This window comes from Vicugna pacos, chromosome 32 (assembly GCF_048564905.1).
Source record: "Vicugna pacos chromosome 32, VicPac4, whole genome shotgun sequence".
Taxonomy (NCBI): Eukaryota; Metazoa; Chordata; class Mammalia; order Artiodactyla; family Camelidae; genus Vicugna; species Vicugna pacos.
In genome coordinates this window covers 5,604,203-5,673,628 of record NC_133018.1, presented here as the reverse complement: position 1 = coordinate 5,673,628, position 69,426 = coordinate 5,604,203, and the positions used below count along the sequence as shown (strand labels likewise).

The 69,426-nt window shown below is 55.1% G+C and overlaps 2 protein-coding genes across 5 annotated transcripts; both read right to left on the bottom strand.

Annotated features, from left to right (window-relative positions):
- Positions 1-38,203: 38,203 nt before the first annotated feature.
- On the bottom strand, positions 38,204-46,832 carry LIF (LIF interleukin 6 family cytokine). Of its 4 annotated transcripts, none has more exons than XR_012066158.1 (4): positions 43,713-44,148; positions 42,366-42,544; positions 40,528-41,725; positions 38,204-39,144 (listed from the first exon to the last, which is right to left on the bottom strand). XR_012066158.1 is itself a non-coding variant. In XM_031692597.2 (4 exons), the coding sequence occupies exons 2-4, from the start codon at positions 44,230-44,232 to the stop codon at positions 41,315-41,317; spliced, it is 609 nt and encodes a 202-aa protein (XP_031548457.1). In that variant the 5' UTR covers positions 44,233-44,334; positions 46,609-46,832; the 3' UTR covers positions 38,204-41,314. The 4 variants fall into 4 exon arrangements, 2 of the variants coding, with proteins under 2 accessions (XP_031548457.1, XP_072808986.1); XM_031692597.2 differs by lacking the exon at positions 43,713-44,148 and adding exons at positions 44,214-44,334; positions 46,609-46,832 and having other exon boundaries at positions 38,204-41,725; XR_012066159.1 differs by lacking the exon at positions 38,204-39,144 and having other exon boundaries at positions 40,585-40,611; positions 40,823-41,725.
- A 12,172-nt stretch (positions 46,833-59,004) lies between these two features.
- Positions 59,005-62,946, bottom strand: OSM (oncostatin M). The gene is made up of 3 exons (XM_006213515.4): positions 62,867-62,946; positions 61,156-61,289; positions 59,005-60,554 (listed from the first exon to the last, which is right to left on the bottom strand). Exons 1-3 carry the CDS (start codon positions 62,898-62,900, stop codon positions 60,012-60,014), a joined length of 711 nt encoding a protein of 236 aa, XP_006213577.2. The 5' UTR covers positions 62,901-62,946; the 3' UTR covers positions 59,005-60,011.
- Positions 62,947-69,426: the final 6,480 nt, after the last annotated feature.

Here is a 69,426-nt window from a genome sequence, read left to right as displayed (position 1 = left end):
CATACTCCACTGACTGTTCAATTCCCCAGTTGTTAAAATACAAAGTTCATACATTTTAAATAAAACATTAAAAAAAAAACAGAATCAATCAACAATGAACAAAATATGGTATATACATGCAATGGAATGTTATTCTGCTTTGAGAAGGAAGGAAATTTTGACACCTGCTACAATATAGATGAAACTGGAGGACATTATGCTCAGTGAAATAAGCCAGTCACAGAAGCATATATACTGTCTTCGTCCATGTATACGAGGTGCTTGGAGTAGTCAAAATCATAGAGACGCAAAGCACATGGTGGTTATCAGGGCCCTGAGGAGAGAGGAATGGGAGTCACTGTTCAGTGGGTACAAAATTTCATCGGAGATGAAAAAGTTCTGAAGCTGGATGGTGGTGATGGCTGCACAACAAGGTGAATGTACTTGTTGCCACTGAATTGTATACTTAAAAATGGTCAAAATTGTAAAATTTTATGTTATGTATATTTTACACCAATAAAAAAAGGAATCAATTTTTTTCTCTGCCCTTCAAGCAGATTTCATTTACCATTTTGTGGATGGGAAGACATATTTACAAATCAGCTGGACTCTGGACGTGGTCTCTGGACGTTAAGGTCACCAGACCGCTTTAACCTTGTGCCTTCAGCCAGCCCGGGAATGGTTTGTTCTCTCTTGCAGCCATTCCTGGGATGCCGCTTTCTGATGCCGCAGGGAAGTTCTGCATCAGCACCTGCTCAGACCTCAGCCTAACACCTGCTGAAGTGGTGACAGAGGCTCTTGGGTTATGGAGGCTCACCCCCCAGGGAAGGAAGAACAGGAGGAAACAAGGGAGGGAAACGGGGAGGCTGGAAAGAAGCTTCAGACACGGCGAAAGTGGCCCTGAGCTCACCCAAGGTGAAAGCCAGGGAAAGTGTTAAGATGGAAAACGTTAGTGTGGGCCTTTCGGGAGAACAGCTGTAGCACCGCTGTCTTCTAGAAATGCCGATGGAGGTCATGAGGTCCCGAGTGGATGTAACTGGAAAATTGGCTTCTTCTTGATCTCGGATCGTCCAATCACAGAGAAGTTACAAGAAAAGGCAAAGCCAAAAATCCACGTCATTAAGTCCTTAGTGATAACTGGGGACCCAAATTCCATTCTTTGTCGGGGAGAAGAAAAGGAGGCATGACTCGCCCTGAGCAAGAAAGGAGAGCAAGGAAGGAGCGAAGAAGAAACCAGGGGAGGTCAGGGTTCGCTTCCAGGCTGACACTGGGATGAGTGTTGCCTCCCTGCCTGAGTGCCTGTGGTGGCCGTAAGTTCACCACGTCAGGCAATTTTCCAAACATTTGGGGAAGTTACTCATGAAGAAGCAGCCACCTCCAGACAGCTCGTTGGGAAATGTGGGGAGTCAGTGCCTGGGTGGTTTTCATATTAATTCAAGATTTATTAAGGCTCAGAAAGCAAGCAGCAGAGAGGGATTTTATAATGAGAGTCATCAGCATTTCTAGAGAAACGAAAGTTTCTCTCTGGTCTGAAGGAGGTGACAGGCGCTGGGGCTGGGGGAAGGGGGCTTTTGTGAATGGGGTGACAGATTCATTCCCTTCTGGGTCCCCTCCCCTCCAGGGTACAAGGTTTTCAATTGCAATTGGACTCGATGATCTAACAGAGCTAACTTTCTCCTCTCAGAGATTTGGAGGCTGCTCGGGGGAGGTTAAACACAGGTGGATTTCACTTTACAGCACGGACTTTTCTTTCCAAAGTCACATGGAAATTAAATTGTTTTAAATCTACCAAGGTAGTTAAAGAAACCCTACTTGAACTCTTTCATAAATCTCTCTTTGTGAAAAGTGAATAAACACTTCCGAAAATATTTCGCATGCCACTCTGAATTTTGATTTGTCTCCTTTGCCACTGAAACATTCAGGAAGTTGTAAATGCTATGGTTTAATTATGTCACTACCCATCCTGATGTCTCAGAACGTTATATCAAACGGATTGGTTTCCCGTAGTCAATAATCCAGTAATTCTACAGCTTCCTTGGGACTTTATCATATACTTTACCAAATTTTTATTTTATTAAAAATAAATATTTCCAAACACTCTGGAAGAGCACACCACTTGGCCCTGGAACACAGCTTCAGCTGAAGTTCTAATGCAGGGCTAGTCTGTGGGCATAAATGGATGCTGGTTTTCAGAAGGGTTTTGTGCAAGGCACATCATGAGGGGAAGGCTGCCCTGAGGAGGGATGGGGTGTACGAATCCCACAAGGACCAAGAGCATAGAGAGGTCTGGAATGGTGAGGGACAGTGCCATTGGCGGTGGGGGGAGTGGGGTGGGGCGGGCGGGCAGCGGGAAGGGGACTATGGGGCTAGATCTGGAGGAGACATCAGGGTTTAGACAAAGTCAAGCAAGAAAAGCGTTTCCTACAGAGGTGTGAAGACAGAGGTACATCTGGGGACAGAAAATGGACCGATGTGGCAGGGTTTCCAAGAAAGGTTAGATCCTGGAACCGGTTCAGAAGAAATTAAGAATTAAAGTTTTGTAAACACTTAGCAGAGAACAGTAATTGTTAGGAGTCGCTAAGCATGGATTCACTAAGAACGAGTCATTTCCTGTTTTTTATAAGTTTACTGGACTGGTAAACTAGAGGGTGTTGTCAAGGGGATTCTTGCTATTGGCTGGAAGCCTCTATGGTCCTGTCTGTGCAGGAGCAGAACAGGAGGCCTGAGTTCCGGTGAGGGCCTCCTTTCAGCAGGGCACCTGATCAGCTGGGCTCAGTGAGATTCCGGTCACGAGCGTGGTTTGTGTGCGTGAACATTCATCCGCATGGGCAGCTGGTGATGGAGGACCGGCTCCCGTACTGGGAGGGGCTCCAGCTTTGGCCCTTTTTTACCATCTGCATCACTAAGGAAACACATGGGATGTATCTATCAGAGTTTCAGATAATATGAAATGAAGGGAAAATGCATGTATTATTTGATATATCAGAAAAATGGTCTTTGGGGTTTAGAATGATGTCAAAACCAAGCAGCGAAAATGCAATAGGTATTAAGTGTAAAATGCTGTGTCTAAGGTCAAAAAATCAACTTCTGAGACAGAGAAATATGTCTCAGCAACAGCTGATGTGAAAAGAGACACAGGGCTTTTAGTTTACCACAAATGACCTCACAGTGCAACGTGCTTGGCAGGAAAGACTGAATTTAGGAAGCATATAGTGTCTACATATTCTCTGATTCAACAAATTCTTATTGAGCCCCCAATACGTGTCAGGCGCTAGGCTGGGCTGGGCAGCGAATTCCCTGCTCTTGTGCAGGCTGGAGTTTACTAAGGGAAAGAAACACGAAAAAATTCACCAAGAGTTAGGATAGGGGCCTGGAGGGACACAAATGAAGGTCAGAAAGAGAGTGGCGAGGGACGGGAGCTTGGTGTGTTCCCGGCACTGAAAGTCCAACGAGGCTTGTCCATGTTCATGGCCGCCAGCCTCCATCCTCCGGTTCCCTCATGGTGATGCGTGCCGAGACGCTGTACCACATTTCCCAGCCTCCTTTGCAGCAGAGCCAGGCCATGGAACCAAGTTCTCACCAGTGGGATCTAACAAGCGGTCTGTGTCGGGACCTGGGGCCCTTAAGAGGTGGGCAAAGCACCTCCTCACTCTCTGTTCCTTTCTTCATGGTTGCATCCGGAACTTGGCAGCAATCCAGCTTGGACCAGAACACCACATGCAACAGCAGGGCCCCAGCTGGAAGGGGCCTGGGTCTCTGAATGACTGCAGAGAGCAGGGGCACTTGCTAACCTGGATCACTCACCTCAGGCAGTAACTTGAGAGAGGGAAAAAAGACATTCTATATTCTCTAAGTCACTGAATTACTGTCACATCTCTTACCCAACGTGACTGTTCCAGAAACAAAGGAGATACTAGCTCCACCAACTGGTGCACGTTTAAAAAATTGCATTCAGTTCAAAGGTCACCTATTCTTAAGAGACACTGACCATTTGAAGCATGTCCAGGTGACGGTCAGGACGACGACACTTAGGAATCCCAAAAACACGTCAATGAAAATCTGTTAAAGATACTTCAGTTGTTTAGTCTGGGAAAGCGACTCAGAGGTCAGGAGTGGCATCACGGCCACCATCAGTGAGGAGGGGGATGAAGCTGAATTGGAGGGGCTCCTACAAGTGGCTGTGATTCATAATGAGGCAGATTCTGATTCAACATAGGGGGGAAGTTTCCAATGATCAGGGATGATTTGGAAAAGGCCAGGTTGCATTCAGGGTCAGCGGCTTCTCCCCAGCACTGTGTCCCAGCAGAGACTGGCCACCCACTTGTAAGGAGACATTTACCCGGGGTGATTCTGGCATCACCCCTAGAGATCCTAGTGAATTCTAGGATTTTAGGTAGGAGATGTGGCAGACAATGCAAGTTGAAGCCAGGTCACAATGGGAACTGAATACCAGTTTGGATTGAATCCTGGAGACAAGGGGGAATCTTGACAGCTTCTGAGCAGAGAAGCAACACGATAAAAGCAGGGAACATGCTCTGGCCCACAGAGGAGGAGGAAATCTGTACGTTCACAGCCCACGTTGGTCATTCAAATGCTTGCCTCTCCTGAACCAGTAGCCATTTAAGGAAAGCCAAGAGTAAAGAATATAAATTTTCATTACTTTATTCTTGAGATAATCCAAAAAATATTTGGGGACTAGGGTTTTTTTTTTTTTTTAACTTATCTTCCAAGATGAATGATCTATTTAGTCCAAGGAACTCAAAGTTCTTTACACCCTGGTCTCATTCACTTGTCACATATCTGAACTACTATGTCAGGGCAAGACCATCAAACCTCCTCTCTCAGATAAGGAGAAGGACTCCCTCAGAAGAGGGCCAGTGAGTTGTTCAAGGTCATGGTGAGTCATGGGCACGGTGCGGGGCAGACTCCTTGACTGAGGTCTCCCACGCTGCCCTGAGCCCACGTGAAGGGTGCCTTCCACAAGGAACGTCTCTCATGTCCAGAAAAACCAACCGAAACCAACAGTCTTTCCAGAGTTGGAAATTACCCGAGGCGTTTCGAGTTGAACCAATTTCACGCTGCAGTTGAGGAAACTGAGGCTCAGTGAGGTCACACGGGCAAAGGCGTAGCTATCCATGACTTGAACCCAGTTCCCGGGATTACCTGTCCTAAATCTTACCATCCTACCTGCCCGTAAAATGGTCGGCCCGGAAACACACCTCCTCCCCCTCCCGGCCCCAATTACCTGGAATCAACTGGGTCAAGTCCATTAGCTTCACTGTCTGGAAACATCTAGGCTCATATTGGCTTTGGCCACCAAAGAGAGGAAACATTCTGCAATGCTTGAACACTCACAGCTGAGGGGGGTGGGGAGTATTGTTTGAGCCTTGTACTACAAAGTCAAAAGGGAAAACATGTGTTTCACATTTGTCTTGGGATGGGAAAGAAAAACTTTTCCTTTCACTTAATCTCAGTTTAAACAAACAGAGAGACTGCCCTTTTTGTAAACTCACCCAACGTCAAATATTGTTCACCAGCCTGGCATCGGCTTACTAAGCCACTCCAGAGCCACTTTCCTCACGTAAGCTCCTCAATGAGAAGGCACTTCAGCTTGAAGAGGGGCCCCTGAAATAATACACATTTCCTCTGATGAACTGGACAAGAGTCAGCTGATGGAATCCAGTTTCCAAATCTATAACCCCTGGTTTCAGCCAGAGACCCGAGGCAATCGGCTTTAGTCATGACTCAGGATTTGGGGAGTGGAAGCAAGCACGTCAAGTGATGTAAGAAAATTCCCCCGTTCCCCCATCCCCCTGGCATCCTCCTCCCCCGGGAATTCAGTCCATCCCTGGGTGCCGAGCTGCTGGCCAGCCTCCTCTGCCATCCCTACTGCAATGGCCACGTCAGCGCTCGACAAAGGAAGTACTCAGTTACAATGACTTTCCTGTTGGCCTGAGAGCTCAGATAATTGCTTTGCGATGTGTGTGTGTGAGAACCTCGTAAAGTCAACCAAAAAACAGAAGGGCCAGGTCTGGGCTAAAGGGAAGTGTCAAGTGGGGGAGGCCGGTGATGCAAGCCTGCCTTTGAAGTCACTTTGTTTGTGAAAAGTCTGCTGTTCTCTCTCTTAAGGAAACTCCGCTGGAATGAGGTTTTTGTGCTTGTGGGGCTTAGGGCTATTGTTTTTGGCTCCGATTTTCACCTCAAGCCCTAGCTAGGACATGTATAAATCCATAACAACAGGCTGACATGAAATTGCTCACCCTGTCATTGCATCAGGGGACTTTTACTCAGGCGGGTTCTGAATGCCTCATTGTTTAATAGGACAGGAAGTTTGCTCTCGATGTAAATGAGGAATCTTTCTTCCCCCCTCCTTCCCCTCCGTGGAAGATTTTCGCAGAGGCCTGCCCTGTTAGCCCTAGTCCAGCTCCTTCCATGGGAGCAGCTGCTCCCAAGTTCCTACTCAGAGGAGGGTTTTCTTGGGGCTACAGTTTTAGGCAGGTTTTTCCCTGGAGGTGACACTGGGTGATGCCAAGGGCCACCCAGGGACAGGGAAGGGCTGGCTCTTCTGAAAAGGGCTGGATTATCTCTTTTAGTTTCTTGAGTTCTGATGTCAACCTGGGTTTGTTTCTTATACACATAGGGATGGACTCCCCATCCCCAAACCTTACAATGCTTTTTTCTTCTGGGCTACATCACCTGGTGACCAGCTCACACTGGTGCTGGGACTCTGAAATCAGAATGTGTCCAACTAACTGGCATCAGCAAGAAGGTGCTTAACTCAGAACCATGACCCTACCCTCTCTTGGAGCAAATCCCTGACAAACATGGAAACTTCTAGAAAAAGCCTTTTGGGGGTCTCCCATTTCATTATAGTCTGTAGGCAAATTCTTTAAAAGGCACAAGCAGAACCCTCTCAACATTTTGCTGAGCCCCCCAGCCAAGAAACTGGCCAAGAGAGATCCTCAAAGAAAGAAAGTGTTCACGGGAAATGACTGAGTCAAATGAACCCAGATCAGGGTGATGACGGGGTGAACAACAGGGACACTGACCCTGTAGGATGAGAAAGCCATCTGGTTCTATATCTCCAGAATCTTTTTTTCCTAGACCTTGAAAAAGAAATCAACAATGGGCAAAAAGAGAAAAAGAGAAAGAAAACCATCAAGCACTGTGCGTAACTCCTAGAGACTGGTCTGAGGTTGCAGCGTCACTGCAGTTGTCCTCTGCACACAGCTTCGTCAGCATATCCCCGAGAGTCACAATGATACCTGACAGCACACACGCTAAAGATTTTCTGTTTGTTTAAAACTGCAAAGTTGACCAGGCCTTTTACATGTGTGTCTGTGTCTATATATGTGCATGTGTGTGTGGGTGGGTGTGCTTTCATTGTACCGGGTCAAGTACAATTAAGCAAGAAGGCACAACCTCACTCCTGGCCAAGCTCTCCGCTCACGCCTAATTTCACATAGGAATCACCTGCAAAGCTTTAGCAACAACACAAGGGAGCCTGAGCGTCTCCCCACAGAGATTCTGATTTCATCAGGTGGGGCTGGGATCTGGGCACAGATTTTTTTTAAGCTCCCAGGTCCATATAATGTGCATCCAGAGTCACCATCCACTGACCCAGGAGTGCAGCCTTGCTGCACTGGCCTGCAAAGTCGGCCTTCCTCCTTGCATAACATCCCTCTTACTAGGCGCTGGCCCTTCTCCCCGTGGTCCTCGCCCTGCCTCCACCCCAAGCTTCACAGGCATCCCCTGTGACCATCACCATAGCAAAACAAAACTTCTCTCAAAAATGCCCTCAAGACTAATTTAACATTCTAAGTTACTCCTTCACACTCAATAAAAATGACTGTGTTTGTAACGCAACTGGTCATTCTTAAATGATGAGGTGAGAAACACCAAGCTGTGTTCAGTGGCACTTGACTGCCTGGCTGCACCCTTCCTTGCCGAGTCTGAGCCCCAGCTTCCTCAGGGGTCAGAGCAACTCCATCTGGTGCAGGGCACACATACCTGCCAGCCGTGAAGCCTTGGGGCCCGGGGCCTGGCACAGAGCTTGGCACACTACAGAGACTCAGCAAACTTCTGATGAAACTGAGAATATTACGCCTGCAAATTCAGGGTGCTTCCCCAATTTGGGTCTGGAAATTCAAATGACTCGACTGAGGAAAGGATATCCTGGTGGTTGCAAGCCCCCCTCTCAGACGACGCAGGGAGTGGCAGGACTGCCAAGAAAACGCTGCAGGCGATCAGCAGATATGCGTGTATCTCACTCTCCCCGCCTCTCCCAGGGGAAGGAACAGCCTCCCGTGTCACGGCAAAAATAGAACCAGGGCTTCCTTTCCATCGAGAAAGCAACCTGGGTGATGGGGTTATAAACCAGGACCCTTCCCGGTGGGGATGACGCTCAGTGTTGCAGATTGTAAATGACAGACAGAGGATTTTTCTTCAATCTAAGTGCCCAAGTGCCCCAAATTCTCAATATTGTCATTTTGTCTTCTTTGGACCCTGTCTCACCCATCACACTCACTTTGGGCTTGTTTCTGGAAGAGGGTCATAGATATTGAACCAGCATCTGTTGGTTTGTGCTGCTATTTTGTATCATATCCGTATTTTTAGTTAATTTGGTCTAATGACTGGTAAGACTGGCCGCCCCCACTGCACCCCACCTTAGCCTTCTTTTTCACAATTTTTTGCCATTTTCTCTCATTCATTAAATGTGGGTTTTTTTCTTCCCCAAATCAGTTCCTCCTCTGGGGTTTTCACTGGAATCATAACGAATCAGCAAATTAATTTGGGACTGATGAAATTTTCCAAATGCAATTTTCCCATTTAGCAACACCTATTTTGTTCAGATCTCTTTAAAATTTTTGCAACAAAATTGTGTAGTGTTTTTTATCAAGATCCCGTGCAGGTTTACCGAGAAGTGGTTTGTGGTTTCAGGTGCTACTATGAATGGGATATTGTGATTAGGGTTCTTAGTAGCTTACTGGCTTTAAGTGCCTTGACCTTGGTGGGTTCATCTCGTGTCATTTTTCTAAATATTTCTATTATTAATTCCAGTAGTTTTTAGCTGGCCCCTTTAAATTTTTAAGGGTGTAATTACAGGGTTATAAAGAATGATGTTTTTGTATTGATGTACAAGTCAAGGTGGGTAGTGGTCTGGTGCGTTAGTATCCTGGGGCTGCCGCAACAAAGCACCACAAACTGGGTGGCTAAAAACAACAGAAGTGGATCGGGAGGGTATAGCTCATGCTTAGCATGCATGACGTCCTGGGTTCAATCCCCAGTACCTCCAGTAAAAACATAAGATAAAATAATAAAACAATAGAAATGTATTCTTTCACAGCTCTGAAGGTCCAAGTCTGAAAACAAGATTCAGTGGGGCTGGTTTTTTCTGGACGCTCTGAGGGAGAATCTGTTCCAGGCTGCTCTCAGCTTCCTGTGGTTGCCAGGAATTCTTGGCAATCCTTGGCTTGTAGATGCACCACTCCAATCTCCACCTCTGCCTTCACAAGGCCCTCTTCCCCATGAGTGTGTCTGTATGTCTCCAAATCTGGTTGAAGGGCCCACCCTACTCCAGTATGGTCTCATCTTAACTTGCTGACATCTGCAAAGACCTTATTTCCAAACAAGGTCACGTTCACAGGTACCAGGGGGGTTAGGACTTCAGCACATCCTTTTAGGGACACAATTCTACTAAATCCAGTGTGCTGGTCTCTGACCAGGCTACGTCTAGAATTTTGAGTCTGGCTCGTGAGCTATGTTCCAAGATGTCCATTGAAAATATTGCTCATATCTGTGTGATCTGAGGAATGGTTATGGGAACTACATTCAGCTGAGCTCCAGGAGGCATTTAGAGGGGCACAATGTCTGCCTTGGCTGTTTCAGGCTTTGGTGGTACACTTCATCTGTACTGATCCAGGCAGTGGCATTTACAGGGAAGCAAATTTCAGCTCAGTATAATTTGATTCAAAGATACAAATGAACTTTGGATTAAGGCCATCCACCAAGGGCCGCCTACCTGCAGCTGCAGCAGCAGTGAATTACTTTATCCTTTTCCCATCTGACAAATACATTCCAAGGCCCAGTATGTGCCAAGCAGCAGGTACCTGGCCAGATGCTGGGGGCAGTGACAGGTTCCAGAAAGACACAGGCCTTGCCCTCAGGAGGCTTAGTCTAGCGGCCCCCAAAGGGTCCTGGCAGGCTGGTGGATACGACGCTTAAGATGTTATGGAAGAGATTCTCTATGGAGAGGGCGTGGCCGTGACCACTGTGCCACGTGACCACTGTGCCCCTTCTGAGCTAAGGCTCTCCTGCCTTTCTGATCCCTGAGAGGCAGGAGGTAAAGGAAATCAGAGGTTTGGGATGGGAGCATAGAGGTAGAATGATTTAGGGAAAAATGTTTAAGTGTTTAAATGAACACAGAAGGGTTTTCCCTGGTAGGACCCCCGCAGAGAAGCAGGCTCCCTCACACCATCGCACACGTCTACCCGCAGAAGAGGACTTTGGGCTGCACAAGCCCGAGGATCCTGCTTCCCCTTCTCAGCCTTACCCCACCCACCCAAAGGAGCAGACGTTCAACAAACAGCCCAGACCCACCAGGGCTGCGGGGGCTGGAGCCACCTCACTGGGGAAACTGAATCCCTCTCCCCAGTCCCAACAAACAGCCCGGGGCCCTAGGTGCTTCCCCTACTGCCTGGGACACCCAGCCAGGGAAAGCAAAGCAAGAAGCTCTAAATCAAGTGTTCTCGGCAGAACCTGGCCCGGGAGTGGAAGGGAGAGGCTTCGCTCTCAGAGGCTGCTCCTCCTTAAGAAGCCTAAACAAAGCCGGTGCCAGGGAAGTTAATCTGCCCTGAGATAGGGGAGCCACGCCCGGAGGTGGAGCGGAGGCACGGTTGGCTCAGGAAGCTGGGCCTGCAGAGTCCACAGGCAGCCAAGGTAAACCTTTGTCCAAAATGCCCATGGGGGAGCAGGGCCAGTCCTCCCGGAAGAGAAACCCCCTCTCTGCCTGGATGCTGCCCTTTGACCAAGTGAGAAGATAAAGACATTTGGGGGAAAAAAAAAATCTGTCCTCGGTGCTGGGAAATGCTTGGTACTCAACACCGAGGAGGTATCGCAAAACAGAGTCCATCTGCTCGCGATCACAGGGTTCCCGCCCCCACCGGACATCCTTGTCCCGCTTTCCCAGGCATGTGCACATGTTCTCACGCACATGCACAGGCACCCTCAGGAGCACATGCCCTCACACACGCATGAGTAGGCACACCTATGTGCACACACCAGTCTGCATACATTCACCCTGTTTAACCCTTCCACACACATCTCCACACGTGTCCTCACACATGCACCTGTGTCTATAAACACAGACCCTCAATCCTCATGCATGGACACGCACAAGTATGTGCACGCACACCCTCACACACAAATCCTTACACATAAGTGCACCTCCACGCATGAACATGTATGTGGGTGCACGTTCTGACACCCCATGTCCTCACACGCAGCACATGTAGGTTCACACGTGTATGCACATCCCCAGACACACACCCCTTTTGTGCTGTTGCTTCCCGAGAGTTGAGCTGACGCTTCTCCTCCATGAGGCAAGGCCAGTGAGTTGCTCACTGGGCCAGGTTTTGGTTTGAAGCTCATGGCCTGCGACCCAGTTGGATAGACGGCTGGTAGCAAAGTTCCCATAGCCCAGACCATGCGCAAACCATAAAGATACCTGTCTGTCATGGAAAGAGCTGGCCAGGCCTTTGGAGTTGGGCCAGTAGGGTCCTCTCAGTAGCTGGGTGACCTTAGACAAGTTACATCACCTCTCTGAGTCTTAGCTTCTCATCCAAGAAAGGGGGCTAATATCACCCACTTTGTGGGGTTGGGAAGGTCAGGATGATGTGGTCAAGTGGCCGCACAGAGTAGGTACCCAGGAGACAGCTCGTTTCATTCGGCCGCCCTGGGTCACCAGACCTCCCCAGGCCACCGTTTCCCAGGCCCCAGGCATGTACAGGATGGGACCAATGAAATCCCGGTACTAAAAGCAGGTCAGGTCATTGCTGGTAAAAGGGGCATTTTATGAGGTATCTGGCTGTCCTGGCCCTCCCTTTGTGAAGTCTGGCCAGTTGGAGAAAAACAGAGGAAAGAGAAGCTGCAAGGAAGGAAATTCAAAGAAACAGAACCGGAAAGGCCTCCTCAGCTGCTGCCTGAAGCATCTGGAAATATGTTAATAGGCAGGAGGGTGAGAGCAGGGCGCCAAGCCACGTCCGGGTGTGAGTGCTGGGAGCCGCTGAGGCAGCCAGAACAGGCGCTGTGGGGCTTCTCCCCTGAGTTTCTGCAGCTTCTTTCTGAAGCCAGCCTGGTGCAGCAGCTGAAATGGGAAACATCGGCTGAATTCTCTTGCCACCAGCTACCACCACCACTTGGCCTTGGTTTCTCACTCTGTAAGGTGGGCAGTTCAGTGATGGTGCCCAAGCCTGTATTTTCAGGCAACAATGTAAAATATCATATCGTGAGTGCCAGGCACCGTGCTAAGTTCTACACGTGCAGCATCTCATTTAATCCTCACAATAGCTCTGGAGGTGGCGATTGGCAGGCCCATTTTACAGATAGGATAATAGCTCAGAGAGGGTGTCAGCCTTCCCTCAGGTCACAGAGCTGGCAAGGTGACAGGGAGGGATTTAAACCCAGAGCCATTTGTCACCTAACCGCTGTGCTCTCCCACGAAGAGGAACAAGTGTTGGTGTGCCTGGCTCTCCCCTGCACTCAGGAGTCAGAACCCCCGGGACCAAACTGCCGGAAATGGATGACCTCAGCTAGCCTCCTGGGTTCACAGATGCTGAGGAAAGCGAGGAAGGCCAGGGACTGGCCCAAGGTTTCGTCCTGTGTCCCATCCTCATTTCCGGACTTCACTCTCCCAGGCAGCCCCGGAACAGATCTGGGGAAAACCCTTCAGACACATCCTTAGGGAAGACAGCTGGAAGGCAGGACGGGCCAGGGCTCTAACGGTACGGTGATGACGTGGTGACGGTAGGACTGTGTTTCCCGCTTTTGAGAAATGCTCCAGCGTCAGACCAGTCCTGGGGGGAAGTAAGAGGAATTTGGCAGGGATCTGGTTATAAGCCATCTGGAGGTGGGGCATCAGGACCAGAGAAGCTTCTGCCAGGTCAGCGTGGGCTCAATTCCCTGAGTGCACTCACGGCCCTCTGCTCACAGGAGGCTCTGCAGTGACCAGGGAGAGTCAGAGAGAGGTGATTCCACCCGCAGTCCTACAGCGGCGCAGGGACATTTCCCCACCTGTTTCGTATCCTTGGAGGATCAGGCAGGACCCATTACCTACTCGCCTGCTCGCGAGGAGTCTCACGTCATTGCTTCAAACGGGGAACATTCAAGCACAAGTCACCACTGTTAAGCAATCTCTCTGTGCTGGGACCGAGCTTCCCACATTCTTGCTTCATCTCCCCACGGTGCTGTGGAGTCGGAACCATTACTGCCGGCGTTTTCACTCCCAGACACTGAGGCCCAGAGAAGTTTGAAGAGATTCCCAAGGTGATAAGGATGGAGTCAGTATTCAGTCGAGGTCCCAGGCCAGCCTCCCACCCACGACACTGTGCTGCACCTGTCACCACTTCTTCACACCTCGAGTGACAGCTGAGCATCATTCAAGCAGAACCGGCCTGAATCCTGGCCATCGTCCCTCCCCCAACCCCCGCCCCACTTTCCCCTCTGAATGGGGTCCTCGTCAGAGGCAGACCCCAGGAGATTCCACTGGCCCACTCCTGTAGGCCTTGCTCACCCACAGATGAGTCAGCTGGAATTTTTGGACATCCCAGGCTTACAGCCTAGGTACCAGGAGCTGTCAGGAGTCAGGAATGCGCGGAATGCGGCTCCTTGCGCTCCCGCCGCCAGCACCCCACCTCCACCCCGCCCCCGCCATCCCCCCACTCCCACTCCAGGCTGAATCCGCAGAGAGGTTTGGAAGGTGAATGACACAGTGTTTGTCCAGGGTTTGGGACGACAGGTGCACACGAAAATGAGGACAAAGACGGATTATTTCCCCCAGGGGCTGCCGGCACAGTTTCGTGTCCCTCCCACGCAAGTCCGCGTTCCAGGCCCGGAAGCTCCGCATCCCGGGCAAGAAACCACTGATTAGGAAGCGAAAAGAAACAAATGTTCTGGGTTCTTTAAAGGCGGACTGTTCAACCTCTTTGTCCAACTCTGTCTCGGCCCTGCAACTCCGCCATGCTGAGACACGACTTGGATTTTGTCCTCACCTGCTCACATGCCTTTATGCGGGCGACTGGGACTTCCCAGCACCTTCTCTGCGCGGGGCTCTGTCGGGCTCTGGGTAGAGATGGTGGATAAGGCAGCAAGTGTCTTTCGCTCTCGAGCTTTCCTTCTAGGGAGGGTTCAGATAATAAACAAGCGGACATGTAATTACAAAATGGGATCAGGTGAGGAAGCAAACCAGGCATAGGAAGGAAGAGGGCGGGCGCTACTTTAAAATGAAATCCAATCCTGGAGGCTGCCTGCTGCCTAAATCTGTCACGTGCCCTCGAGGCCTTAGCTCTTGTCAGCCACCCAGAGCCCTTCTTGTTCACCTGCGGATGTGCCCTGTGGATACCAGATCACCTTCTCTGTCTGCCTGGCTGCCCAGCCCCTCCGGGGCAGGGAGCATGGTGATCTCACTTGCCAGCGACTTGTGGGAATTCCCTCCAACACATGTGCCCCAGAACCTGTGATTTTGACATCAGGCACTGAGGAGACACATAAGAAATACTTCTTTCGGAAATGGGCATCCCCAGACTCTGCTGACTGTGGAAGGTCAGGAGGACGTGAGACTGAGCAAAGAAACCATATTTAGGAAATGCTCCATGCCAGGAGCCAGCCTGGAGCCACGTTGGACTCAGAAAGTCCGTATCACACACATGCCGTTTAGGAAAGAGGAAGGGTTGAGGGTGAAAACTGATCAGCCTCTCTTTTGGAAGTTCAGCCCACAGATGTTGCCTTGATTACCTATCACAATGAGCAAATGCAAGAATTCACCCAAGGCCTTGCTGACGCAAGGCACTGGAGGGAGAGAAACCGCCAGGCTGATTATCTTGGCTTTATCTGCCACATCTGTTTTAGTTCAGCATCTCTGCTTCTCATCTTTAAAGAGATGGCTGCCGAGTTAGAGAATCTCAGAGCTGGAATGGGCCTGAAAGACCTCACATCTCACCTCTTCCCTTCATAGATAAGGGCCGTGTCACTCGAGAGTCTGTGACTCATCCACGGCCACACGGCTAGGGGTGAGGGGCTGGAGGGCCCAGCTGAGACGGCACCGTAGCTCTTGCTTCCCAGGCCTGAGCTTTTCCCGGTTCTCCAAGCTGCCTCTCGGATCCCGCCAAGTCACTCCCACACTCGCCCTGGTAATGCCTCCTTAGTAAGAGAAGCCGGCCATGGTCCTTTCTCACTCCCCTCCCACCGCCTTGCAAAAAAGGAAGTTCCCTGCCAGAACCTAGCAGGGAGAGTTTTCCTTGTCATCTGATGTCTGGGACTACCCATGCCAGGCTCCCCTCCAGGGGTGCAGCTCCCAGCCCTCACATGGTGTCATAAAAGAATTCACCCTCCTGCCAACTCTGAGAACAAGAGGCCCTTTCTCTGCTGGGAGCCAAGCCACCATGAGGGCCAAGGCGTCAGAGGCACTCAGTTTGTCCCTTACCAGCCAAGTGCTCCTCGGCCGAGGCCTCCCCTTGGAGGGCAGGTGCTCCCCATCCCAACCCCATTTCCTGAGTCTCCGTCAGGCCAGTCACCTCCACCTACGCCAGGTCGAGAGTCTCTCTGGAAGGTGTTTCACGTCCATTCTGGAAGGGAGGGATAATTATTCCCACCCCCTAGTCCATTTTTTTTTAAATAGATGTAGAAATCCAGGCTCAGAGAAGTTAAGTTACCTGCCCATGGTCACCCAGCTAGTGAGTGGCAGTGGCAGAATTTGATTTCAGGTCTGACTCCGAAACCCATCACTTTCCACGGTGACTTTCCATGTGTCGTGAAGGAGCTGGGGGCATCTCAAGACGCCCTTGCATACGTGCTCAGAAATAGTTCCCCCAGCGTGCCCAAGTACCTGAAATCCGCCCCCACCCCCACACTGGAGTCATCTCCTGGTGATCCCAGCCTTGGGAGGCCAGCAGGCCCTCCTTCCTAACAGGCAAGGTCAGGGATGGACAGAGGTAGGAATACAAGAAGCAATGTTTTGATCAGGGCAGGGCCAACCTGTAGCCCAGGGGCGAGGGCTTGGGAGGGCTGGGTGTTGACAGGAGGAAATGGAATGGCCCGGGAGAAAGAGGGCTGACTAGTGGGGCCCACAGGCTGGTGGGATGGGGCATGAGAGCAGCACCAGTGGGGAGGAGGGGAGCCTCCCTCAAAACCCCACAGGGCCAGCTCCGGGGCAGGGAATGGTTTCGGTGTGGAAGGACCCAGCGTGACGAGAAGGCATTAGTCAGCAGTGGAGGTTTATGAAAGGAAGGATTGTCCGGAACCTCCTTACTCACTGGGCCAGTTGGGTTGTCCCCAGAGCCTGGGAGCAGAGCTGGTATCAGAAGGGGACCGGGAACTCCGTGCTGCTCACTGCCCAGGTTGAATGGCTGGGGCATTGGGGGCCGAGCGTGGGGGCCCTGCCCTGCCTCGCCTCACGATCTGTGAGTCACAGCCCTTGGTCAGTGGACTGAGTGTCTTCATTGTACACTCAGCCATGGGGCAGTGGGGCCAGAGCCCTGGGAGGAGGCCCAACTCCCTCCTCTGATGATAGAGGACACCCAGGGCTGATTCACGGGTGCCTGTGCCAAGTTATCACCCGCTGCCCCAACCCAAGGTCCCTAGCGTTCATCCACTGCTCCTCCTTCACTCATTCACAGGCTCATTTTTTTGTTGGGTTTTTTTTTTGTCAATTTCTATTTTTTCCCAATTGCAAAAGTAATCTATTGAATATCATTCAGCCTTAAAAAGAATGAACATATGTATGTGTATGCATGACTGGGATACTGTGCTGTACACCAGAAATAGACACATTGCAATTGACTGTACTTCAATTAAAACTTTTTTTTAATAAAAAATTTTTTTTTAAAGGAAGAAAATTCTGACCCGTGCTACCACATGGATGAACCTTGAGAACACGATGCTAAGTGAATATGCCAGCCACAAAAGGACAAATCCTGGATGAGTCCACTTATGTGAGTTTCCTAGAATAGTCAAAATCAGAGGGGCAGGAGTAGAACAGAGGTTGCCAGGGGCTGGGGGAGGAGGCCTGGGGAGTTCACGCTTAATGGTGCAGGGCTGGACTCAGAGAGGGTGAAAAAGCCCCGGAGATGGATGGTGGTGATGGTTGCACAACAATACAAAAGTATGCTTAAAAGTGGTTAAAACAGTCAGTTTTATATCATACGCATTATATCACAAAAAACAAAAAAGTAATCTGTTATTCAGACAATACCTGAAAAATAAAAGATAACTGGTAGGTGTCCTCATCCCACCCTCTATTATGAATAGTTTGGAATATTTCAGACCTACTTACGTTCCTATACCACCGTATGTGTGTGTGTGTGTGTGTGTGATGAAAGTCAGCCTGTGGTGGGAGGGGAACGCGGTCCCTCTGTGCCAGCCACGCTCCTGCTCTCTCTCTCTCTGAAGGACTTATGCATCTCACAAAGCCCACGTGCCAGTTAAGGGCTAGGTGGCAAGGTCACGGCATTGACAGTAACCACCATCTGGCAAGAGCTTAGCCGTGTCTGGCGTGGTGCTTACGCCCTCACGTACACGAACTCACTTCGTCCTTACACCAGGGTGCTGAGGGAGGTACAGTTTATGCCCACTGCAAAGTGCATTTCATAAATGAAGACCCAGAGGCTTTGAGGGTGATGGACGAGCCCCAATCACAACACCTAAAGGAGGCCGAGAGGGAGGTGCTTTCCCGCTGAACCCATTAGGTTGAACTGCAGACAGAGAGTGGCCCCAGGCAGAACCATCAATAGGACACTTAATCACTTCGTAGTAAGCCCTTCCTTTCTGGCTTCCCAGGGGGTCCTGTGGTCCTGTTCACTGTTTGGTCCCTGGAGCACAGTAGGTGTTCAATAAGTATCTGCAGAGAGAAGCGTTCTCATTCATGTCTCTCTTTGATCTTCCCCCACAGCCCTGTGAGGTAGCAAATGAAGAAATCTGATTGCTGCCGGGGTTAGTTAGCGGGCGGGCGAGTTGGAGCGACTTCCTTCTGGTCAGAAGGCCGGGCTCGCCTTTGAGGTGGAGCCCCAGGCTCCTGGCTCCCTGCCCAGCCCTTTCCACCGCCGCTGTCAAGACCTGGGCCCCGGCTATTCCAGAACAAAGTTATTAGTTGGGAGCAGGAATCCTTTGAGTCATTACCAATCATTAATAATAATAATAATAACTGCAGTCATACTCCCTGTAATCTTTAACTCATGGAAGCCGTAGCGAGAGCACCCATCAGGTGCTAATATCGTCTCAGTTCTACAATTAAGCCTGGAGAGGCTGAACGACTTCCTCAGCGGCACACAGCTCAGAAGGGGCAGAGCTGAGATTCAGGCTCCGTCCGGCCCCAGAGCCCACGTGCTGTGCATCGCTAACATCTGAGGGCTGATTAGCATCCTCAGCCAGACCCAGCAAGGCTCACAGCACAGCCAGGCTGAGCTGTGGTGTGAGATGGGGCTAAACCCCTCCTGCATTCATTCTGCCAGTCGTGAGCCCTTGCCGAGCCCCACCTGTGTGCTCTGCTGAGTGTCTGGCCCTTGGACGCAACCTGAGCAGGACGGGGCCCTCTCTGCTCCTGCAGAGCCTCTGGCCTGGCAGGAGAGGCCAATGTCACAGTTGTGTGCTTTAATTGTCCCAGTAGAGTGAAGATGAGAGCCAACAAGAGGGTCCGGGCTCTGCCAGCCTCTCACGGGCACAGGCCAGGGTTGGGGGCTGCGGAAGGCTGCCCCGTGAGGCTGACATCTCGGCTGAAATCTGAAGGGTGGTCAGGGTCAGGCAAGCGGAGGGAGAGCTTTCTGAGCAGACAGCACAGCCTGGCCAGCGGCTTGGCTCTGACTAGCCAGTGTGGTTGAGCTGGCGAGGGTGGAGGACAGGGATGGGGTGGGGGGTCCGGGGGATGTGGGCAGGCCCCCGAGTCCTCCCATAGGAACTCGGGCTCCTGTAATCGTGTCACTTTCACTATTATCCTTAGAGAGCAAGTGGGAAAGAGGAACGTTAAAAATCCCCACCCCTCCCCAGCAGGCGGGGCCGGATGGGCCCTCCCATAAGCATTTACTCCGCCATCTGCGGGTCTGTACAGCTGTTTGCACTGATCTCGTGCTCGCTGCCCTGTTTGACCCTGGAGACCACCTGCAGGGAGGAGAGGCGAGCAGGTGTTAGGTCCCCACACAGCGGAGGAAACCGAGGCAGGAAGAGGCATCGCGTCTCCAAGACGTGGTCTGAGGTCCAGGCCTTCCTTTTGTGATGGCCTTTTAATGGCATTTAGTAGTCTCTGGGTTGCAGGGGGCAGGGTTGAGTGACATAATCCAGGTAAAGAGCCGAGCAGGTAAAGGCTGAAGGTCAGTGGTCACCATCGGCGCCATCATTGGTACTCCCATGATTCCCACTCTCGGCTTCCCCTGAGCACCTGCTCTGTGTACCAGGCACCTTGCTAGGCGCAGGGAGGTAGGAGGCGTAAAAGGATGTGTCTTCTGCTCACAAGGAAGGTACAGCCTACCTGGGAGACAGTTAACTAGTGACCCAGGCGGCCAGTGAAGCGACCAAGAAGGAGCCGGGCTAGGGCAGGCGTGGGAGGCCCAGAGGAGATGGAATTTGAGCTGCACTAGGACCAAAGCTTGGACCTTGGGAGTGAGAGAGCAGGTGAGAACTCTGGGGACAACTGGGACAGTTAGTGGTGAGTGTCCCCAGGCCTGGAGCTGAAGGAGCTGAGGCTGATGGGTTAGTGAGGATCTCACCTGAAGGGACGGTGAGCAGGTGTGCATGGGGGACCAGGTGTCAGAACCACTGCCTGGACGATCACGGTCAACACAGTCACGACTAACAGAAGCTGCATCATTCAAGGAAGCGTTCAACCAAAAGGAGCAAATCTCTCTGACAATAGCATTTATTTGGAATTCATTTCTACCTATACAAGTACCTGATGCGTAATGTAGGAAAGGTGAGGGGTTGGGAACACACACAACGGGGGAAGGTGTCCAAGCCATTGGCAGCAGATAGCCCTTCTCAGCCCATCAGAAAACATCCTTCTAGCCTCCTGCTTATTCTCCACAGTGGCCGATGCCAAGTGCTATGGGGGTTGGGGGGTGGAGCACAGGGAGGTTACAGGGCCTGGGGACAGATGTCGGGGATGGCTTTGGGGAGAAGGCAAGATTCGGACTTGGCCTTCAAGGAGGGGCAGGGTCTAGAAAGACCACAGGAACCCCAGGCAAGGAGACAGCCCTGCTGGGGAAGCGGATAAGGAACGCGACTAGTTGGCACCTACTCGTGTTCCAGCCTCGGTTCTCATGCTCATCACGTGTTATCTCATTTGATCTTCCTGACACCCCAGGGGATGGAGACAAGAGAACACTCATTTTAGGGCGGGGTACCCACAGTCATTGGCCGAGAGGCCATGGTCCTGACCCAGGACGCTCAGTCCCGAGCCAAAGAGCCATGAAGCAGGGAGCTGGGCGTGGGGACCGGTGACTGGGGCCCAGCCCCCGGGGTGCCGGCTGTCCCTGTGGGAGGGGGCTGGAGCTCGAGGAGCTGGGGCAGTAGAGGCCAGTGAAGGAAGCGGCACAGGGGACCTTGGGTCCGTCCGGTCCCAAGCAGCTGCTTTATCAGGGCCATGCAGACCTCGACAATCACCACTACCCATCTGAAGCCGGGCTTCCCAGAGCTGGGCCTGCCGCCCTCGGGGAGATAAGGCCACCCTGGTCATGTGGCTCTAACCGTCAGTGACCCAGCAGAAGCCGCCGCAGGGCCAATGGCCGGCTCCAAGGGAGGCCCCTCCAGCTTCCTCTGACCACCTCTCCTGGGCTCCTCTGGGTGGGAAAGGCGAGAGGGAAAAGGCAGATCCAGACGAGGGAAACTGCAATCAGAAGACTCCTTAGAACACTTCATAGAGCACTTCTCCCATTCTCAGCGCAAGATGGAAAGGTGGGTCCGAAGAGCCAGCCTGGGGTCCAGACCCCGGGCCACCATGTGCTGGCTCTGTGGCCCTGGCAGGGGACATCACCTCTCTGAGCCTCAGACCCCCCCCCCATCTGTCCAATGAAAGCAGCAACACCATTTCTCCTTTTCGTGGCTCGTGGCTTGGTGTCCACCAGCCTGTGGCGGCCTCCGGGCCCTCCTCCCTTCCCTTCCCGCCCCCCACCCCGGGGCACCACCTTTGCGCTGCACCAGACACCAGTCCCTTGCCAGGCTGGGAACTGAGTCAGCCCTCGGTCCACCAACATGCTGCAGGGGTGGACGGGCCCAGACAGCCAGGGGATTTTGTGCCCACTGCCCTCTGGCAGCCAGCAGCCAGCGTTTGACAGGCCCGCCAGGGCTGGGTGAGAAAGAGGGAGGGGGAAGGGGAGCCCCCAATGGGAAGGCTCCGATTTTGCCAGCGAAGGCTTTTGTGCTCTGGAATGCCAGGCCAGGGAGGTCAGCTCTGCCAACAAGGAGACTGGCCTCCAACAATAATGTTTTTCCCTGGGTTTCCAGAAGGCATCAGCCGCTTTCTAATTCAAACCATCAGGAGGAGACGAACATGTGCTGAGTCTCAAAATGCCTGAGAAAGAACACGGCTCCCCATGCCAGACAAGAGCCGGCCTGGACGGGGCTGGGCCAAAGGGCCCCTGGATAGGAGACCGTGAGCGCCTCCCGAGGCTCCCTCGCATCCAGCCCCAGCCCTCATCTGGCACCTCCCCAGGGCGAGCTTGCGGCAGGTCCCTCCACCCACTTCCACGGGGCCCACCGTTGGCCAGAAACTGCACGGGTGTGGAGTGCTCACTGCAGCTGTTCCTGGAGTTCACACTGACTGAGCTGGTGCTGTAAGCCAGCAGTTATGTCACGTGCTTCCATTCACGATCTCTGGACCACCTACAGACTGAAGGAGGAGGCTCAGCCAGGTGAGGTCCCCCCTGCAGAAGTGAAGACTTCCAGCCCCGTGTCTGCCTCCAGGGCTCCCCTGCCAGTACCAGCACATAAAAGATGTAAGACTCACCACTTGACACCTACAAGCTTGGCTAGAATCGACAGTCAGATAATAACAAGTGATGGCCAAGATGTGGAGAAGTCAGAATCCCCACACTCTGCTGGTGGGGATGGAAAATGGTGCAGCCACTTTGGAAAACAGTCTGGCGTCTTCTCAAACAATTAAACATTGAGTTACCGTATGAGCCAACAGTGCCACTCCTGGGATCTACCCAAGAAAAATGAAAACATACATCCACACCAAGACTTGTACAGGACTGTTCATAGCAGCGCTATTCATAATAGCCAAAATGTGGACAGAACCCAAAGGGAGAAAGCAAACATGATCTCTCCACACAATGGAATATTCTTCAGCCATACAAAGGCATGAAGGACCCACATGTGCTAAACATGAATGAGCCCTGAAAACATCCTGCTAAGTGAGAGAAGCCAGTCACAAAAGTCCACATATTGTATGATTCCATTCATACAAAATGTCTAGAATAGGGAAATCCACAGAGACAAAAAGCTTAGTATTTGCTCAGGGGTGGGAGTCGGGGTCGGGGGAACATGTCAGGTGGGTGATAATAGAAAAGTCTAGGCTTTCTTTTTGAGGTGAGCAGAATGTTCTAAACTGGGCTGTGATGATGGTTGGATAACCTGTGAACACACGAAAAACTATTTAAATGGGTGAATTGAATGGTGTGTTAATTCGATCTCAGTAAAGCTGTTTAAAAAAAGAAAAGATTTCATGTGCAGCCTTTAAGCAGCTCACAAGTGAGGGAGGGCAGAAAAGCCAACGATTTCATTCATGACACCAGAAAGTACAGGCCGGGTAAGTGTAGTCCTCTGGCCCAGGACAGATGTTTCTTGAGTCCCGGTGTGAAAGCAACACATTTTCCACATGAGGCCATGCTGGTAGAATGCTCTGGGAAGAGAGGGGAACATCTCTCAGCCCAGGGAGCTGGGGCAAAGAGAGAAGGCAATCCAGGGAGACTGCCTGGAGGAGGTGACACTGGGCTGTGTCCTGAAGAATGAGTGGGGCAAGAAAGTGAAGGGTGGAAAAAGATGTCACAGGTGGAGTTGGAGGTGGCAAAGGGAGAGGCTGAGAGAGGATTCCTGCCTGGCAGTGGGAAGAGCAGGGGACTCTTGTCTGCCCCTACCCAGCTGTGTTCCCTCAAGCAAGCGTCTGTCCCTCTCTCAGCCTGGATTTCAACCAAAACCCTCCTGCCTGTGGAGCTGTGAGTCTCCGAGGCTGAGATTGGGGTAAGAGAGGAAATCGACGATGGACAGGGAGGGCAGTTGTTGGGTGTCAAGGCCTGGAAACAGAGGGGCCAGGACCCTGTAGACATGAGCTTCCCAGCCTGATGAGTGGCTGCCCACAGGCCCGGACCTCCCCAGGAAACACGGGGGCCTGAGAAGAAATCGAAACAGAAACACAGGTGTCTCTCCCTGGGCAGATTCCAAGAAAGAAAAGAAGGTGGCTTCTAAGGGAGAGAATGGGGGAGCTTTGAAGTGAGGAAGGAAACGGGCCTGGGGAGGAAGTGGAGGAGGAGGGGGTGTGAGAGAGGGGCAGGTGTCCTGAGTGCGGGTGAACCCAACTCCGGGAAGCCTCAAAGGGGCGACAGAAGTGCGTGACGACGATGCTTCCCACGGAGGGTGCCCTCCCTCCCCCTTCTCACCCCGACTCCCCCACCTGCTCACCCGCGCCGCGCTGGCTCTGGCATTTGTGCTCTTGAATCTGGAGCCAGAGGATCTGGGTTCAGCTTTTGGCCCTGCCGTGTTTTGTTTTGTTTAATTGAAATATAGTTGATGAACAATATCGTATAAGTTTCAGGTGTACAACCCACTGATTCACAATTTTTTTAATGTATACTTCATTTATGGTTATTATAAACTATTGCCTATATTCCCAGTGTGTACAATATACCATTGTAACTTATTTGTTTTATACAATTATGTACCTCTTAATCCCTTACCCCTATCTGGTCCCTTACCCCTCCCCTCTCCCCACTGGTAACCACTAATTTGTTCTCTGTATCTGTGAGTCTGTTTCATTTTATGTTCACTAGTTTGTTTTATCTTTGAGATTTCACATATAAGTGATACCATTCAGTATTTTTTTCCTCTGTCTGACTTATTTCAGTGAGCATAAAACCCTCCAAGACCATCCATGTTGTTGCAAATGGAAATTTTTTCATTCTTTTTTATGGCTGAGTAGTATTCCATCTTTATCCATTCCTCTGTTGATGGACACTTAGGTTCCTGCCACATCTTAATTTCTCTGCCTCTTGGTTTGCTCCTCAGTAAAATGGGATCACCACTGCTCTGCCTCTGCTCTCAGCGAACAGGGAGACAGCCACATATATGAAAATGCCTGGCCCAGGATATTAACCTCTTACACTGTGCAGTGTTTTCTCCTTTCCAAAGCATCTATACATCTGTTACCTCTTCTGAGCATCATGGCACCAAGCAAAGAGGGCCAGGCTGTCCTTCTGCCCATTTGACAGGAGACAAAGCTAAGGCTCAGAGAATCTGTGTGACCAAGAACGTCAGGCAGCAGGAGGAGAACACGGGGACGTGGGGCTCCTCTGGCCCCACCTCTGCTGGCCCTCCTGGCTCCCAAGCAGGGGTGGTGAGATTCTTGCGCTTCTCCTCCAGGCAGGGGATCACCCCACGCCCCAGGTCAAGCTTTCTGATCACATAGAGAGGCCTGGAATAGCAAAGAGTCACAAACATTTGAAGATTCACCAATACTTGAAGGCATTCATGAGAGTTTCAGGGTCAGGAACTAGGTCAAATGCTAGGAGGTTAGAGGAACACAGAGAAGAGGGATTTCAACGCGTTGTGAAAAGGAACACTTTGAATACACTGAACTTATAGGTGAAACAGGCTGCCTGACAGGTAGTGAGCTCCCCGTCACTAGGGGTGCTTAAGGGCAGACATGACAATCAGCTGGTGGAGGTGGCTCAGAGGGGAGTGAATTCTGAGGGAGGTGAGCCTAGAGCCAGCTCCTCAACCTTGGCACGGCTGACATTGTTTGAGGTGGGGCTACTGTCTTTAGCACCTGTACAATTTTCAGCAACATCTCTGGCCTCCATCCTTAATGCCAGCAGCATCACCCTCCCCAACTTTTGCAACAATCAAAACTGTCTCCAGACATTGCCAAGTGTCCCCTGAGGCAAAGTCAGCCGCCAGTTCCTGCTTCCTGGTTGGGAACCACTGGCTTAGATGTCCCTCACTATACCCTGAGCCCTGATTCCATCACTCTCAACAAGGAACCACAAGAATCCCTGTCATTCTGTGAGCCCTTGCGGCCTGCATGACTTTACAGGTTTTACTTGCATCATCTCATTTAATGTCACAATTTGCCTTTGCCATCTCTCTGTCTCACCATTCCCCCCGCAAGCTCCTCTGCCTGGCTAACTTCAATTCCTCCCAGATTAATTATCATTCTCCCTGGAGTCCCCTCCCTGCCCCCATCTCATTCACACATCCCTTTTTATTATATTCCAGCTCCCCAGGGCTCCCCTAAATAGCACCATATCTTAGTGCCTCACTTCCTGTCTCCCTGCTACACAGGGACACCTGGAGGGTGGCTGGGTCTTGCTCACCTCTGGGACCCCACACGGTAGGGACTACACACACACACACACACACACACACACACACACACACACACACACACTGACGGAGTGAGGCTGAGAGGTCCGCTCAGCTCATCACTAAGCTGGCAGGTCAGTGGCGCTGCCTGCATCTGCAGCCTGAGCGACCCACCACCCTGTGCTGCTCGCAGGAGCCCTGAACACCCCCTCAGGAAGCCACCCACTGCCCTGCCACCCCACACCATGCACTGCACCTCTCAGCCCGGCTCCTCCAGAGCACAGGTCTCTGACCCAGGCCGGCAGGTGTCCAGATAGGAAGAATAAGGGATGGGCCATGTGGGCAGGACCCTCCCTGCAGAAGGAGATGACCTGCACAGGGACAGTGACCACAGACATGTTCACCAAACCATGGATCCCTGAGCAGGTCCCTTTCTTCAAAGATGGAAGGAGGCCAGTCCGGGATATATGAGGGAAGCCCAGACAAGGCCTGGCCGGGGGATGGGCAGGACAGAGAGTACTCAGATTCAGTGGGGGTCAAGGCACGGGATGGCAAGAAGCCCACCGCCCAGTGTACAATCGGCCAGGTGACCTCTGCTAAGGTGCTCTGGGCCCTAGAGCTTTCCTTTGTAAAGTGGGGAGATTTGAACTATGTTGGTGGTTTGTGACCTTTGTGGGTGCTTTTATTTTGTTTTTAGCAAAAGAAGGCTCCTCCTCAAAGGAAGACTCTCACATGATATCCCAGTACATGAACCCTGAGCCCTGTCCGCTCAGCGTGCCCCACCCCCACCCCCCCCAAATAGCCCTGGGTCACCTCCCCACACACCTCCCCAGGGCTCCTCCGGACCCAGTTTGACACCCACAGGGTTTTCTTTGAGGCCCTTGTAGCTCCAGTGGTCTGCAGGTCTATAACTGGCCCCATCAGATGGTGAAATGCAACCGAACGTAAAGGCTGGGTTGGGGGGGAATGTATGTGGTGGCCCCTCAGGGTCCTGCAAGCTGTCACGGGGGTTATCCCTGAACACACTGAGATGGAAAATTCTGGTCATGCAAGTATTCTATTTACTTCTGTGGGTCTCTGGATAAACAGGAATTCACAGTACCCAGCAAAGATAAACGTATGGAACTCATTACCCCAGAGAGGGTTACAGGACAAGGACGTGAGCACACCCAGGCAGGCCCCGCTGTGTTTGGATGACAGAGCCCAGAGTGGAGACACCCAGGTCTGGTCCCAGCCTGACAGCAGCAGCCACAGCCCCAGGAGAACAGCTGGCGGGAGGCTGTAGCTCTGAAGTGCTGCGTAAGCACTTTCTCATCCCTTTGAGGTTTGCTATACATTCTTCTCCTTTTTTTTTTTTTAAACTGATTCAGAAACTGAGGCTCCGAGAGGTAGAGTCACTTGCAAGTGGCTGAAGCCAGAGTTCTCAGCAACACTACCAGGGGCCTCCCAGACCATCCTCTGAGTGGCCCTGAGCAAGCCTGGGCTTGGTCTCCAGACTGGAAACTGGGGGTGTTGGACTGGAGCTTGCCTTCCTATGTGGGCTGAGTGATCACTTGGGGCTGGGGATTGAGTGATAGAGGAATGAACAAAGACATGGCCCCTGCTACCTCAGAGGGCCAAGGGGCCACGGGTTTATTCTACCAGGCAGCTAGTGGGTAAGCGTTTGGAGAAGGTTTCATTGAGAAGGGGTTGTCTGAGCCCACTGGGAGCCTGAGTAGCCAAAGGGCAGATGGAGGTGACAGGGAACAGCATTTCCCCCAGATGGAACAGCCTATGCCAAGGTGTAGAGGCATGAGGAAGGATCTCAAAGGATTCCTCCAGCTCTAATCATCTTGGGTACTGGTGGGTTATTAAGAGATGAAGAGGGAAGAAGGTTAGGTATCTTGGGGAATGAATAAGAGTTTTTCTTCCAGAATGAGATTCTCAGGCTTTGGGAACCCTGGGGCTACACCTAGGTAACGTGTCTGGTAATTGTGAAAATCTCTGAGTCAGTTCTTACTGGAGCTCTTTATGAGTTGTATGAGTTTCCTGTGGTTGCTGTAACAAATTACCACAAACTGGCCAATTTAGAACAGTAGACATCTATTTCCCCACAGTTCTAGAGGTCAGAAGTCTAAAATCAAGGAGTTGGCAGGGCCACACTCCTTCTGAAGGCTCTGGGGGAGAATCCTCTTCCAGGTGGCTTGAAGAAGGCTCCAAGCACTCCTCAGCTTGGGGCTGCCTCACGCCAACCTCTGTCTCCATTTTCACACAGCCTTCTCTGCCTTGTCACTGGATTTAGGGCTCACTTGGATAATCTAAGATGATCTCTTCTAGAGATCTTAAGTGCATCTACAAGAACTCTTTTTCCAGATAAGGCCATAGTGACATGTTCTGAAATGTGGTTGTACGTTTTTGGGGAGCCACCATTCAACCCACTACAGGGGTCAAGGGAAGCAGGAATAAGCATGGTGTGTCCTGAGGACCACAAGCAGTTTGGCTTTTCTGGAGCATAAAGCAGGAAGTAATGGGGAATGAGGCTCATGGGTGGGCAGAGCACAGACTGAGGCTTTGGACTTGATCCCAAGGGGATTGGGGAACCCCCCCCCCAAAGGTTTAAATCAGAAGCTGCAACAGCCGATTGGTGTTTTAGAAAGATGACTCAGGCCCCAGCCTTGACTCAGGCCTGTCTCTGCAGGGACCCCTCCTAAGGAGGCAACGTGCCCTGCACCCCGAGTTCAGCCCCAGTCCCTAGCTTGGCAGACGTGAGATGAAGCTGAGATCTGGGGCAGAAGGACCTGTGCCTGGTTGACTCCCCTCTCTCTCCCCTTCTGTTCAGGAAGCCCAGGTGATGCTAGAAGTCCAGGGGTGTGGAAGGGAAAAGGTCTGCAGACAGAATTCATGTGGGTTAGTCAGGCGGTGGCCTCTGGCAAAGATGCCTAACAGGAAGGGGGCAGATCAGCGTTTCCTAGGCCATGTCCACGGAAGGTAGTTCTGGTAGATCTGTGGCCGTGCTGCATGCTCCCCTCCCACCTGACTGTGCTAAAGGCTCTGAGAAGTCCTGCAACTTTTCAATCTTTTCAATTTTGCTTAACCCAGGGTTTCCCCAACTTTTTTTTTGATGCAAAGTCCTTTCATTCTCTGAATGGCAGTGAACTTCCCCTGAGGGTGGAGAGAGTGGACTCCACTGTGGGCCACGCTAGTGCACCAAATACTAAGGCGCACTGGACCTGGGGCCAGAAGGCCTGGATAGCGCCGGCCCTTGCAGAGACACCCATCACTTCTCTAAGCCTCCACTTCCTCCTCGCTGCCTCCTTGTAGGCAGTCATCTCCCGTGTTACAGTGCCCACGCGGCCTGCCTATAAAAGGGATCTCGGGTTTTCACCCCCCAGGGCTCCAGTCCCTGGCACAGAGCCAGGAACAGAATGAATATATGAATGAAAGTCTAAAATAAGACCTGCCATTCCAATCAGATTATTATGAAATTAAATAAATGAATGCCTATGAGATGAGTTTTATATTAGTAAACTTTATAGCCCTCACCTGTGGGGAACTATTTTTTCATATACCCTGTAATCCGAGGGCCTTACCCCCCACTGACTTGCCATGTGCCTGGAATTCCAACATTAGTCACTCATTGGCCTTGGGGCACCAAAGACCCCAATTAAAGTGTAAATGTGTGACCCAATGGTGGCTCCGCTGGGCCACCAGCTCCCCTGGCCCGGCATCATATCATCATCGTTGGTAACTTGTTCAGCACATTAATCCGGCAGAAAACCGGTCCAGACGGAAGAATTCAGGACCGGGAGGCTCCTCTGTGGAAAAGGGACTGTGAGGCATAAAACAATGTCACCGGGGGCCCAAGGGGTGCAGGGAGCATGGGTGGGGACACTACGCCAGGTCTGACTGACACACACAGCCCCCTCAACCACTGCTCCCATCCAGACGGGGCTGGGCCAAGTTCCTCACCCCCCAGACCATCCAAGTCCAGCACTTGGAGAGGTTGGGCTAAGGCTGGGAGGGCGCCTCCGGCCCATTCTGCCCAGGGCTGCTGGCCAGCCCAGGGGGTCTGAGCTGCTGTCTGCAGGAAGCCCATGTACCCCAGCCCACCTGGTCCTCCAGCCTGGCCACTGGGGTCAGGCCAGCTCTGCCAGCAGTGGGCTCGGGACAGAACACTCCTGGGAACGGGCACAGGAAAACAGGAAGGGAGGTAGCTGCGGCCACGGTCAGGAGGATTCAGGCCTCCCTCCGCTCCCCGAGCCCCACCCCTACCCCACCAGGGGGCAGCCCCTCCTCTTCAGACCAGGTGAGGTGAAAGGCCCCTCTCTTGGGGTCAGGGGCAAAGGGGTTTAAAATAAAACATTGCCTCTTGGCCAGAGCTGACCTTCTCGGGCCCTGAGCAGTCTGGGCAGGACTGAGGAGGTAGCTGATGGGAAATCAAGGCTCCTCCTCCCTCAGGGTGTCCACTCAAATGTCCCCTCCCAGTCACCAGCTCTCCCCCGCATCCTTATAATTTTCTGACCCACTGACACGAGCTTGTGGACTACTTCATCTTCTCTCATCAACTTGAATTTGAAGCTACAGGAGAGCGGGGACCCATGTCCACTGGCATCTGGAACATAGTAGGCATTTAATGAATCTGGGTTTAACAAATGGAGTAAGAACTGGGCCCAGAGAGGGGGAAGGCCTTTGCCAAGGTCACTCGAAAGTCAGCGAAGGGCCAGGCCTAGAACCCAGGCCCCCACCCCCCAAGGCCAAGGCTCTTCCTAATTTCTTCCAGGGTGCGTCCGCAGGGTAATTGAACGTGCCCGCCTTCCTCTGCACATCTCTCTCCTATCACTGCCCAGAAAGGGGGCTGTTACTCCGAGGACTCCAGACACACCCCACTGCCCTGAGGCAGTCATTTCCCGACATAGACCAGGGCTCAGCAAACTTTTTCTCTACAGGGTCAGATACTAACTATTTTAGGTTTTGTATACCATTAAGGTCTCTGTCTCAGATACTGACTCTATTGTAGCAGATACAGCAGCCCGAGACAATATGTCAATGAATGGGTAAGGCTGTGTCCCAATAAATTTTATTTATAAAAGCAGGCAGCGGGCCAGATTAAGCAAATAAAAATACAGGACATCCAGTTAAATTTGAATTGCAATGTCCTGTATTTTACCTGCAGCGCTAGGCTGGTGGGCCACAGTGTGCCGACCCCGGCGGAGACTCTCGGTTGACGTGAACTTCAGAAGTGACAGGAAGCAGAGTGGTCACCGACTGCCTGCCACGTGGTGGCACTGGGTTGGGTGCCTTGAGTGTGCTCTCTCCTTTCGTCTTCCCAGCAGCCCTGGGAGGTAGGACGTGGGGTCCCCACTTCACATAAGAGGAAATGGGGACTCAGGGAAGGAAAGTAAGGAGCCCAGGTTCCCATAACTGGCAAGGGGCAGAGCCAGGGTCCAATCCCAGGGGAGTCTGGCCGAAAGCCTGTGATCTCCGAAACCAATTTCATTTTATGATGTGAAAACTGAGGCTCCGAGAGGTGACATGGCAGGTCCGGGCACACAGTAACAAGGAGTCCTGCCCAGAACCAGACAAAGGCTTCCTGGCTCCACATCCTCTGAGCTTTCCAGGGGCTGCCCAACCCTTCTGTGTGTGAACTTGCGTTACGGTGGATCTCTCGGATTACTTCCTGTGTGTGTACACGCACGAGCACACACAAACGAGGCCTGAAGCTGCGGGTCCAGTGGGAGGGGGTAGCCTCTTGTCTAGAGGCAGATGAGACGCTGAGAGATGATGAGTTGATTGACAGATTCGTTTTGACCAGGAATGAGCTTCCACACTGTTGACACCGGGGCCGAGGATTCTTTTTGCAGGGGGGTGGAGGTGGGGGGGGTGGGCCGGGGGGCTGTCCTGTGCGTTGTGGCATGTTTAGCGGCATCCATGACCCCTAACCACTAGATGCCAGTAAGGAGCACACCAACCAGTTCTGTGTGACAACAAGCAGGGTCTCCAGACACAGCCTAACGTCCTGGGGCAGGGGGAGGGTGGGTTGGGACGAAATCACCCCAGCTGAGAACTACTGATTCTGACTATCTGCAAGATTTGAACCTCCTCAAAGGCATCCTGGGGATCCTGTACTCATGCACCCTCCAGGAGCCATGAACCCTCCCAGGCCTTCGGCAAAAACATTCTGGGCATCGAGACCGGTGTGACTGGGAAATCCTAAAAAGCAGAAGAAAGGCTTTGTCTTGGCCCAGCTCTGATAAAGCTATGAGTACAGAATGAAGCTACTGGATGCAGCCTGGGTCCTGGAAGCAATGGAGAACGCCTGGTGCCAGAGGTCCCGGCTCCTGTCTGTGCCCTGAGCTTGTTCCAAGGCCCACTCTGGGCCTGTCCTCAGGGCCCCATGCGGACTCTGGAGGGTGGTCAGGGGGTCTATCTTCTCCGTGTTTCCTCGTGTGCCGCCCAGCTCCATTCCCCCAACAGGTGTTTGGGGGCCAACTCCTGAGGGCCCCTTGGAGGGAATGAAGTGGAGGGAATGGGGGGCCCAGGCTGCTGTTAGGGGAGACGGCTTGGAAAGGGGACCTGGGGTGCAGGAATCCTGCCACGTGGGTGGCTGACTTCTTTCCATCGGGCTGGTCTGGTGGAGAGAATGACCTCACCTGCTTGGAAGAGCCCTTGGTGGTTGCTTGGATCTGGGGTCGGGGAGGGGTCCTGAGGGCCAGACAGAGAGGAGCTTGGGGGGCTGAGAACACCTCCCCCTGGCCTGGCAGCAGCCCAGCATGGCTGCCTGTGGTCTGGCCCTGGAGCGGGGACAGACCTCCCCCAGGGCTGGCACCCGCTCAGCAGCCTCTTCCACAGAAAGTGAGAGGGGCTGACGCTGGGGCTGACCTCACGCCCGACTCCCCCTCCTCCAGCACCTCCCTCAGGGGTTTACTGCTGCTGGGAAGCAGGACCTCCCGGGGGCTCCTGTGGGGAGGGGAGGTGCCCAGAGGGTGTGGCAGACTGAATTGAGCTGGGGGGGTTCTGGGGTCCCCAGACAGGGTCAGGGTGGGAGTGGGTAAGACGGAAAGGCCTCCTTTCATCCCAGTATCTCCTCTGCTGCCTCCAGGAGATCTGGGGATTCCCTTGGAGGGTCACCGTTGTGGGGGGCTTCCAAAAGTTCTAGAAATGAGTCAAGAACAGGTGGCCCCTGTAGGCAGGGGAGGAGGAGGCAGTGGGGACTGGGATGTTCAGCTGCTCCCTGACCCGCCCACCCTATGTGCCCAGCCTTGCGGCATCTCCTCTCAAAGGCCACAGGAGAGTCACGTGACAGGCGAGGCCAATAAGGCCCAGAGAGTGGAGTAAACTTGCCTGAACTCCTACAGCTGGAAAGGATTCAAACCTCAGGTGTCAGAGCCCTGGCCCTATAAGGAGTGCAGGTCAGCCCTTCCCAGATGCAAATGAACAGAATCCCCTGAGAATTAACACTGAAATGCAGATTGCAGTTGGGCCTGTCCAAAGCGCAGCCAAGATTCTGCATTTTTTAGCTCTTAGGGTTGTGGACATGTCTGGTCTATTTTCAATTCACTTTACATAGTTTAACATGGTTAAGTCCCTGGCACGGGCCTTCCGTACCTGGAAGCTAGTATTTTTATTACCTGTGTGTAAAGTACCTACAACATGCTCTGTGCATAGTAGGTGCACAGTAAACTGCAGGTGACATTATCCTCATGAAACAGGCTCCTATAAAGGAAAAGCTTGGTGAATTGTAGAGCCCTGGGCAAACTTACAATTGAAACTAAAATGGACTAGGACAGTCAGACTGAAGAAATCAAGGAAGACTTCATGGAAGAGGTGACATGTGAGCCTGGACTTGAAGGACCAGAAAGGATTTTTCAAGGAGCAAAGAGGAAGGGCAATCTAGACAAAGGGAAGAGCCAGAGCAAAGGTGCAGAGCAGTGAAAAATGGGACATTAAACAGACCACCAAGCCACGTGGCCAGAGGAAAGGGGGCATCACTGGGGAGGCCAGGCGAGAACACTGGGGAGGCCAGGCGAGAAGGTAACGTTGGGCAGGGCCAGCTACGTGATTTGCAAAGTGGAAATGCAGGGCTCCTTAGAGGAGACAGATGGGTGTGTTAGTGTCCTCGGGCTGCTGTAACACATTCCCACAAACTGGGTGGCTCAAAACAACAGACGTTTATTCTCTCACGGCTCTGGAGGCTGGAAGTCCTAAATCAAGGGGTTGGCAAGCCTGAGCTCCCTCCAGAGGCTCCAGGGGAGGATCCTTCCCTGCCTCTTCCAGCTTCTGGGGGCCCCAGGCATCCCTTGGCGAGTGGCTGCATCCCTCCGATTTCTGCCTCTGCCTTCATGTGGCCCTCTTCTCTTCTTTCCTCTGTGTCTCTTATGAGGACACTTGTCCTTGGATTTAGGGCTCACTTGAACAATCCAGGCTGATCTCACCTCGAGATCCTTAACTAAACGACATCTGCAAAGATTCCTTTTCCAAATACGGACACCTTCACACAGGTTCCAGGGATTAGGACATGGACATCGGGGGTCGCTGTTCAACCCACTGTAGTGGGTGATGCAGGCGGCGCCCCTCTCCAAGACGGGGGCAGAGTAGGCAGGGGAGGATGCCAAGAGTTCTGCCCGTGGGCTACCTACGTCTGGCCTTTGCCTGAGACACACTCTTCTTCGAAGAACCGTCCTTCTGGAGAACTGGGAAGGTTCCAGCTGGCTGGGCTGGGGCCCGAGGGGCGGGGTCTTGGTGAGCAGGCCAGGAGAAAGCCTGCTGACAGGTAGAGCCCTTCCCGGCTTTGATTCATTGACTGTCTGGGCAGGAGCTGGACCGAGCCCCTTGGAATTACAAAAATGCCTCACACACATTTTCCTCCCAGCCGGTGGTTTTGTTCTCAGCCAGAGGGGAAGGCCTGTCTGCTCAGCCCCCGTCCCCTCTCCAGTCTGCGGCTCCCTCTGCACGCCGCCCACCTCTCCCCCCAGAGACACCCTCTCTTCACCACCCATCATTGAGGCTGGAGTGGGCAGGGCTCGACCACGTCTTCATAATTGAAATATTTGGCCCCTGAAGTGAGGCCAAGGCAGGGCGGTGCTTCCCCCAAGTCAAAGGGACAGATTCAAGCTGGGCTCTGCTTGGACGTGGGCGGGGCACCGGAAGTGTCCTGGACACTGAAACCAGTGGCCAGCAAAAGGCTTTCTGCACCCAAGTGGCCCAGGAGCAAGGCAGGGACAGAAACTCAAGACCCCCAAATCCCTGCCTCCGTCACGATGCATGCTTCCCACCCCTCCCCTCATGCAACCCCTGGCATCACTCCAGCATCACATAAGCTTCCAGGAGGGAAAAAGTCATCTGATGTTCATTTTCTAGGTATACTATATATCAGTAAAAAGGTTTTTCAATATTCTGGGGCAGGGAGAACTTCTGAGGAATATTCAGTCCCTGCTGCACCCTCAGGACTCAGAAATCCACACTTGGGTCAGGCCAAGGTTCCTGTAGAATTTCAGTCATTGGGCTGCATCAGATGCTGAGCACTAGCTTTTGCAAAGACTGGTGCAGAAAGAGCCCCTAGGAACTCACTGGCTGCAGGTAAGGCCCATCACATCACCCACCACCCTCATGGGTTTCAGGAGAGGAATCCCCTTCAAAACCCAATCCCAGGACAGGCTCTGTTTTCCCTGAGGCTCGAGAAAGACTCCTCCTTTCTGACTAGATCACATTTCCCTTTTTCCTTTGGCTACCAGGAATCCCAGAGCCATCTCTGAAGCTCCATCACGATAATTATGTGGACCCTTGTGATCTGAAGCATCTCTTTTCTTTCTCTCTCTGGTCTTGGTTTTCTCACTCTGTTTCTGTCTTCTCCCATGTTAATTCTTTCTATTTTATCAGTGCTTTTATTCCATGCCTTCTGTCATAAGATGCTTTGCATGCTGTTTTAGAACAAAGAGGACTATAAGTAAGGAAATAAATACATACTATATCCATTATGACATTAATTTTACTGCTGAAAGTGTGGTTATTTAGCCTGATGATGTAATTCCCCTTCTGCATGGTCTGAATATAGGACAGAGGTGACCAGAGAAATCCTCTTTCTTCTACCGCTAACCCCTGAGCTCCTGGGGTATAAAGCCTGGCTCATAGAGTCCTGACCCGGTGAGTGGACAGATGATGAAGATAGAGATGAGCAAATATAAAGACTCTCTCTCAACAAGCTGAGTGATGGATGTCAGGATAGTCCCTTAGCCTCCTGAAGCCACAGTTTCCTCATCTGTAAAATGGACTAGTAATCTAGTCCCACCCTCAGAATGGTTGGGAGGATCTCTTGATGGGTGAGTAAATGCTTTGTAAACTATAAAGTGCAGGGCCATTGCAGAGCCTGTGGGGTACCTATCGACAATCAGCCTCTTGGGAAGGGCAGTGGGGTGGGTCCCTCCTGTCCTGTTGACCTCCTGAGAGTTAGGATGAGTGAAGGCTCAGCTGGGTATCTGGGCTGCCCCTGCCTCCACCAACATCCCTGAGGTTGGGAGAACTCTCTGGGCTGGTCTCCTCTGGGCCTGGGGCTCAGGGTAGTGTCGAAGGAGCAATCCACTGCAAGTCTGTCCACCCTGCTCCCTGCCTCCCGCATCAGCCTGGACCCTCAGCCTTGGACTCAGAGCTGACAGCTCCTCCCTTCTGTATTCACTGCAGGGAGGACCCCCTTCTCCTGCAGAGAGGGCACCAGGGTCTGAGACGCATTCTCTTTTCACCATCTCTACCAATGCCCGATTGACACCGCGTTTCTGTCTGCCTGCTCTTGGGTTCCGTTTGGCAGCCCCGTGAACTAGATAGGACAGCATTCATCACTGATTCTCCTTGCAATTTCACAGATAAGAGAGCTGAGCTCACCCGGGAGGGTCACAGGACTGCACATGGCAGGGCGGCGAGGACCCAGGCCTCAAGGGCACAGCCTTCCCAGCAGAGCAGGCGGCCTCCCTTCCTCTCATCCCCTGATTGCTTCACCTCTGACAGGAGGGTGACCCCATGACAGTTAACCGTCCTTGTTCTCTCGGGCCAGGACAGGGCAGAGCACAGAACACCTGCCTTCTCCTCGGGGTGACTGAGAACTCCCCAGACAGAGGCAAGGGAGGAAGCCGAGAGCCGGCAGCCCTGCCAGCCACACCCTGCCCCTGCACCCCCGGGATGGCATTTGGGACCTGACATCCCTCATGCCTCTGCTTTGGTGTTTGCTTAGTTTTCCTCTGGTTTTCTAGTAAAGGCTTCTTTTCAAACGCTTCAACCTTGTCTCCCACGAGAGAAGGAGACGTGGGGGACCCTGGGAGGCATGACCTGGGAGGGGATTCAGACAGCCCCCTCCCCCCGGAAGAACTTCAGGAGGGAAAATCCGAAACAGCCATGCGTCTGGGGGCTCCTGGAGGCTGCCGGCCTCCCCGCTCCCTCTCCTGCCCCGCCGGCCCCCCAGCAGCCGCCCGCTGGCCCTACGGCTCTTGTCCACTTACAGTTGGTGTCTTGATAGACCCAGGAGGAGAGAGGTGGAAGGAGGGCGGAGGGGGGCGCCTTCTCAGGTTTTAACGTGCACTAAGATCACCTGGGATCTTATTAAAGGGCAGATTCCAATTCAGCAAGTCTGGGGTGGGGTAGGGGCCAGCGCCTGCCTTCCTGATCACCTCTTGGTGAGGCCAGTGTTGCTGTGAGTTAAGTCTGTTCTTTGCACAGAAAACAGAGGACCTCGACCCGAGCACCCCGAGTGACACTTTGGCTTGGCACCTCCTCTGCATTTTCCATCCACACAGCACTCCCCACCCCCGCCATGTGCTCATTCGCTGTCACACTGGCCTGGGAGCTTCCAGAGTTATGAACTGTATCCTATTCACCTTTGGAACCCAATACGCCACCTGACGCTTAGAAACATTCACGAATGGGCAAGTAAGTGACTCTCAGAACTGCCCACATCCCAAAAGAAAGCTCAGCTGGAAGAGGGGGCAGACCCAAACCCCAGAGCAAAGCACAGGGGAGACACTTGAGGCTGCTCCAGAGCCCCTGCATCTGCGGACATCCAGTTCTATCTAACCTCTCCAGTTCCCCCAAGGAAGGGGTCCCAGGAGGCCGGGAAGACGGTGGAGTGAAAGGGGGTCCCCAGGTGTGAGGCAGGACAAGGGGCAGTGGTTTCTGCTGTGGGGGAGTCACTCAAGTCCAGAAGAGACCTATGGAGAAGCCCTGGTTCTGGCCCCAACATGCTGCGTGATTCCGGACAGGACGCCTTGGTGGCACCGCATGATCTGAAGCCCCACCCACCTCGTCCCGCTTGTGCCAACGTTCCGCCCACCCCACCCTTACCCACGCTGGCACCCTTGCCCAGCAGAAGTACCCCCTATTCCCAGCCGCCTTGGCTGGGCGCTGAGGACAGAGACGGTCCCCGACCCTCCAGCCCCATCTCCCCACATGAATCCAATCTGGAGAGCTTGCCAAGAGCAGATTCTTTATTAATTTCTCTTTTTTCTTTTAAAAAAAGTATTCCTTCAGTATAAAAAATAAATATTTTAAATATGACATTGAATAAATAAAAATAATCTATCAGTATGAAACATTCCCACAGGGTACATTCATCAAAGAGGAATTTGTCCCCCAAGGCCAAGTCCTTTCCAGTAGAAAGGAAGGAGGGAAACATGGAAGGATGTCGGAGCTAGCAGTGTGGATGGAGCGATGCCCAGGTACAGGGAGGGGGGCCGGGGCTGGCTGGGGGCGATCGGAAAGTAAGAACATCTGTACCATCTGAAGGGAAATTAACTTCTCGCTTGATTCTGGCCTCCAACCCTACACGCTATGTCTGTCCTGGAGAGTCAGCCAAGCAGAGCTGGACTGCTTCTATCAGGGGAGACGTTCCCAAGGAGGGGACGAGGAAAGGGGGAGGAAGACAATGAGGAGGAGAGACAAATAAATAGTTGTGCTTTCTCGTTTAAAATTTTTTAAATAAATTAAGTCCCCAATACTCCTCTTTCCATAAACTGCAAATGACTATCCTAACCCCTCCTCTGGCTGGGGCTGTGACCCAGGATGCAGGTGTGGGTCAACACCAGCAGATGAAATAAAGGAGGAAGTGGACAGCTTCCTGCCCTGTAAAGCTTTTTCCACACAGAGGCTCCAGAATTCAGAGATGCTGTGCAAAGTGGGTGCCCATCTGCCTGGCTGGCCCTACAAAGAGCACTGAGCACGGGGGTGAGGGGTAGGGCCGGGGCTGTGCTGGGCCTCGGGGAGGAAACTCGCTTGGTCCCCAGGCCTCCGAGGCTGCCCAGGGTGGGGCCGGCACTGGGAGTCTGTGTCCATGGGGTGATGAGATGATGAGAGACCAGCTGGCCCCAAACCTTCGGAGCCACGTTCACCGAAGGAGCAGAGCCGTGAGGGGACAGCAGGCCGAGATCCTGGGCAAGGCTGAGTGTGACCCACATTAAGACAGTGTCAGAAAACATGTAACCATCATGATCTCCTCCGCCACCTGCCACAAGTCTTGCCAACGCGATGGACAACTCCCACCTCCGGCCCTGGACCCCAGGCCTCAGGGCTGCCAGCCGCCTGCCCACCTGCCATCTGATGGGCATGGGTAAAGTGCTTAGAGAAGACAGAGCAGTGCAGAGTCGAGTACAAAGTACCGTAATCGCGCTGGCTGAACTGCTAGGACCGCTGCCCGGTCAGGGTTTGAGAAGAAGCCAGACCCTGCTCTTAGCAGCGGCCCCGGCTCCGGGCCCTCCTCCCCTGCTCCCAGACTAGAGGGCGGTTCTCCATCAGCCTGGCCCCAGCACAAAGGGAAGGATCGGGTTCCCCGCCTGGGAGCCCAGACATGGGTGGGGGCGTAGGGGGAGGCGGGGCAGGAGGGACCACAGCTTCCTGGTCTGCATCCCAGGGCCTCCTCGTCCTCCTCTCTGGAGCAGGGCCTCCTCCCTGCACTGGTCCAGCCAGGCCCTCTCGCCCTCTGTGGGTGTTCCCGCTGTGCGCGAGCACGCTGGGTGCTGGGTCAGGACTGTCCCAGGGCCCCTCGACTGTGAGTCTAGGGGCAGCGTGGGGACAAGGAAACAGCAGCAGGCCACCAGGGCTGCCTTGCCCCCTGCTCCTGGATGCCATCTCCACCACGAATGCCGCCTCTAACGGCCCGATTCCAGGGGGTGCCAGAGGACACAGTGTTGAATGAGTCCCTTGGAGCCAAGCAACATGGCAGCCCTGGGAAAAGCACCCCCAGCCCCTCCGGCCACTCTGCAAACCGACCCACCATGGTCTGATATCTCCAAAGCAAGTTGTCTGGGGTGGGGGATGGAGCCAGGTCCCCACCCCCACCCAGACTGACCAGTTCTCTCAGATCTCAACCCTTCTTTGAGTTTCACCCATAAGGCTTATCCCTCTTGTAACATTTTCAACACCTTCGACTTCCAGACCAGGCCCTGCTAAGGCCTGGCCTGGGCTCCCATAGAAGGAGCTGCCTTATTATTTGTGTTGGGGAGGGACCAGGGAAAGGGGAATTAACTTTGCTATTTAAAGCACCAATAACTTAATATAAATAGGGCATCAAAATAAATAGACAATCATTCTGGGTCAGACACACAGCACTCTTGGACCTCAGGCTTCCTGAGACCCTGACCTCAATTTCTGCTGTCCCCTTGCTCCAGGGACCAGAGATAGCCTCTGGTGCCCCTCAAGTACCTTTGTGTGACTTCACGGGGCCTCCATCGGATGTGAGCTGCCACTCTGAACTACCCCATCCACCCCTCCCCTACAGACCCTTGCCCATGAGGAAGACTTGAGGTTCTCTCAGAACCTTCTCACCTGACACTGCAACCCGCCTGCCTCCACATGCCCCGCCTGCAGGTCCAGCCACCAGACCCTGGCCTTCCTGGGCTGCAGGACAGACTGCAGGGAAGAGGAAGGAGAGCTGGTCAGGACTTTTGGGGTCTCTCTTCCTTCCCAGGCCTGAGGGTGGCCTCTCTGCCTCCCAAGAGTCTGGATGCCAGTGACCTCCTTCTGGAAACTTCCACCCGACAGTCCTAGGCCTGAGCACTCCAATCACACCCAAGACAAGGCAGCATCTCAAACTAGAGCTCCCTTTCTACCTTCCACTCACCATACTTTGTAGGCGCTAAGTATCCTCCAGGATCCTAGTCCCTCTGGGCTGCCTGAGTTCCAACCAGACCTTTTAAGGTCTAAGGGGCAGCAAAGGCACTGATGGTGGTCATTAGACTGGGGGCCGAGCAAAGCTCCCCGACCCCTGCTGTCTCGCCCTGTGGTCAGGGTTGCCGTAGACAACTTGTGTTGTTTGCTCACGAAGACCCTGGCTGAGGGGGCAAGTGAGGGCCGAAGTCCAGCCCAAAACCCTGGTGCCTCGCTGCCAGAAGGGGCGCCTTCCACTAGTGGGCGCCAGATACAGCTTCTGCCTCTGGGAGTGTGGGCTCGGCTTCATCACAGCCCACCCCAGAGGGGAGTAGACCCGCCAGGGACCCCTCGGGGTCTGCCCGCAGCCCCCACTTCGGTTTGGCCATGCTCTGGGTCCCGGCCACAGTTTGGGAGCCACCTAAGTCTAAGATCTTGGGTCACTGTGCACTCCGAGACCTCCCGCCTAGAAGGCCTGGGCCACCACGGCGATGACCTGCTTATACTTCCCCAGGAGCTGACAGCCCAGCTTCTTCTTCTGGAAGACGTCCTTGCCCGAGGTGTCGGGGCCGTAGGCCACGTCCACGTGGGCCACGTGGTACTTGCTGCACAGGCGGCAGAGCACGTTGCTGAGGAGGCCACGCATGACGTCCACGGTGGCGTTCAGCTTGCTGTGGAGGCTGAGCGCGTTGGGATTGAGGACCTTCTGGTCTCGTGTGATGTTGCCTAGGGAGGCGCCAAGGTAGGCGATGATTCGGTACAGCTCCACCAGCCGAGCCTTCTCTGTGCCGTTGGCGTGGAAGGGAGGGAAGTCGGTCACGTTGGGGCTGCACAGCTTGTCCAGGTTGTTGGGGAATGGCTCCCCCTGGGCCGTGTACTGAGGACAGATGACGTGGGAGTCAGAGATGGGTGTTCCAGCCCCACCGCCAAGCCTCCAGGTCAGCTCTTGGGCCTTCGCCCCCAGCCCTGCATGAGGGCCCAACCACTTGCCCTGTAGGCATCTCAGGACTGTCTTGAGAGCCAGAAGTCATCGTGTGTGTAAATGCACTTGGTAAAGCATCAAGCCTCTACCAAGCAAGAAATTATCGTCCTCATCAGGACCGCACCGAGTCTCACCTCCAACACGTACACCACACACACTTGCCCTTTCACCCACCGTACTCGCCTTCTTCCTGCGTGGCTCTGCACCCCAGACACCCACAGCCCGCTGTCTCTCCCATCAGTACCTCCCCGTCCACTGCCTTCTCTGTCTCTCACTCCATGTGGTGAAGGGATCCCAAGACTAGAAGTGCCAGGCCCTTGCTTCTCCGGGCAACTCTGCCCCTATCTAGACAGGCACCCTGGGAAAGCGGCCGAGGATGGGAGGAAGCTGCGGGAGTCTGTGTGTGGTTGGACCAAGCCCCCTCCCTTCCCTTCCCTGACCAGCCCGACCAGCCCTGCCAGCCCAGGTCCCTGCAGCGGACCCCAGCCCCTCCCTCCCTCCTTCCTCGGCATGCATCCTTGTGGGGGTGACTTACGTAAAGAATAAAGAGGGCGTTGGCACTGCTGTTGAGCTGCAACAGCTGGTTCCTGATCTGGTTCATGAGGTTGCTGTGACATGGGTGGCGTGTGGCACAGGTGGCGTTAACAGGGGTGATGGGAATGGGGCTTCCTGCCCCGTGTTTCCAGTGCAGAACCAGCAGCAGGGGCACGACTCCTGGGAACAGGTGGAAGGAACCATGAGCAGGGAGGTGAGGGAGCAAGCGATGGGGCTCAAGGGAGAGGGCGCACCTGTCTCCCGCCGGGTCACCAGTGTCCCCTCTCAGCCTCCAGCTCTCTCTTAGCCTGGCCTGGCTGTTCCTTACTTTCACGAAGTCACTGCATCTGTTTCTCTGTCTCCCTCCCCACAGATTTCTAATTATCTCTGCTTCTCTCCAGCTTATCACTCCCCTCTCTCTCCTGAGAGGAGCAAGGGGGCAGGACATGAGCTCTTCCTACTGGATGGAAACAGGGTCCAGGGTGACACCGACCATCCATCCTGGTCTCTGGCTGGAGGGCACCACGTCCCAGGCCCAGCGAGTCTCAAGGAAAGAGCTGCTCCTACCTTCCCACCTCCCAGTATAGTCCAGACTCTTAAGTGTCACTGCATGCTTCAGTCTCTCAGAGTGGGCCCCCATGGGGACCGCGGGGGTCGGGGGTGTGTCTGCTGGCCCTTATCTCCCAAACCTGTCACATGATTTTGGCTCACTGGACCATCCTATCCTCCTCCGCCCATCTTTTCTGTGGTTCTTCTTCTCCAAGAGTGGCCACTCCCCTATCCAGGACCCTCAGGTCCACCCTAGTTTGCAGTTCTGCCCCCTCACTCCCAGATCAGCCCCAGAGCTTCCTGCCCCCCAGCTCCGTGCCGCTCTTGCCTTGGTGCCCTCCCACTCCTACTAGTCTTTGCCCCAGGTCATGGGTTAGGACACACGAATCCTGGGGTCCCACAGGCCCCCAGAGCCTTCCGGAGGGAGAGGAAATGGTGCAACCAGGAAAGAAAGAAGGAAAAAGGTCGCACGCAGCCAGGTGGGCGGGGAGGAAAGAAAGTGAAAGGTGACAGGAGAGCTGGGAGCTGTTGGGGCCTGTCCTGGATCACCCGTCCCCCTAGCTTCCCACTCCACCCCCCCCCCACCATTCACTTTCCTGGTGACCCAGCAGCAAGGGCTGGGGTCGCGGACCTGTAAGGCTGGAGAACTGGTGAGGTAGGGGGAGGGGGAGGCGCGGGTGCCGATTCCTCTGCTGGGACAGAAGCGAGTTCACTTCTGGGTCCCTTGTGCTTCCCAGCATCCCCAGGCAGTGCTGAGGCCCCAGGATGGCTGGGGGGGTTCCCCAAACCCCGGGCTCACCTAGCACAGACCACAGCTTTCCAGGCACTCGCATATGGAGGCGGCACCTGCTCCCGTCCCGCGCCGGAGTTTGCAAGCTTCTCAGCTGCCGGCACCGCTCCCAGGGAGCAGCCCGGGACGCGGTTGGAAAAGAGAAAGCAGAAAGACAGACAGAAAGAAAGAGGGAGGGTGAATCCCGGAGAAAGCAGAGCTGGAATAGCAGCATAGGAGAGCGGCAGGAGAGAGGAGAAGGAGAAGGAGGAAGGCTGCGGCGCCGGGTCCTTTGCCCGCCAACCTGCGGGCCCCGGGGCAGGCTGGACGCGCGGTGCGGGGACCATGTGCCAGCGCTCGCTCCCGGCCGCCACCCAGCGCCTCCGGCGGCCCGGCCGGCTGCTGCGCGGGCGCCCCAAGTGTCCGTGTGTCTGCAGCGGGTGGGTGTCCCGCTCGCGATCGCCAAGCGCCCCAAGTTGCCGCTGCGCCCGCAGAGGGGCGCGGAAGCCGGCGCGGGGCGGGTGGATTTACCTGCCGCCAAGACCTTCATTATGGGCTGGACTCCAGAGGGCCTTGGAGGAGACCTTAGATGCCGGCAGTTTTCAGAGGTTCATGCTCAAATGGGGAATTTGCCTGATTTATATACCGGAGCCTGTGTTGTAAGACAGAGAAACAGCTATATTTAGCAGGGATACCCCGTCCAGGAAGTTGTTTGGGTGCATCATAGGAAAATTATGAATGGAAGAAAGTGAGAGTGAAGAGGGGGGGCAGTGAGGGGGAAGGGTGGGGAAAGCAGGCTTTTCCCCTCTTCTAAGAAATTGATTGATAAAATTATAATGAACTCTTCGGCAAAACACCCTGTGGTTTTCCTGAGTGGCTTGCCCTGGGAGTCGTTTGAAGATGGGGAGGGGGAGGAGGGTCCCCAGGCAGAGTCATCGGGGGTCCCCGCGCAGTGCGTGCCCCAGATAGCCCTGACTCACCTGGGTTTGGGGAGGTGGCTTGAAACTAGGCAAGCAGGTGGAGGTTGACACCTGTGGCCCCCTTGTCGGGGTTTTGGGGGGGCAGTGGGGAGGAGGCAGGCTGGGGTTTGGCTGAGAAGGAGGCTCCAGGAAGAGGGGCTGGGGCCCCAGTGTGGACTTTAGACAGTAATAAAGCGAAACTGAACATAGGCCCTGGAAGCCACCACAGAGGTGGCCTCCTCCCACCTGCCCGCTGCCACTGGGCAAAGTGGGGCTCCAAAGGGGACAGGTTGTCCAGCGTCCCCCCCAGGTCAGGCTTCCTGACTGCCATCAGCAAGCCTACACTGCTGACCACAGGTACCTGTGGGGCTGAGGAGGGAGCTGGGAAGATGGGGTGCAGGAATTGCATGACTCCCTTCTTTGGGGAGACTGGGGAGGAGCTTCTGGGAAGGTGTTGTGTGTCTGGCATTTACTAAGCTCTTTGCAACCCCAACTCCCCCATCAGAGGAGGGTGGTCCAGCATTTCCATTCTGAAAGGACATCTGAAGTAGAGACTTAGAAAGTCTTAGCCAATCAGACCTCAGGATGCAAAGGGATATCTGAGGAGAACAGAAATGGCTAGGAAGGCCCTTGGGGCTCAGCCTCAGAGAATGATGACCCCCCAAAAGGTGCTTCTGGAGTCTCTTAGGCAGGATCACAAATTCTGGTGTCTCATGGCCAGGTAGATTCATAAACAAGTGAGGAGGGGCAGGAAGGAAGGGTGAGGACTAGGGCAAAATGAGCATAGCCACTCCTCCCCAGCTGAGAAAAAGAGGTGGGGGAGTGCTGGTCAGACACATATCTGGGGCCACACTGTCCCACAAGTTGTCAGGACACCCCCTGTCCCAGGAGATGTCTCATTGCCCTGGGACCCCACCACAGACCTCCCACCTGACCCTGACCAGAGAACAAGGCGGGGAGAGTTGGTTCTCCAAGGCCAGGGAGCCCTGCAGCCTTCCCCTGGCCCCTAATTCCCTCTGCCCACCCCCTCAGCCATCCTCTAGTCCCCCAGCTCCCGCCTCTTGCCAGATCCCGGACCTGCCCAGCCATGCTTGTTCGTTCCTCCCTCTTCCTTCGTGCCAGGACGAGCCCTCCTGCCTGCTGCCGGGCCCCTCCCCCCATATGCGCCCTGCCCTCTCCAGGCTGCTTCCTTCACGCTCTCCCAGCTGGGCCTGGGCTGTGGGCCGATAAAACTGCCCATCCCCGCGGGCACTTCCCAGCAGGGAGGAGGCCCGTGGAGCTCTCCCGGCCTTTCCTTCCTCCTCCCTGCCCGCCCTCAACACCTCCTATGTCTTCCTTGGAGGCCCCAGAAGGCCCCAACTGGCATTGCTCCTCCCGCACAGTACACTTGCTGGGGGGGTGGTCTGTGTACACCTCCAGGAGGCCCATCCACCCTAGTCTGTCTCTGGCAGCCCCACACCCCAAGACATCCCAGGTCACCTCCCTCTCCTCATAATCCCCCCACCCCCAGTCTCCCTGCAAAGGGCCTGACCACTTGCAGCACATGAACCTTGGATCAGCCTCCAGATCAACCCCCACATCTCCGGGACTCCTGTCATCTGACTCAGCCAGATTCTCCTGGTGTGGACCTCAGATCCCTTTGACCAGGGCCCCACTCAGGTCCCATCTCTGGGTCCCCTTGTTTTCCCGCTCAAGGATCTCCCTAGGTGCCCTGATTCCCCTGGAGCGCCAGCATGTCCCACTGCTCCCCTGCACGGTTTCTCCTCTGCATCTTTCTGAGTAACTTCCAGGGCCTTGCGCTGTCCTCTGATTGCCCAGAGCCCACATCAGCCCTATAAAACACCCCCAGACACCAAGTAACCTCAGCACCACCCCACAGGAAACAGGAAGTGAGAGTAGAGTCTAGAAGGCACTGCACTCCCACCTGACTGGCCCCTCCCCTGCCTCAGTTTCCCCTCTCACGGTACCTGACTTGGTCCGTGCTCCCCAAGTGCTCTGGGCCCCTCGGCACCCCAGGCCCAGCCTCCCTCTCCTCTCCATGTCCAGGCACCACCTGCGCTGGGCCTCTTGGGGGAAGGCCGGGCAGGGTCTTGGAGCTGCGGGCCCGTGAGCCGCCTGCAACGTGGCCTCGGTCCCCGGGAATCCGCTGCCCAGGCCGCGCTCCAGACCAGCTTTGGTCTCCTGGAGTTTGTTTTCTTCCCTCCCTCTCTACGCTGCTGTGTGTGTGTGTGTGTTTTCCCCAGCTTCCTCACGGAAGGCATCCTCCCTTCTTGGCTGCCTGCTCCCGGGGTCGTGACCCCAGGCCCCACCCTGGAGTGGCAGCCCCAGCCCGGCCCCTTCCAGCTGTGACTTCATCCCTAGCCTGTCCTGCTCCTGCACACTGGGCCTGCTGGGGATTCGACCCGCCTCGGGGTGAGGGGGCTGGGCAAGGCCCACATGGGATCCCCCTCAGACACCACAGGGGGCTGCGAGGCCAGAGCCCGGGGGTGCTCCTCCAGGTGGCTATGCAGTCCACCTACCCATCGCCTCAGGGCCGGCCTGGGGCCTTCCCAGGGCCCCTCGGGGCTTTCTCTTCTCGCTTTGGTGCATGTGGCCATCCAGCCCCTCCTTTTCTACTGACTCTCACCCACCATCCACAAGTCTCTCTTAGAATGTCCTAGATGTTTTATTTTTCAGATGGGGAAACTGAGACTCAGCAAGGTGAAGGCACTTGCCCAGGGCTGCACAGATCGTTAACAAGAGAGTGGGGTCTGGACCCCCAGCCATCCTGCTCAAAGGCCGCAGCAATGTTGGCAGCACCTCACACTGAGAGAGGATAGAAGGATGGTGAGCTGCATTCAGGCCGCTTCTTCCAGGAAGCCTCCCCTGCCTCCCACAGCCCAGGCTGGCTGGGTCTGGCCAGTCCTGAGTACTTTCCTTCCAAGTAGGAACAAGTCTCATTCCTCACCCTTTGAGGGCTTGGATGGGGTCTGACCCTCATTTGTACTCTCGACAGCACCTGGCTCAGCGTTACATCAGAGTAGATGCTAAGTATTTTTTAAAAGCATTTTGCAGATTCCAAAAACTGTCTGTGCCTTATCTCTCATGGAGAGAAGGCATGCAGCCTGGTGGTTGGAAGCCTGGACTTCAGCCTTGGTCGGAGCCAGGTGAGAGGCTTGGCTCTGCCAGTTATGAGCTGGGTGACTTTGAGGAAGTGACCACCTCCTGGCCTCGGTTTTCTTGTCTCTAAAATGGGTATAATGGCAACTATGCTGTGGGTTTGCTGTGAGGGCTCAGGCTTAGCGCAGTTCTGGGCACCCAGCAAGCCGTCTACTCATCAGCACTGAGCCTCCTTACCACCTCCCTGTGAGGCAGAGATTCTTGTCATCATTTTACAGATGAGGACACGTGGGCGAACTTCAGGGCTGAAGGGTGAAAGCTGAGCAGGAGATGGACCTGCTCAGTCTCTCCTCGATAATGGAAGCTAAACACCCTTGAGCCTCAAACTTCAGGGGTGCCCCAGAATGATCAGACTGGTTGAGGGGGCTGGCAATGCGGTAGGCTCTCTCTCTCCCTATGTCCCATCCTGGCTCCTGAACACCCCCCACCCTGGCCTCAGGCCTGAGCTGAAGACAGTGGCTGACCCGGCCTCCCGCCCCCAGGAGCTGATTCACCCCCAAGCCCCATCTGAGAAGGAAGGAGACATAGCTCAGCTCAGAGGGGCTTGAATCACCAGCCGCCCCCTGGGGAGCCTCGGGAGGAGGGGGGTTGCGGGGGTGGGGGACAGCCCCCTGCCTGTCTGTCTGTCTCCTGGGCCCCGGGGCACTCAGGGGAGAGGGCAACGTGGCAGTGGCCATTGGCAGGGGGGTGGCAGGGAGGTACCCTCGCAGCCAGGCATCCTGTGTGGGCAGCCAGCAGCACTTACTCACCAGGTAAGCAGCTCTCTGGGCATTGGGGAATTCCCCAAGACCAGTGACCCAGAAACTGAGTACGCTGGGGCCACCCCCACTGCCCGGGCAACCCCCCTTACCATCTTTCTTCCCTGTGCCCAGCTGAGCTCTTAGTTCTCTGAAAACCCAGCCAGCAGCGGCTCTCAGCCATCAGCTCACACCCAGCTCCTTGCCTGGATGCTCCCACTTGGGAAGTGAGCACAGGGCAGTCAGATGAGCCCAGGGGAGGAAGGTGGGGGCCAGACAATATAGCCCAGGATTAGAGCTGATGAGGGGAGCCAGAGGAGACAGGAGAAGCCCTGGAGTTCCTGGCACAGCCCTGGCAATTGGGTACCCTGTCCCCAAAAGGCAAAAGCACCTCACTATTCAGCACGTGAGAAAGGCAAATGTAACGACACCTGCGGGGCACCGCCTCCACCCTCTGTACCCTCTCATTACCTTCCTGTGGCCCCTGGCTTGGTTTTGCAAGTCCCCTTTGGGGCTAGGGTGGTGGTAGTGCCTGTGGGTAGGGGTGTGGCTTAGAGCCAGGCAAACCTGGGTTTGAGTCCTGCCCACACCATTTACCAGCTGTGTGACCTGGGGCAACTGGGTTCCTCTCTCTGAGCCTCAATCCTCCCACTGAAAGTTGGGATGCTGTTGTGCCAGGCTCATGGGACTGTCGTGAGGATGTTAAGTGGGAAACACAAAGTGCCTGCCACGTGGCAGTCCTAACCAGAGCTCAGGGTGGCCATGGGATGGTCTCAAACCCCAGCCTGAATCAGGGTCTTGGGTTGGACCTGGGTCCAGGAGTCAGGGCACCACCTGTGGTCTGAGCATTAGGCCGAGGAGGGCTCTTAGTCCTCTCAGGACACAGAGCATGGCAAAGGTCCTGGGGGTCCAGGCAGCCTCTTAGAGCCTCTGCAGGGAAGTAAACATTACTTCCCGCCTTGGGGCGCTGGAAAGCCCCGCTGTCTTTGAGTCTCTTGAGGTCCAGGTTCTGCCTTTCCTACCCTCACCCCATCAGATCTCTGGCAGGGACCAGCTAGAGGGCCAAGCCAGAGCCAGAAGCCACTTCTGGTCTCCTGCCAACTGCCCCCAACATCACCCTGACACTTCCTGACTGGTTTCTGCGTCAGGAATCACCCGCCTGGAGGTGAATCAGAGTGACTGCATTTTTTCTTCAATTCTGATAGGAATTGCAAGGGAAACAGCAGCCCACAGAGCTCACATCAGTGTCAGCGTCAGAGGCCTGCCTCTGAGGCTCAGGCCAAGTTGCCTGGGGTCCGGTTTCACTCAGGTCTCTGCCCTCAGTGTCTCATGGGTTCCTTTCCTCCCTGACTGTTCACACAGTAGCCCTCAATGGATGTGGCATTTTTAGCCTCTGCATTTTTAGCCTTTGACCTCCCCCAGGCTCTCCCTGACTCTTGAAATCACTTGAGACCGCCGCAAGCAGATGTAGACAGGGTATTTTCACGTGGTAGGTCTCAGCCTTTTAGTGGTTCACGGATTCAATTTAGAAGGTTGCTGCCAGCACTTTCAAAAGAAAATGGAATGGCAAAGTCGCCAGGTATCTTGGAGTGAGGGCCAGCACCACTCCTCAAAACCCTTTTTTCTGTTGTTACTACCTGTCTGCACTGGTTGCAAGGTGCAATGTGTTTCTAGCTATGGGTCATGATCAAGAATGTTTACAAACTGCTGGTATAGATGATGGAAGCCAGACCCTGAGGAGCAGAGGAATGACTTGCCCAAGGTCACTCAGCAGCTGCCAGCGTGGAGCTCCTGTCTGGTCCTCAGCCACCATCCATTGACTCCCAGGAGTGGGCAGGAGGTGCTGTGGGTAGGGTGGGGCTGGGCGGGTGTTCACGGTGGGGGACGGAGGCCTGGCATCACTTGGTGAGGGACAAAGGCCCTCCCAGGGCCCAGCCTCTCACCAACCACTCCCTTCCTCAGCCTCAGACCCCCGGGGCTCCCCGCCCAGCCCCTTCCTGCCTGGGTGGGGCCCAGGATAGTCTCCAGCTCTCCTCGCTCTGCCACCCAGAGCCCTTCATCCTCACTGCGGGCAGCTGGAGGGGGAAGTAGCTGCGGTCCCCACTCCAGGGTAGCCCGCGGCCCGGAGGCCCAGCCTGTGTCTAGGAGCACCCCACTGGGCTCCCTGTGAGTCTGCTGGTTTCTCTGGGCCTGAGCAGGCATTCCCACCTGTGTGCATGTGTGGTGAGGGCCTTTGTGGGCCCGCACGTCTGTGCCAGGCTATGTCTGGCCCTGCGTGTGTGGTCGGGAGAGAACCGGAGCGTGCACGTCTCTGGCTGACTCTGGGAGCCCGGTGTGATTGTGTGAAGGTGTGTGTGACCATGTACGTGGATCCTGTACAAGCGTGTGTGAGTGTGCGTGGCAGGGGGTCTCCGAGGGAGGCGTGACCCCATGCATGTGTGTGCGTGTGTATGCGTGTATCCCTGAGTGTGTCTCCAACGATCCCTGCTGCTCGGTCTCCAGCCCCCGCCCCTGGGAACCATGTGGTGGCCTCACGTCACGGGGGCCACCGGCAGCTGGTTTCCTCCCCGCCCCGCCCCAGCGCCACCCCCCTGCCCTGGCCACCCTGACTCTTGGCTCAGGGACAAAGCTGATGTCAGAGCTGAGCTGACAGCTTCCTTCTCCCACTGGATTTTCCAAAAGAGAGAGACCACAGCTCGGCTCCTATTAAATAATCTCGGGCTGGTGGAGGGGGGAGAAGGATGTTTCACTCAATGATTTCCTGAACTCAGAGGCAATAAACAGAACAGGAAGCAGCCCCACGGACCCACTCAGCTTGAAACCGGCCGGCCCTGAGGTGGGGCCCAGCCTCCCCTCCCTCAAGCCAGGCTCACTGGGGCCACCCTGACCCGACCCCAGAGATGATGTCAGGGAAGCAGCGAGGCCCTCTCCCCAAACGGTCCCTCTGCGCCTGCACCGACTGAGGAACTGTTCTGAGGATGGTGGGTGGGAGGTGATGTGAGCCCTGGTCCGGTGATAACATGGAAAGAGTAGAGGAGCCAGTCCCAATGGCGGGGTTGGGGGGTGCGGAATGAGGCCCAGCTGAGACTGAACCCTCCACTTCTGCTTCTGGGGAAGAGGAGAAGAGGTGAGCTCCCTGAAGCCTGGGAGGGTCTGGACCAGGTAGGGGAGCAGCTCGAGGGGAGCCGGAGGAAGAGGGTCAGGCTTCCCCCGGCCTCCTCCAGGCAACCTGGGTATGACACCCAGCCCTGTACCCTTGGGCCACCCCAGCCTTGCTCCCCGCTCTTTATGGAGCACGTGCAAACCCCAGAGACCTCCACGTGCATCTCTCCCACCCACGGCCCCCAAAGCAAACCGTTACACAGGGCTCGTGGGAGCCCCTATTCTCTCTGGTCCGAGCCCTCATTCCCACAGGAACCATTTTAATCCTGGTTTTACAGACGTGGAAACTGAGGCTCAAAAAGCTGAACAATTTGCCTGAGGTCACACAGGGTGGGATGGAGCCAGCTCTCCCCCTGCTGCCCCCGCAGCCTCCCTCAAACTAGAGCCAGGAGGCCAAGGGTGGTCCAGGGCTCACTGGCAGCAGGGGGCCGGGGGTCCCCAGGATGAGTCGCCTGGGAGCCCCTCCTTCTGCCTGGGCTGGCTGCTTAGCTGCTTATCAGCCGCAGGACTCCATGACACAATCCTGCTCTGATCTCCTGCCCAGCCGGGCCTCCTCCACCCCCGCCCCACCCCTGGACCCCGTTTCCGCTTCCTCCCTTTCTGGGTGGGACCGTGCCTGCCCCAGGATCACAGTGGGCTGTCCGGAGAGCCGGAATCCCTGCAGACCCCTCAGTGGCTGTGCTTCCCCCTGAGTCCACTCTGGCCAACAGGCCGGTGGTAGTGGACCCTCACAGAGGGAAGGTGTTTAGTTATGCACACTTAGGGTCCCCTCCAAGAACCCGTCTATCTCCCGAAGCAATATTAGCCTGGAGGAACCTGAAGACCATCCTGGCCTCCGCAGCCTCAGTGTGCCTACTTGTAAAGGGAAAAGGTTGGAAAGATGGGGCTTCAGGGGGCCAGAGGGGGACAGATTGGTAGTCTCTGCAATTAACCAGGCCTCAGGTACATTCCTAGCTCTGCCACTTACGAACTGTGGCCCTCAGACTGGTGACCTCATTGGTCAGACCTCAGTTCCAAGAGTGTGAAGTGGGACACAATGTTGTCAACCTGTGAGGTTAGCCTTTCGCTATAGAAACCCCCCAGGCACTGAAGACAAGCCTGAGTTACTAATAATACGACTACCTTAACTGTTAACACTTCAGAGGGCAGCCCAGAGAGTGGAAGTGACTTTTCCAAGGCCACACAGCAAATTAGTGGCACATCCTCAATAGCATGTGGGCTGCTTGCCTGGCTCAGGCTCTCGGACAAGGAGTCAGGAACCCTGGGTTTCAGCCCTGGTTAGATGTGAGGATTCCAGAAAGAAGCTTTTAGGAGTTCTCAGTTTCCCCATCTGTAAAACCGGCCTAGGGAAGGCCATCAGATTCAAAGGATCTGGAAAAGGCTCTTTGAGGCGTGGACTATGGGCTGGGGTGGTGGAGGACAGAGAAAGCCTCCCAGGCGCCCTGGACAGCTGGGCCCAGAGTAGGGGAGGGCCAGGTCCAGGGCTCACTGCCCGAAACCTCCAACACTCAGCCGCTTAACTCAGCTCCAAGCCGTGGGCTGCAGCGCCCCCCACTGCCCAGTGGGCAGCAGGCACCGGGGCTGAGACTGCCAGCCACCAGCACAGGCTGGCCAGACTGGGTCAGTGCCTCCCCTAGGGCTGAGCAGGGCGGGATCTGGGGATTGAGGAAGTGGGCAGGGATTGCTGGGGCTTGGAATGGAGGGTAGGCAGAGGCAACCGGCCAAGGTAAGGGAAGGAGGCACACTGAGGGGTCCTGGAGGGGCCTCTGCCCTGCCCAGCACCTGGGGTGGGGGCGGTGTCCTAAGGATCGGCCACAAGGGGGCGCCAAGGACCTCATGCAGTGGGCTTGCGTTGGGGTCTCCTGTGCCTCCAACCACCTGCTGACCTAGGAGGAGGGGGAGAGGGAGCAGGGAGACCCCTTCCCCTTCCCACCCATCACAGGCCCCAGGACCACCTAGTTCCCACGTAGAACAGGCCCTGGAGACAGTGTCCCTGCCCTCCCGGAAACCTCTCTCCCATCCTCAGGAACTGCTAACAGCAAGACTGGGGTCCAGCCCCTTCTCAGGTATTTATGCCAAGGTGCCCCCCCCGATGCCAAGCTCTGTGATGACTTTGCTTATATTTTTCTTTCTCCCCACATAGCCCTGTGAGTTGGTGCCTCCATAGTTAGGCCCATCTTACAGAGCGAGCAAAGCACAGAGAGGTCGAGACCTATGCTGGGTCAAGGTCAAAGGCACTGGGGCCATGACCTTGACCAACCCCAGAGCCTCCCATAAAGGACTTCACTGTAGCAAAGATTTCTTCTCTTCTCCCCAAAGCAGCAGCAGGCAAGGGCCACCCCATGACCCACCACAGCCCCTTCTTGGGGGACAGGGACCCTCTGCCTGCCAGGTCTTCATCTGAGGGAAAGGTAGGCGGCCATGGGCTCAGACCCTCCACTGCTCCAGGGAAAGGGAACTTGAGGGTCCCTTTGGAATCCAGGAATCAAGGCCTCTGGAGGGGCAACCCCTTTGGGATGACACAAAGCCAGGATTCCAGCCTCACAAAGCCAGGATTCCAGCCTCCGCATCCAGGGCTCTCTCCTCTGCCCTTTAACTCTTCCATGATCTTTAACCCCTCGGGTGTCTGCATGACACTTTCACATCTGGTCTGCACTCTTCACCTCCACAGCATTAAAGGGATGTGCAGGGCACTTCTGACCATGCCCATCATGCAGAAGGGGAGCCCGAGGCCTGGAGACACAAGGTGGCCACCAGATGCCCCAGACACACGAGGGAAGGGGTGATGTTTGCCTGTGCTGGGGATGAATTCGAGGAAGCCTACCGTGGTCTGCGCTGCACAGGACCTTTCAGTGTCTCTCAGGGTATTTGCTGAGTCTTCAGTGGGACACCATCGACGTGGGGCCAGGCCCCCTCTGCTTCTGTCTCCTGCTGAATCTTCTCTAGAGACGGCTCCTCACCCCGCCTCCGACTTGACTTCCTGTCCAGGGCCGGGTGGCCCTGAGACTCCCCCCACTTCCACCCCCCTACCCCCACTGAAGGGCTGGGGGCAACAGAGGCAGAGTAATCCAGGTTCCTGGCCAGAGTGCACCTGACACAGGTGGGCCAGGGGCTTTGGGGTGGCCAAGGGGAGAACCAGGGGCTGGGGGTGGGGAAGGGGGCGTCTGTGTGCCCGGCACCCCTGCCCTGTGCTGCGTGGCAAGGCTGCTGGGGCCTGACTCACGGCTGACTGGGCCGCGCCCAGCCCGCTTGGGTGACCCAGGCCAGCATAAGGCGATGACTGGGCAGCCCTCCACATGACCGGCCAGGGTCGGCCTTAGGTGTTTTGACTCAGACCTGCCACAGCCCGTGTGCACCAGAGCCATGCCCCCTAGTCCCTGTCCTTAGAAGAGTCACAGGGCTGCAGCCACCCCCCTGGACAAGGGCCCCCAAGCCACCACCAGTACCCACCTTGCAACCCCGGAGCCACCTGACCTGTCTGGTCCCTGGTCCGCCCTCCTCCACCGGCTCCCTGGCCCCACCTGCCCAACCCCCTCCCTCAGAGAACTTGGCCCCTCCCTGAGCCAGCGGAGCCCAGCCCTTGGGGACGCCCCAGGAAGCAGGGAGTGAGGCTGACCGAGCCCAGGGCCTCCCACTCTGGCCGTGGACTGTGACCCTTTCCTCGGCGTGGAAAAGGGACTCCGTGGGCACTGGGGGTCTCAGGCCTGGTGGGGAGGGTGGGGAGAGGCAGTGGAGGACAGGGACAAAGAGAGAAGAGCTGTGAAGAAAGAAAACCAACTAGGAAAAGGGAAAACGAGGGAGAGGAAGGAAGGAGAAATCTGCTGGTGCATCTGCTCTGGGACAGCAGCGCCGACAGGCCCCGCGCTGTCCTGTCTCCCGGGAAGTCTCCCCGGCGGACTGGGAGGTGGGCCAAATTAAGTCAGTCTATTGTGCAGAGGGGGGTGCTGAGATGCAGCCCGAAGGTCACACAGGCCGCGGGGCAGGGGTTGGAACTCATTTTGCTTAACTCTCAAGTACTTCCCCATCCCTTGAGAGAGTGGGAACAAGTCACATCAGCACTGGTGGGCAGTGAAGGCACTGAGGCCCCAGCTCTGCCACTCACGAGCCGTGAACTTGTTTTGTAGACAGACAGTAAATGCCGGGACCCCACCCCTGCCTTTTTCCTGCAGTTTCCCTGCCCTCCAGACACCCCTGTCCTAGGGAACTTTCCATCCATGTGTGTTACATGCATTGACTGAGGGGCTGTGACTGTCACCCTGAAAAACTTGAAAAAGAAAAGCAGATGAGGTCCCTGCATCTCCCTGAGTCTGTGCCATCTTGCCCGTGGCCCTTGGCCCTTTGTCCCTTCCTATGAGCCACTGCAGGGAATGTATGCCATTCGCAGGTTCCTAGGGCCTCACTGCCCCAGAGAAAATGTTCCTAGTTGGGGATCAACTCATACTGTAGCACAAAATCCTTATTAAAGCCCCTGCTCCCCCGACCTGTCACAGCAGATGGTCATGGGAACCCCGATCTCAAGGCAGTTGTCGCTGTAGGGGACGGGGGCGATCCAAGGTGACTCCGGGTGCAGACTCCAGAAATGACCCTCTGTGAGCTACCTACAGTCCTATGGAAGCCCCGCCGCTCAGTCTGGATGGGGAGTCAAGGAGGAGGGGGCTGGGAGGCGGGAGGAGCCTGGAGGGGGAAACACAGGGATCAGGAGGTCAGGGTGCCTGAACGTGTTGGGGGCCAGCTGAGCACAGAGCAAATGCAGAGGAGAGCTGGCAAAGCTGGGTCTGAAAGCAGGGGCCTGGCTGGCTGCGATGAGGAGTTTGGAATTGACGCCACAGGCACTAGGACAGGAAGGAGGCATGGAGGTCTGTGAGCAGCAGGAGGCATGACAGTGAGATTTAGACATGTTCAGGGAGCCAGGACCAGGCTGGTGGTGGAGAGAGGAGGAGGCACATGCTGGAGACGGGGTGTTAGAGAAATCACAGGATCGATGGGGAGAGGAGAGGCTGGCAGACAAGAAGGGGGTGCACTGGGGTTCTGGGACTGCAGTGGGGGCAACTAGGAAGCAGAAAGATGAGGACTTGGGGCTGAGTTTGGCCTTGAGGTGCCCGCAGGGCTCCCGGCAGAAGTCCTGGCAGCTGGGACCAGGGTGGAGATGGCAGTCTGGGGGCACCTGCAGCTGTGGTCTTATCAGGAGACGGTGTGGAGGTGACAAGTCTTCACTGGAAGGACTCCCAAGACCCCCACCCCAGAGTCTAGGGCCCCCTGATCTGCTTCCTGCCGGGTTGGTGCAGCTCCAGTTCAAAGCCAGCCCCGGACACCTCTTCGGGGACTTATCCATGGAGTGGGAGGTGGCCAGGGGGCGGGGGAGGGGTGGGGAGCAAACACCCTGGGCTTCCCCGCTCTTCCTCCGCAGACCCACCTCTGCGCTCTCTATGGGCAACGACGCACTGCTGCCGCAGTGCCAACCCCCTTCCCCTCCTGGAACATGAGGGTGCCTGGCTCTCCTGTCTGCCCCCTCGCACCCATAGCTTCCCAGCAGCCCAGCCCGAGGAAATCCCCCCCACCCCTTCTGAGCCAGTGCAGAAAAGGGCGAGGCCAGGCTCCCTGCCCTGCTCCTCACTGAGCTCCTGCTGGGTGCCAAGCCCTGTGTTGGGTGCTGGGACAGAGCAGAGCAAAGCAAATGTGGTCTCCATCCTCGGCGGCTCTGGGCTAGTGAGGGAGGTGGCTGACAATGCAAATGATGCACCTGGTGAGCCCCCACCCTGTCCCGACAAGCCAGTTTTGAAAAAACAGCCAAGTTGCTGGACCCAGAACATGGACAGCGGGAAGGATAACTGAGGATACACTAACCAAAAAGATGGAGCACAAAGGCTGGGAAGAGAACAGCACAGGCAGAGGCCTTGTGGTAGGAGGGTACCCTGGGCACATCGGATCCCCAAAGTGGCTGGTGCGGCAGGAGCCCGAAAGCAAGAGAGAGCCCAGTGGGGGGCAGCGGAGAGCCCTGACTAAATACTCAGTAAACAGCCTGGAATACATGGGGCGCTCCCTGGCTGGGAGTCAGACCTGGATTTCTAGCCCCAGCCCCGCACTAACTTGCTCTGTGACCTTGAGCAAGATACTTCCCATCTCTGGGCCTTTTTGATAAATCGGTGATGCCCTCATTCGCTACACCCTGATCCTTGAATGCTCAGACTTTTCCTTAGCTGTTCCTGCCACCTAGAGGCTCCACCCCTTCTCCTGCATGTCATTCAGGCTGCAGAGTGGATGTCACCTCTTCCAGGCCACCCTGACCACCCACATTGCCTGACTCTTGCTCTCTATTTCCTCACCCTGGTTTGCTTTTCCCGTGCCCAAGCTCGCCCTGCAATCTCAGTTGCTCCTATCTCTTTCGCTTGTCTATTGTCTGTCCCCACCCCCACCGCCTGGTAGCTCTGTGCCCCCAAGGACTCGTGAAATTGTCAGCCAAGTTACAGATGTTGAAAGGTGACAGGAGGATGCTCCCTCCCTGGCATCCAATGGGCCTGAATTCGAAATGTGCCTGTGCCCAGTAAATTTGCTCTGAGGACCTGGGCAGTTCAAACTCTCTGAGCCTCAGTCCTCTCATCTGCAAAGTGGGTCATATCTATTTCGGGGAGTCCCGCACAGGACTCTCTTCCAGCCTGAAGTTAAGTCCTGTTCCCACCATGGCCCCTCGTCCCAGGAAGTGGGGGTGACTGGGGACTGATCCAGGTCAAGTTCATCTGCTTCTTTGAGCCCTTCCTTTGTAGCTGCTGCCTCAGCATGTCATCGGCCTGTAGGTGCCCCTCCTGAGGCGGGGCCCTGAGCATCAGTGGTGAGCCAGATGGAATCCCTGCCCACTCTGGGGCCCTTCAGGAAGCAGTTTCAAGCACACAGCAGGCCAGCAGGCCACATCTGAGGCAGGATCTGTTATTATCTTGTTCATTTCACACAACACGCATCAGCACATTTACCCTCAGCCGCTCACCCACAAGGGCCAGAGTAACCCACACGCCATCCTTCCTCCCTCCCCACTAGCTCCCAAAACTCAACATCCTTGGTCCCCAACTTCTCAAGGGAGACCCATTCAGAGACACCCCCACAGTCAGAACCCCCAGTTGAGTGGGGCATGCAACTTCTCTTCTCGGTTACAGCAAAGAACCCCAGCCCAAGCTTCAGTGGTGGATACTGGTGGCCTTGCCACCTAGGGACTCCCCTCTCCAAGAGACCAGGCTCCCCCAAATTCTCTCCCAAGAAGCAACAGAGACACAAGGGCTTTAGAAACCAGGCAAGTTTTAAATATATGTTGGCAAAATATTAACATTAAATACACATCATAAATAAGCCTTATAAATAGGATAAACAGATAAAAACTAATAAAAATCTATAAATTAGTCATGTCCCTCCAAGGAACTGGCCCAGCAGCTTCTGGGACCCCCTCCCAGAGGGCAATGGTTTCAGCATGAGAAAATACCATGATGCACCACCAGGGGGAGCAGCCAGGACCCAGGATCCAGACTTCCAGGCTCTAGGAGGTCTCCTGCAAAGAACTCAAGTCTGTACCCAGTGTCCGTTTATATCACATGTCCCCATGTATGGAGAAAATTTGATATCTAACCTATGTCACAGAATCCCAGCAATTGACAGGCAGAGATGGATTTACATGTCCCAAACCCCCTTGAATCACAAAGAGAAAGCTGAGGTCCAGAGAGGTAAAGTGGCCTCACTGAGGCTACACAGCAATTTAGGGGCCAACAAATTGGGGTCTGAGCCTCCTTCCTTGGAACCCCCAGATCAGTGCTCCTTCTGTGTCCTCTGCTCCCATCACAACTGCCTAAAGTGAGGTCACCCAGACACCCAGGTGTCTGGCTGAGAGCAGTGATGAGGCAGAGGAGGCCAGCTCAGGCCCTGACCTCCCCCTCCGAACCAAGCCACTATGGAAAGGAGGAAGTCTGGGGGCAACAGCCCCACAAGTCATGAGAGGGACAATCCGGTCGGCCTCCGGGGAGCAGAGCAGGGGGGGCAGCCAGTCTGGCCATGAGTCAGCCTGTGTCATCAGACCCCTGAATCAATGGAAAGTTGGCCCCGTGTGGACCTGACCTGGCCACCCCACCAGGGCTGGGGAACTCAGGGCTGGACAAGGCTCAGCAGCCTGACCCTGTCCACCCAGCCCAAAGGAGGTAGAGGGGCTACCCAGCCCCCACCCCTTAAAGTGCACTTCTGAGAGGTGGGGAACGGAGAGGAGCAGGTTGGGAGACCCCAGGCAGCACCATCCAGCAGAGTACCTGCTGACCTTTCACCTGGCAGGGGCGCCCCTGAGGCTACCGGGGCAGCTGGCCCCTGGGCATGAGTCTCTCATCCCTCCTGAAGGGTCGCATCCTGCGGGCCCCCCTCTGTAGAGCCCGGGGGGGCCTATGTCTCCGGCTCCGACTCCGGCACCGGCTATCCCCCCACTCCTTGAAGACCTGCCTCGCCGAGTGCATGAAGCGGTGGTAGCCATGCAGGAACCTGCAGCCTTGCAGTTTGTGCTGAAAGGTGTCTGAGACGGGGGTGGGTGGCAGTGTGGCCCCCGGGCCCGGCTGAGTGGGCTCAGCTGTCTCCATCTCCGAGGAGCCTCGAAGCAGCTGGGACATGCAGTGGATGTTACTTCTGAAGCCGCGAATGTTCCGCCCCTGCTCCCGGGCTACGGTGAGATCCTGCTGTAAAGCAGTCAGTCTGTGCAGGACGTGGCCCAGCGTGGCATTGAGGGTCCGCAAGAAGCCCCGCTGGCTGAGCCCCCGCAGGGCATCTTCGCTGGGAAAGGCCCCGGGGCTCTCCTTGCAGTGCTCCTTCAGTCCAGCCTGATCCAGGCCTTGCAAGTGGATCTGGAGGGGGAAGGACAATCGGGGAGATGAGTGCTGGAGCCCCCCCACACACACACACACACGTGTCCGCTCCAGTCAGCCTTGAAACGCTTGACCTCATGCATTCCCTATCCAATCCTCCCATTGTCCAGAGCCAGAAACTGAGGCCCCAGAAGGGAGAGGACTCCTGGGTCATGGCAGGCAGGGTCAGAGGGATACTGGGGGTTGGAGGGGGTGACCACACAGGCGGTGGTTGTGGCATGGGGCATTTCGGTGGGGAGGTGACGGGAACTCAGGAGGGCAGGGCTGTTTTGTTCACCACTACGTCCTGGTGCCTAGAACAAGGCGCATGGTAGGTGTGCAATGAGCACACTGGGCAAAGGGATAAATGATGTGATGGAGTTGGGGGGTCACATTCCAGGCCCACTGAGCTGGGGAAGCTGCCTTGTCTCCCAGGCATCTCAGGTTCAGGCCTGGAACGTTCAACATGGTCCTAAAGTAACATGGGGACTTGGTTTCCCCACCAGCCCCATATTGAGTGGGGGATGGGCCTGGTTTTCTCCCGGGCTCGCTCCTGCCCTAACCCCGCAGTTCTCTGAGACTCAGGGGCCTGAGCACTCACGTAGGGGTCCAGGAGTGTGCTGGTGTCCTGCATGAGGTCCGCCTGATTCTGGAGCTGCTGGAGGAGCTCATGGTACTTGCCTGAGCACTTGCCAGTGGCTGCCGTGCTCAGGAACAGGAGTCCGAGGACCAGACCTGGGGCAGAGAGGGGACATGTCACTTGATTTGGTGAGGAAGCCACAGGTGGGTGGCTTTCGGAGGGGAGGGTGCTCAAGAGGGCCTCAGAGGATGCAGGTCGTGGTGCCCTGTGGGCCTGCCTGGGAGCACCTCCCGGGGCCACCACCACCTTTCCAGTGAGTCAGTGCCCAGCACCCGACCCAGCAGCGGCAATTCACCGAGCAGGCCTTTGAGAAGAGGTGGTGGGGTCCGGCTGGAGCCAAGCCTGTCGACCACAGGGCAGCCCAGCTGGGGCTGCTCCCCTCCAGACCTCTGGGCTAAGGGGTGGCCATTGCTGCAGGCCCCTGGGCCGCCCGTGCAGGTGGGCTCTGGAGAGCTTTGCAGCCCAGGAGCAGCCTTGTGCCCTGAGCTATGTTTGCAGAAACAAGGGAGGCTGCCTTTCCACCCAGAGGTTCCGTCTGGAAAGGATGTGTGTGGAATCAAGTCTATGCCCCATTTTATTGACAGGAAAACCAAGGCACCAAAGGAGGAGGGCTTGCTCAGGTCACCTAAGGCTGGCCTGTCCCCCAACTTCTCACGCCTCTCTCCTCTCCACATGAGTGGCCACTTCTGTCAGGCCCACCAGAGATGCTGTGAGTCTGACCCTTCTGGGGGTCAGGCGCAGTCACCACTTGCCGCCTCCCCCCACCACTCACCCACCGGGCACCGGCAGCCACGTGGTCGGAAGGGCCTGTGGCGCAATGGCCCGGAAGGCAGTGACACCATGTTCCCTTCCTAAGAGCCATGGCCCCTTGGGGAAGACACTGCTGGGGAAGCCGTGGAGCTGGGCGCCCAAGCACGGTAACCACAAAGCACCCCTCTTTGCCTCCCCAGGTACCAGCTGCTGGGTTTGGGCAGGGCGGGGGTGAGCACAGCGCATGTGGGACTGGGGTGCCTGCAGAGATGTGCGTCTGGGGCTGTGTGAGGCTCGAGGGAAGAGCTGGCTACACACAGCCGTTGTGTCCCATCCACCACAGGGGCCCCGGGCTGCACGTGGGGGTTCCCAGATTGGTGAGATTGAGGGCTCCCGATGACATCACGTGGCTCTGTGTGCATGTCACCCTGTGGGTGTGGCTATGTGTGCTGTGTGATTGTGTGGGCTCCAGAACCCCCGGGCCCAGCTGACTGCGTCCAACCATCCCAGAGCCAGCGAATCAGGGCAAGAAGGAGGTCCCGCAACCCCTCCAGACATCACACCATGTTCCCACTCAACTTCTGTGGCTTCCTCCTCTGCCCCAGCACATCTCCTACCCCTTTCCTGCTTCCCTGGCTTCTCCCCAAGCGGAGCCCCTTCCCTCACTCCCTTGCTCCCAGAGTGGACCCTTCATCACCTCACCCTGGAAACCCTCCAGGGATACCCTTCTCCACTCTGTGAAGATGCTGTGTTCTCAGTGGACCCCTGTCTTTGCCTGACCCCTGGCTCTCTCCCCGGCTCAGCATCCTTCTGCCTAGTGCCTGGCCTCCCCAGTTCCCAGAGGACAGAGGGCGGCCCTGCTCCCCATTGGTGCCTGTGAGCACGGCAAGCAGGTGCTGGCGGGAAGGAAGGAAGTACTTACTGAGCAGGGTCCTCTGCACAAGCTGTGGCCGCATGCTGGCTGACCGAGCTCGGGCCCGCGCCTGCTGGGGGTGACACCTCCCGGCTGGGAGCCCTGCGGGCTGGCAGCCACTTTATGCCCGCCAGGGCGATTGGCCAACACCTCGTGAGGTGGGTGGGGAGGGGGTGGGGGGAGGGCAGGCCTTCTGGGAACATGACCCCAAAAACCAAAGTTTCCACAGGCGGCCAATGGGCGCGGGTTGCGGTGGCATGCCTGCTCCTCCTCCTCTTTTCTTCGAATTCGTTCTTCGAGGTCAGCCCTACGCCCAAGGATGATGCAAACCGCAGCCTCAGCCTTCCTGGGCGAGCAGGGAGCAAGGGGTCCGTGCCTGCTGCAGGGGGCTGTGCAGGGATGGAGGGGAGAGCCCACCAGCTGGGCCCCCAGAGGTCCTGCTGCCCCGGCCTGGCCCAGGAGTCATTGGCCTCACAGGCCACTGTGGTTTGGGGCTGAGGGAGCGAGACATCTTCCTTCTTGAGTGCCCTTCCCGCCCTCTCGCCAGGGCTGTTGGGACATCTGTGAGCGGAAACCACCGGGCTCTGGGCACAGAGCCAGACCCAGGCTGGCAGCCCCGAGATTGTGGTCTGGCCCCAGGACCTGCATCCCCCATCAGGGCTCCCAGCCATCTTTTTTCCTCATGAGGCAGCCTTCACACAACCAGCCTTCTCCATCCCAGGCCCATCGCCCACAGCCAGGCCCTCTCTCTACAGACAGGATCCTCTAAGGAGAACCAAGCACTTGGGGCAAGAGAAACAGGAGACCAGGGGTCAAGCCCACTGACATGCTGTGTGACCCAAAGCAAGTCGCTTAACCTCTCTGGACTTCAGAGGCCCCCACCTGTAAAATGAGGATTTGAAAAGCGTTTCTCGGACACCTCACAGGGCTGCTGCCGTCATGGACATAAAAGGCAGGAGCCTTTGAAGGAAAAAGCAAAGATGAAAGTCTGATTCCACGTACTAGCTGTCGGGGGGCGGGGTGGGAGGCAGAGGAGATGGGGAAGCTGTGAGCTCAGAGGGGAAGCCAGAGAGGGGGAGTTGCCGCGGTGACGGTTGGGGACCAGGTTTCACTTTCTCTGAAAGATAGTGATCTTCGGTCGGTCCTCTGCTGCTCACAGACATCAGAATGAAGGGGCCCTGGAGACAGCGCCTCCCCAGCCAACCTGCTGCTTTCTGTAGGATAAACTGAGGCTCAGGAGAGGGTGGATGAGGAGGTGGAGGCCTGCATGCTGGGCCTGGCAGCCCCAGCACACCCCCTGAAACCTGGACAAGGGTCCTTGGCCTGCATCCAGAGGAGCTCGGGGTGTCAAAGGCTGAGGAGGCAGAGTGGGGCCCCTGGAGGCTGCTGGGGGGTGCCTGAGCTGCTCTGGCCCTGTGGAGGCTCGACGAGTAAAGCCGATGCAGCCAGAAGGAGGACGCCAGCCCCGCTCCCGTCCATCCCCACCCCAGCACCCATCATCACCACCAAGGCCTTCCCACCCCATCTCCCCTCTGCTGTGCCCACATCACTCATGTATTCGATCAACAAACTTATTTGGCCCCGCTCTTTGCCAGCCACTCCCAGGTGCTGAGGATCTAGCAGTGGGCAAACCAGAGGCACCACCATGCCCAGGAGGCTTCTCCTCACCACCCCCCACCCTCCACCAGCATTGTGATCCTGGCAACCAGCATTGTGATCACAGCACCAGCGCCACCCTTGGGGCCCAGTTCTGGATTTTCCTGCTGAGAATGTCGCTTCCGCTCAATTCCTCATCTCGGTGCCCACCCCCGCAAGGCTGCTTCCTGGAGTCTGGGTCAGGCTGGGATCCTTCTTCATTTCACATCCCTGATCTCATCTAGCTACACTCCCAGGAGGAAGAGCGGCCGTGCAGGGATGCCTCGGCTCCTTTGACGAGGAGACAGAAGCTCAGAGAAGCTCGGAGCCGGGCTCCTGGCAGGAGAGTCCGGTCTGGCTGAGAGCTTTGCACCCCTCTCAGGAGCTCCCCTCCTCACTTGGGGGACAGCCCTGTGCTTTCACCCCACGGTCCAGGGAGGCCTCATGGTCTCCTTGGTTTAAAGAGGCCTCCAAGGCCCAGAGACATTAAGGTTGTCTTCCCCGAGGTTGCCCTTCTTAGGAACATTTAAGAGGAGCCAGGGCATCAAACAAGGGCTGTCAAATCTGAAAGACCTCACTCTGAGCATGTGGCTTTAAACGTGGGCTGCCATAACCAAATACCACAGACCTGGGGGCTTAAATGACAGGTGTTTTCTCACTGTTCTGGAGCAGAAGTTGATAACAAGGTGTTGGCAGGGTTGGTTTCATCCCGAGGCCTCTCTCCTTGGCTGATAGATGGCCGCCTTCTCGCTGTCTCCTCACACGGTCATTCCTCTGTGTGCATCTGTGTCCTAATCTCCTCTTCTTATAAGGACACCAGTTACATTGGACCGGGGCCCACCCAATGGCCTCATTTTACCTTAATCACCCCTTTCAAGGCTCTATCTCCAAATACAGTCACATTCTGAGGGGCAGGGGTTGGTGACTTCAACATATGAATTCAAGGGACACAATTCAGCCCATAACCGCTTGCAAGAGGAGGGAGGGCATGGTCAAGGGCTGCAGGGGTCACTAGGGGACAATCCGGAGCTGGGTGATGCGCAGGAGGACATGGAGTGGCCCAACAGGTGAGGAGGCCCGACAGCCCATCCGAGCAAAGATGCGTCAGCGTTTCTGGTGAGGTCAGCACCCAGTGACGTCCCTCTCGCCAGCAGGAAGAGCTTGCAACACGGCCCAGCCAGTATAAATAGGCTCCTGACCACAGCGCCCAGGCTGTCCCCTCTCGCTGGGCCACGTCAGCCAGGTCCGCGTGATCCAGAGGGGAAGAGAGGGCCAGCTTGGTTCCTCAGAACTACTGCTTCCTCGTCTTTCTGGCCCACCCTCTGGCTGGGGAGCCCTCCCCCTTTCAACTCAAGGGCAGGATTTGGTGCGGCCCAAGGGGCAGGTCAGCACCAGAGGCTGGAGGCCACTGGACCAGGTGGAGAGACATGCAGAGACCAGGTTCTGGTCTCAGTCTGCTTGAGGGCCCAGTGTTCTTGGCCCAGCCAGTCACACCCCCTTTCTGAGCCTCAGTTTCCCCTCTGTAGACCACAGAGCCACGACTTAACAATTAATAGACCAACAATCCACTTTCAAATGGGCAATTGATGTGAATATACAGTTCTCCAAACCAGACACAAAGGGCCAATAAGGACATGAAAAGATGATCCGTCTCATTAGCCAACTAGGAGACAGGGTCGGGGGTTAGAGCTCAGTGGTAAAGCGTGTGCTTAGCATGCACGAGGTCCTGGGTTCAATACCCAGTACTGCCACTTAAAAACAAAAACAAAAACTAAAACTATGAGATCCCACTTTATACCCACCAGGGTGGCTATAATCAAAGACAGACAATAACAAGTGTTGGAGAGCACGTGGAGAAATTGGAAGCCTTATATACTGCTGGTGGGAATGTAAAATGGTGCAGCCACTTTGAAAAAAAGTATGTCTGTTCCTTAAACGGTGAATATAGAAAGGTCATACAACCAACGATTCCATTCCCAGGTATAGGTCCAAGAGAACTGAAAACATATTCACACAAAAGCTTGCATGCAAATGTTCACAGCAGCATTTATTCACAACAGCCAAAACATAGACGCAACCCAAATGTCCATCAACAGGTAATGGGTTAAAACATGTGGTCTATCCATACAGTAGATTATTACTCAGCCATAAAAAGGAATGCGGTCCTGATACATGCTGCAATGTGGACGAACCCCAAATCATTACGCTACGTGAAAGAAGCCAATCACAAAAGGCCACGTGGGATTCTGTGTGTATGAAATGTCCAGAACAGGTAAATCCATAGAGACAAAAAGTAGACTTGTGGTTGCCAGGGGGTGGGGGATCTGCGGATGAGTGGGGAGAACTTACAGGTATAGAGCTTGGGGGAGATGAAACTGTTTTTGAATTAGATGGCTGCACAATCTTGTGAGTGCACTAAAAAACATGCTACGCGTGGTAGGGCACATGCTTAGAATGTATGAGGTCCTGGGATCAATCCTCAGTGCCTCCATTAAAATTAATTAATTTTTAAAATTAAATTAAATTAAAAACTACTGAACACTCCACTTTAATGCATTTGATGGTTTGTGAACAGTATCTCAATTTTTAAAAACACAGTGGCAAACACCACCTTCCAGGATGGTCAGCGTAATGCAGTGGATGATGCTGGCCAGCTCCGGCCACTGCAGCAGACGGCGGTGCACGTCTGCTTATGTCACAGGGTGGCTCTGAGGACAGTTGGGAAACACCATGTTACATAAACCCGGGGTGAGCAAGGAGCTACCAGGGCCCCCATAAGGTCAGCGAGGTCACCCTCGACGGGGGGATCCTGTGACTCAAGACCTACAGCAGCGTCCTTCCCGGGCCTGGTGTGTCCCCAGGGCTGGGACGTCATGCCCCCTTGCACCCAGTGGCTCCTCCAAATTGGGCAACTGATCCCCCATCCAGGGGCCGGAACACCTATTCAGGGAAGTGCAGAGATGGAAAGAAACTCACGTCTGTGCAGGAGCCTCTTACCGTCTGCCCCACACCAGCTGTAGGCCCCAGACCAGGCCCCCCAAGCAGGGACCCTCAGGTCAAGGGGAAGGCCGGTGGGGGCTGATTGGTCTACTCTGACCAGCAGACGGGGATGTGGATGACCCCCGCCCCCGGGGCCGCCCTCTCTGAGCCCAGGGTCCCCTCTGTGAGATGCGGGGACAGGCCAGATGATGGGTCCCCTGGCAGCTCTAAGCACTGAGATGTCACATGAAGAAAAGCAAACCTAAACATTCAATAGCATCAGGAAATCCAGGGGAGCCCTGACTTTTCTCGTGATGACAACATTCCAACGCCTATTTTGAAACATCATATTCTTGCCGAAAAAGTTTTGGTGCCCCAGGCACATGCTGTCAGCCCGGTGGGCAGAATCGGGCACATTTCTGCAGCTCTTCTCTGCTCCCGGCCCGCTTCTGAGCTGTTCACAGGGGCTGGATCCCTGCATCCGCAAAACCACCTAATGAGGCAGAAGTCATTTTCCCCACCCAGTAGATGAAACCAGAGGGGAGACGGGAGGTTAAATCCTGCGGGGGCAGCTGCCCGGGGTGAGGGCGCCACTGGGAGGGCTTAGGGGAGGAGGTCAGCATTTCTGCGGGTCTGGAAAAGACAACTCTGGTCTCACTGGCAGAAATGCAGAAAAGAGATACTACAGATTCCACGTCCAGAGAACTCATGGGCTGATGTGCAGACAGGACCTCCTGGGCCCCGTTTAAGAATGGCAGGCATGGCTGGAAGTCGAACAGAGAGGGAGCAGGGCAGGGAGGGAGGGGGAAACTGAGCCACCCACAAGACAGCTCTGCAGCCACTGCAACGTCTCTAGAGGGCCTTGCACAGCACAGCCTGGTCCCAACATCTTGCTTAAAACACTCCCCTGGCTTCCTGTTGCCATTTGGTCAAGGCCAAAGTCATTATTACCACAGCCACCAGGCCCTGCCCACCTCCTCAGCCTCATCCAACAGCTCTCTAGCATGCTGCTTTCTCTGACCTTCCTCAGTCCCTCAGAGGAGCCAAGCTCTCACCCCAGGACCTTTGCCCATGCCAGATCCACTTCAGTCCACCTACTGAACTACCATCCAGATATCAAGGTTCAGTCCGAGCCTCACCTCTGCAGGGAAGCCCTCCCTGACTTTCCTCCAGGTTTGTCCTCCCAGAGGACGATGTACCCCTCGTTGTACCATTCTTCAGAGTCGTAAACTTTTACAACTGTGGGGCTGTCTCCCCAGCCAGACAGTAAATTCCAAGAAGGTGTGCACTGTGGTTGTGGCTCCCCATTGCCTGTCTTCAGAGCACAGCAGACCCGGGAACGTAGTAGGTGCTCAACTAATCCCTAGTAAACAGATGGACACATGGCCATATAGACACAGCCATCTGTGGAAGCCCAAGGCTGCAGGACCCTGCACGCCCCCATCCCACATCTAGTGCACCTGCAGCCAGGCCTCTAAAGTGCAGGCCCTACCCTCTCCTGGGCGCCCCTCCCCAAGGAAATCAAATCACATCACTTACAATAAACCAAGGCATGTGATCTTTTTTTAGGAAGCTTCAATTCTAAAGACGCTGACTTTTTCCTTTATGATGATTTTTCTAAAATGAATCCAAAATCTGTTCTTTCACTCACTGCAGATTTCAACACTTTCCTGGAAAACAAACTGAAAAAGAAAAAGCCAGGGCATTTCTCTTGCTTCCTTTAAAGAATTCACTTCAGAACAAATTCCACATAAGCCACACCTGGTAGCTTCACAGAAAGGGGCCAGATGTCACTGGAGGGGACACTCCTACACTTTGCAAAAAACTTTTCAGTCCCTCATTCAAGCCCTGTTTAATAAGTAACATGTTGTATGTGGGGGCACCAGGCTAGGCGTGAGCAATAAATCAGCAAGAAGGACAGGCTTACAGGTGAGTGAAATTACTATGAATGCCTT

Coding starts and splice junctions, on each gene's coding strand:
- OSM (XM_006213515.4), bottom strand. CDS start 62,900: ATGCGGCCACAGCTTGTGCAGAGGACCCTGCTCA. Junction 61,290..62,866: donor TGTGCAGAGGACCCTGCTCA/GTAAGTACTTCC, acceptor TCTCTGCCCCAG/GTCTGGTCCTCGGACTCCTG. Junction 60,555..61,155: donor GCACACTCCTGGACCCCTAC/GTGAGTGCTCAG, acceptor TTCCCCCTCCAG/ATCCACTTGCAAGGCCTGGA.
- LIF (XM_072952885.1), bottom strand. CDS start 43,917: ATGCTGCTATTCCAGCTCTGCTTTCTCCGGGATTCACCCTCCCTCTTT. Junction 42,545..43,712: donor AAAGCTGTGGTCTGTGCTAG/GTGAGCCCGGGG, acceptor ACCTGTTCCCAG/GAGTCGTGCCCCTGCTGCTG. Junction 41,726..42,365: donor ACGCCCTCTTTATTCTTTAC/GTAAGTCACCCC, acceptor ATCTGTCCTCAG/TACACGGCCCAGGGGGAGCC.